The sequence below is a fragment of the Haemorhous mexicanus genome, chromosome 3 (genome assembly GCF_027477595.1).
Source record: "Haemorhous mexicanus isolate bHaeMex1 chromosome 3, bHaeMex1.pri, whole genome shotgun sequence".
Lineage (NCBI taxonomy): Eukaryota > Metazoa > Chordata > Aves > Passeriformes > Fringillidae > Haemorhous > Haemorhous mexicanus.
In genome coordinates, this window is record NC_082343.1 from 84560648 (window position 1) to 84632736 (window position 72089).

At 40.8% G+C, this 72089-nt stretch overlaps 1 protein-coding gene across 1 annotated transcript; it reads right to left on the reverse strand.

The window, feature by feature from the left end:
* Window positions 1-46748: 46748 nt before the first annotated feature.
* On the reverse strand, window positions 46749-51781 carry TPBG (trophoblast glycoprotein). Its single transcript, XM_059843304.1, has 3 exons — window positions 51528-51781; window positions 51256-51390; window positions 46749-50847 (listed from the first exon to the last, which is right to left on the reverse strand). Exons 1-3 carry the CDS (start codon window positions 51779-51781, stop codon window positions 49572-49574), a joined length of 1665 nt encoding a protein of 554 aa, XP_059699287.1. The 3' UTR covers window positions 46749-49571.
* Between the last annotated feature and the right edge of the window lie 20308 nt (window positions 51782-72089).

Here is a 72089-nt window from a genome sequence, read left to right on the forward strand (position 1 = left end):
GTACACCCCTTCAGATGAAGCTCACAATAAAATCTTCTTCCAAATTCAGCCTGTTAATTTTCTGCTTTTATTTTGCTTTCTCTGTGCTCCTAAACTTTGCTGTTTCTACTTTAGAGTGAAACCCAAAGCACTTCACAATAAAAATTTTAGTCAGCAGATTCAGGGAACCTTGAGAAGAGAGGGATAAAAACACGGTGCCGTTTCTACCACCCACCTGGTTCTGGCTGAGCTCAATATTAAAAAGCTGCTCAAAACAGAAGGAATAAATCAGCACAGGAAACTCATGGAGGCTTCACATTAGTGAGGATGTCCCAGGCTAGCTTCTGCTTTGGCTGGAAGCTAATCTTATGGGGGAAGGTCTCTGTGTTTACAGTCCTGCTTGAAAAAGTTTATCTCAGAGGTTTTTGTGGGGACAGAGCAGGAAAGTGTTCCAAAATATGGAGCTGCCAAATCCTAGCATGTTTCCACTGTTAAGCACAAAATTGTAACAAATTCAAACTAAACAGGAAAACATTTATGACCTTAGAGAAGGCAGAAGCATGAGCAAGCACTTTGGTGCTTCTCATTCTGCTCCATTTTGGGATCTGCTGTTAGGGGGCTAATTTTGAGGACATTGCTCTGTCTCTAGCCTTTTTCTCTTCAGTGTGCATGAATCATCCAACCTCAGAACATCCTGTATCTGGCTGCCTGTCTCATAGCACTGGGCAGCAAAGTGCTGTCACTCTCTTGCCTAATCCATCTCCAAAAGAGAATGAAAAGTAAAGAGCGATAAAAGGTTTTGCAGGCAGACACTGAGCATGGAAGCACCAGTGATCTTCAGCTCTCACCAAAATGAAATCTTCCTGTCCTGTAAAAGGACAGCAAACCTAATAACTTGGGCCTGTAGTCAAATCAACAGTGAATGGTGTTATACAGTGCTTCAGGCCACACTTATTTAGGGATTTCATGTGAATCTAGGTACCTAACCTCAGGCATCAAGGCAAAGCTCAGCTCACAAGCAAGCATCAATTCATTTTTTTTATTAAAGTAGCAGCCTTATGATAAAGGCTCTGCTTGGTTCTGCATTTATAAAGGAAACCTCAATAAAACAGTAACTCTTACGCTACTGAACAGTTCAATACAGAAGACTAAAAATATTCCCAAATCAATCTAGGGTAGGAAGGTTTATGAAGATGCTGAACTTCCCACTTTTTTTTCCAAATGTTTACATGATGTTCTCATTCAGAAACCCAGTGTGTATCAGAAAGCAAGATGTTTATTAAAATAACCAGATATGGGGGGAAGCAAAAATTAGGAAAAGATAGTTTATGTAGGATGGGTTGTACTGCAGCTGTATAGCATAAATTTTTTAAACAAAAAAATGCAATATTGTATTTTGGATCTGAAAATATATCATATATGATGAAGTTTTGAGTATTATATGATGAAGTTCTGAGTATTTTCTGGTTTCATCAATGAATTAAATAGGAAAAGAAAATCATGTGGCAAGGAAAACTACTGCTAATGAAAAAGTTAGCAGTGCCAGCACTGCAAACGAGGATTTGAATATCAAATAAAGAACTTGGCTGAGCCTTTAAATTGGAATTGCAGAAAAGGGAGAAAATTTAATAGGAACTTAGAGCAATAACTACCATTATAAACCTGAGAATTGCCATTAGAGAGGAAAGAAGAAACCTACATGTGATGGTGAATCATATTCAATGAGATGCTCTAAAGAAGAAAGGAAAAACAAGGCTAAAACCTACTGGCTTCAATATTTCTGCTGCAGATTAGCAAGTATGAAGCCTGTTACAACCTCTCTGGAAAACTGAGTGCAACCTTGGACACCCAGTTAAAAACAAAACAAGCCCACAAATGAAAGCCCAAACAAACCAACAAAAAGGTGGATTTCAGCTGCCTCTATACATATAGAGGAAGGCCACTTAGAGGGGCAGAGGCTTTCTGTCATGCTGGGAGAGATTGGAAAGAGTTTGACTTGCTCCCTCTGGCAAAGCAAATTTGTATGAGGCTGGAGAGGCTGTTTTGATGTTGTCTGAAGTGGTGGCGTAGTGATGTAAAGAGTGAGGAGCTAAGAAAATGGTTCCCTGCCATGAAACCAAAGGGTTAAGCTCTCTGTGAATTAATGTTAAATGCAAGTTTGAAGAAAGTTTCCATTCTTCAGCTATAGCTTAAAAAGTCTTAGAAATTGGGCAACCATCCACAAAATTCTTAATATGGAACAAGATAGATTTATGAAGTGGTTTATGTGGCGTGATTGCTGGAGATGGCAGGGGTCTGGGTCTGATGACTCAAAGGTGCAGTGTAATAAATGTTCCACCTACATGCTGGGCTCAAGGGGGTCAATTTATATTTGCTACAAAAACACAGATTTCAAGCTATGCAGCAGACTGCCCAATAAGAATAGGGAAAAAATTATACACTCACCATTTTTTTTTGTAAGTGACCTAAACCAAATAGGATTACAAAGGAATAGACTGAGGCTTTACAGTGGGTGAGATCCTTCAAAGTCACCTTCGACCTCAGAAGCAGGTTTGAGTACCTAGATTTATTTTAAAGCTACATCACTTCAAGTATCTCAAATTCTCTCCTCTATTTTTAAACTGTATTTTGGGTTCAGAAAGCACATTTTACTGATCTGCCTTTATTAGTCTCCTGCTACTGATAGATTTCAAGAATTTGGGACTATTCATCATCTCTTTTTACCTCCACTAAAGCCAGTGGTTTCTGCTGTACATTTTTTGCATCAATAAAAATTGATGGCTGAAAGTGCCTAAACTGAGTCTCTCTATGAATATGGAAAGGAGCAGGGGCAAGAAATTCACAGCAGGGAAAATGCTCTTTGCATAAGATTTTCCCATTTTTATGGGCTGGCAAATGCCACTTAGCATTTTGTTCCTTTTCTCGCAGCAAGATGAAGATTTTTTTGCTCATTATTAGTGGACAAATTATCTTCAACATTATCTTCCACTTTCTAGGCCACCCAGTGACTACATATTCTCATTCTTTTAACTGTATCCCAAAAAAATAGGATGCCAAGATGTAGTGGGAGAAATTAAGTAGGACTTTGGTGTGTGAGGGGCAAGTGACAGTGAGGAGAATATCCTGATAAAACCTTGGCTTCATGCTGAAATATTTCCCAGTGTATGTATAAAAGGTTTTTCTTGATGCTGAGCCTTCAGAAACAGAGCCCCTTGGAATTAAGGGGATTGTCTCCAGTGGCTCAGCTGGCCAATGGAGGTGCCTCTTTTGCCTGCCATTTCTGCACTGGGGCTGCAGCAAAGACCTATCTGAGCCAGGATTAGGTTAAATGTCCCCAAACCAGCAGGAATCCATCTAGGGCAACAATATGCTTGTGCAGGTGGAGCCCACACAGAGCTCCTTGCTATGGCAGCTAAGCTGCCATCAATCACAGCACAGCTGGAGCAGTGGCTGTGTTATAGACATTGTCTTTGTTTGTAGAGCGTGATGAAGCTGGGCCCACAGCTGGTGCTGAGAGGCTGGTTTTTGAGAGCTGTGATGCAATGTGGAGCCTCTACCCCCTCTGAATTCCAGAATGATGAAAGGGCAATATCCTTGCATGGTTTGGTATGACTTGTTCCTGTGTGTGATGCCATGTAACAATAAATCTAGTTCTGCATCTTCTGGTTGATAAAAGTTGTTTATTTCCAGCTGAGCTGCTGGACTTAATTTATATTAGACTGATTTTTCTTTTATATGAAGGTCAGCCTCATAATGTCTTTATAAGGATACTGGAAAATGGATCTAATTGGGACTGTACTGTAGCCCAAAGTTTTCTGTATTTTGCAACAAAGGTCCATAGTAAGTAAACAGAACTGCACTCATATAGGACCAGATAGGATATTACAATATATCCTAAACCCTCCTGTGCAGAGGTGGGTTTGCCATCCTATAGACTTCTACTGGTTGACTGCAGTATTAAAACATTAAAGGTACTTGACACAGTTCTCTGACCCTGAGACCAAAAAGCCCAGGGAAATATACTTTGGAGTTCTCCTACCTTGCTGACAAGAGTGCTCCCATTAAGCCTGTCTGTTGGGAATAGTCCATGGCCCGTGGGAACACCAGGCCTGGACAGGAAGTGCTTATGGACCCAGAACAGCAGATGGTTTCTCAGGGAGGATGACTGAGAGCCCAGGTCTGTGTTGTTCTATTGCTAATTGCTGATATTGACATAACGGGTGCATCCTGCACTGCTGCAGGTTCATAGTCTTCTGTGGTCACCATGCTACCCTCTCTCTACCTTACTAAGAAGTCCAACCTAGTATCTGCCCTCAATAGAGTAGAGCTAGCAAGAAGAACTTGTAAAAGTCTTTATAATGATGCAAGATTTCCATTTCCTTCTCTGTCCTCACTCTCCAAACTGAACTACCACAGCTTCTTTTTTTCCCCTGCATATTTTCTCTTTCAGACCTCTTGCTGCTCTTATTGCTCTTATTTCCTTGCATTTTTCTCTGTCTTATCTTCAAGAATCCAGGCCAGGATGCAGTGCTTGAGGAAACAGGCACTCTGTGTGACAGAAGAAAGGTCTTTTTCTTGTTGCACACCCCATTTCTGTAATGCTTTCCAAAATGAGTATTGTCTTTCTTCTGCAGAGCTGGATTGCTGCATCCATACCAGTTTTGTGACTCCTATACACCCGGCTCTTTCACCAGCTCACAGCTGTCTAGCTGATTGTTATCCCCATTGATTTGTTCTGTAATAGCTTGCCAGGAATAAACCCTTCACAATCCATTTGAAGCAAAGACAGGCTAAATTAATCTTGTTGATTCTGGACAGCTACATCACTAGTTCATTTCAAAATTTGTCCTGATCTTCCACAACTTTTGTCACCTCTATAACTTCTCATTAACCACTTAGCCCTATATAAATGAAAATATTGAGTAGAATGAGCAGAGGAGACAACTATAAGGCAACTCACTTGAAATACCTTCCCATTCTGTTTCTCTTGGGGCATTTTAATGACCATTTGTGGACTGCTTTTTTGATACTTTTACCTGGGCCTGATGTCCTTTGATAACCATGGGAATGGTGTGTGAGACAGTGCTGAGATCCTCCACTGGGCTCAGATATATTTTCAAGGCAAAGTTAGTCCTTCCTTTCTCACTAGGCATGTATCCAGTCTTGGTAGGGAAATACTTTTCCTACATAAGAGTCAGAGAGAGTTGGCCTGGGCATAGAGTACTGGTTCAAAAATTTATCCTGGGGGGAAACCCTGGAAAATGTGTTCTTGGGAGTTTCAGTTAATGCACGTTGAGCTGATCTGCCATAGTGTACCAATTCTTATTGCAGAAAATAGCTGGGTTGTGTGTAGTAATGTTGTGGTGGGAGCTGTGATCCTCTGGAGATCAATCATTTCTGAATTACAGATCTTGCTTGCCCAATATAGGCAGCATTTTTAAACAGGGGTCATATCTTATATGAAATCGGCTGATATAACTCCTATTTTATATAAATGATTATCATAACAGTAAAATGAAAGGAAGAAAATGAATTGTTTTGTTGCTATTATGGTAATGAATGCATTAGAAATGCATACAAAGCATCTCAGTGACTTAAGCCATTGCTCATATAAACTGTTGGCTCTCAGGTTTTTGTGATGGCTTTTTTGTTTCCTCCACTGTTCTCGAACAGCTGTAGCCTCTATTTATTGGAGGGAAAGAACCTCGGGCCTGTGAACAGCACTGCATTCAGCCCTCAGAACAGAAAGGACAGGGTGCTTGTGACTATTGGGCACTCATTCCAGGCAGAAACCTGTTACCTGAGCAATGACTCACAGTGGAGGATACTTCCAGTTCTGCCATTTGTCCTTCAGCTGTCTGCCTGCATTTGGGAAGCCCACAAAGCAAAAATCAAGAAAGAGGCTGATTTGTAGCTTGGTGCTAGCTGGGTGCATGTCAGTTAAGGCATGTAGGATGGTAAGGTTTTTTGATGGTCTGGATACATAACTCAGAATGAAAATCAGAGCCAGCCAAGGATCTGAGATAGTGGACACGGCATTAGTCCATCATGTAGCAAAAGTTTGTGCTGCATTATCTTAACTAAACAATTTCCATTTGCTTGTTGTTTATGGGATCTGCCTAGAACACTAATTTTTAAATGCATGAGTACTCCTGGGATCTGTTTACTGCACAATTTAGACCAAGAGGGAATATTTTTATTCAGCTGCTCCTCAGCATGTAAATCTCCTTGACTGAAATATCTGTCAATGTGGCAGAAGTGTAAGGGCTTGATTCTGAAAAGCACCGGTGGCTGATCTGACCTTCTTCAAACAAGGTTTTAATCCATTTTTCTTTGACAAGACTAAATGACAGTAAACGTTTCTTTGCCTATTTTTATTCTTTTGCCAGTATGCAGAGCTCACTGTGCAGCATATGCTATTTTTATTCATGAAATTGGTACAAACTTAATATTACTGCTTATAACTAGAGTTTGTAAAATGAATTTTCATGCCATCACATAGAAGGTGATATATTATGCCTCATTTTAATTAAACCAGAAATATAGATTTAAGAGCTGCTACAAAGCAGGCTTAAAAAAACCCCAAAAAACAAAAAGAAGGCAAATAAGAAGTAAAACTTGCATTTAAACTCATTTAAGTCCCACACCTATAAGATCTGAGATGCAATTATGAGATGTTGTGATGTAAGTTAGTGACCTTTTATTGTTCAGCCACTATGCCATAACAAAAATTACACTTTACAGTGTCCTTATAATTATTTTTTTCTTTTTCAAGGGGAAGATCTGTCTCTCTTGTTGGAGATTTTGGCTTGTTTAGAGTTCTTTGTACGAAAATATAAACACTTTTCAGTTTGTAACAGTGTGCAAGTAGGAATCTTCTGACAGGGGCAATCTCCCATTCCTATCCAGGCAAGGTCTCTTCATCCTGATGAGAACTCTGTGTGGGTTGTCTCTTTTACAGATACATATCAAAAATTTGCATGCGCTGATGCTCACACCAGTGGCCTCAAACTTATGCTTGTCTTGCAACCCAAACATGAGAAATTCATATATTTGGAAGAATACTGTTTGCAATCACTGAATATTTAGCCAGAAGAGGATGTTTATTGAGGTCTTTGCTCATCAAATATAATTTCTATTACCTTGTTCCTCATTCTTGTTCCTCAATGGTGTGGCCAGCAGGACCAGGGCAGTGATTGTCCCCCTGTACTGGGCACTGGTGAGGTGACACCTGGAGTGCTGTGTCCAGCTCTGGGCCCCTCACTACAAGAAGGACATTGTGGGGCTGGAGTGACTCCAGAGAAGGGCAGTGAAGCTGGTGAGGGCTCCAGAGCACAGGTCCTGTGTGGCGTGGTTGTGGTAGCTGTGGGTTGTTTAGCCTGGAGAAAAGGAGACTCAGGGAATGCCTGAACACTCAAGAAATGCTTGAAAGGAGGGTGAGGCCAGGTGAGGACTGGTGTCTTATGCCAGGTAACAAGTGATAGGACAAGAGGAAATTACTTAAATTGTGCCAGGGTTTAGATTAGATATTAAGAAAAAATTCTCCTCTGAAGGATAGTCAGGCATTGCAAGAGACTGGCCAGGGAAGTGGTGCCACCATCTCTGTGACAATTCAACAGATGTGTAGATGTGACCCTTAAGGATATGGTTTAGTGGTGGACTTGTCAGTTTTGGGGTAACAGTTGGACCTGATGGTCTTGAAGGTCTTTTCTAGTCTAAATGATTCTCTGATTTCTCTGGTAAAAAAAACTAATGGCTGTAAGCTCAAGCTTTTTAAATACAAATGAAAAATGAAGAACATTCATTATTTGTAATCAATGAGAAACAAATTACCAGCGTTGGTAGCAGATTCCTAATTTTTAGATAACTTCAAATTATGCCTGGATGGAAGATATACTTTAATGGAACACAAGCTATTTGGCTTCATATACTCAATCACTCCTTATTTGCTGCTTTTAATAGGAGTATTAAATCTTTTCATTCACTGAGGTTCCAGAATGATATACTATCTACAGACCTTATTCCCATTTGTTTTTCTATATAATACAAAATGTAATTTTATTATTTGGATGTGGTTTTTTTTGTTTCTTTTGGTTTTGTTTTGTTGGTCGTTTTTTTTAACAGTAACTGTGGGAGAAAATACTGAGAAACTACAATATAATAAATAAATAAATAGAACATATTAAATACATTTTCAAACATGGCTCCACTTCCCCTCAAGAGGCTTGAATCTAATATTGACTCCAATTTCAGCATTTAAGTCCTTCAGCAAAATTCATGCTAATAGATCCAATATTGAGTTTTGCATTCTGCCTCTATTGCAGTGAAATGCCCAAGAATGTCACATTAAAACAGCAAATATAAAAGTAATTTCCATTATTATTCCAGGCAAACAAATTGCAAACAATTTCATTGGAACCAATGAAACTAACACAAAAGCCATCACAGAGATTTGTTTTCTTCATTGCCTCACTTCCTCCCAATAGTAACCCAGCACCTTCCATACCCTTTGCCACAATAAACCACCAGCTGTCCCCTTGTATCATTGTCCAACTTCCCCTGCATCATCTCCATTTTGCCTCTTCCTTTGGGCTTGAATGGCCCATCATCCCATGGCCATGATATCCCTAAGTCTTGGTTGTGTTCCTCTTCCTCCCTGGCTGAGCCAGGGGCTGTGTGTGGGTCACAGTAGCCCATGTGCTGACCCATGAGCCAGCCAGTGCATGTGAGGAATTTGTTCTGACCAGGCTGGGCTCCCTTTGTGACCTTCCTGTGCTCTGTCTCAGCACAGGACATTATTTAGATCTCTCTCACCTGCCTGGCCACAGGCTTTCCTGGAATTTGCAAGAAATGATTTGTCATTGATTGTCTTGCCTTTCTGTCAGATGGGCTTGTAGTCATCATGTGATAGATGAATGGACAGAGAGCAAGATCATGTAAGCTGCATTCCCCTGGGAAACCAGACTGAAAACTCTTAAGTATCTTACAGAACACACTGGATTCTTTTCTGGCCCACAAATGCGTTTAAATCATAATATTTTATAATATCAGAGACATGCAAGTTAGTAAGAAGCAGAACAAAGTGAACTGCAGATGAGGGTGACACACCAAGTGTTTGAATTTCCAGGAAAAAAATATATTTCTTTCCAGAGACAAGTATTTTCTTGATATTTTCTTTGAGTAATTGATTATCATTAGAATTTTCTAGAAATATTCAAATGGATTTTAGAACTTCATTTTTCTACCATTTATAAACTGGAAATTATTATCAAGTTCTCTTTCAAAAATCTGAAAAGTCTAAGCTAAGTGTAGCATTACATGAAATCTGTTTTTTTCTTTGCATGCATATTTCCTGCATATCAATGTCTGTGTTATTGTCATCAGCAGGTCCTAAGGTAACACCATGGAACAATTTATAAAACCAAATGTTAAATATGCAGTGCTGCTAGCTTCTACTTTTAAAAAATCGAGATAAGAGGAATCTCTGATTCCCTTTATAAACTCATTTAAATCAACTCTAAATTACTTTCTACGATTGCACAGAGTTAATAAGTGCTTCTATATTATTCAGTGTTTCAAAAATGCAAACAATGACAAAAAAGTCAAAGATAGAAATGTCTGAGGTTACATGAAGAACAATTTTCATGGTGGACATCTTTCTGGTAGGCCAGTGTTTGCAGATTTCCATGTAAAATGACTGCAGAAGGTATTAAAGTAAACATAATGAGCGTCAGTCTGAAGTCCAGCTCAAAAGCACTCTTAATTAAGCTCCCTATTCCCTGAGGCTTTTGGAGGAAGGTATTATAAAGTAGATCCTAAAAAAATCCATATTTAAACATAATTTGGATTTGAACAGATAAGAAATAATTATCACTGTGTATAAATATACCAGCTTTCCAGTTTCCTACACAGGATAATGGGCATACAAAACTACATGGAGCCAACTAATTTATTTTTGGTACTCCATATTCACTTCCACATTTTTACATGGTTGTATTTTTAAAAAACTATTGACATGGAAATTAAAATTTATTTCCCCTTTTTATTTGACTTTTTTTCACAGGCAATATTTTAAACTAGAATTGGTTTCTCTCTGCTCATTAACCACTTCTTTTCTCTGCCAGACTCAATGTCAGGTAGGAGGACAAAAGTATTGCATACTAGTGATGATAGGTAGTATGTCTGAAGAAGCTGGCATGTTGGATGATGTTTTCCTGAGAAAATTACCTCTTCTGAGGACCAAATCAGATATTTTTTTTAACTGGGGAGATGTCTTCTGTCCTGCACACACTGAGGAGTTTTGGCTGTTTCAGTGCTTATCTGATCCTCTTTATTTAAAGCATTTAAGGAAAAAAGTTAATTTGATTGCAGCTGCTTCTGGTGGCTGAGTTTGGGGCTAAAATAAGGCATAAAGAGCATATATAACTGAAATTTGAGATGTTCTGTTCCCAAGTGAATAGAAACTCATTAGTCCTCTCTCATTTCCACACAGATGCAAAACACAGGTGTTGGAAGAATCACCTGGCAAGAATATTCTACAAAGTTAGACTGAATTTAAAGGGTGTAAATGGACATGCTTATGGCTCTTCTGAGAAGAATAACTAGAGTTTAAAGGACCTTGAAACAACTGTAGAAGAATTAGTGAAAACAGAGTGATGGATTTGTTCATCTGGGATACAGCAGACCTGTGACAATAGCCTGCATGAACACAAACAGCTCCAACAGGAGCTTAAAGCTATTCCTTATGAGTGAAGCAGAGGAAGCTCTTGGGCCTAGAAGTTCTTGGCTCACATCTCAGCAGCCTCTTCAGGTAACTGAGATGGTTTTCCCTCTTTGTCAACCGGTTTGGGAAGAAGCATTTCCAGCAGTGAGGCACATCTGGAGAGCTGGGTCTGGTTCTGGGCCCCCCAGCACGATGCATGGAGAGACTGGAGATAAGCCAAAGAAGGGCCATGAAGACAGGGAAGGGCATGGAGCGTCTGACATATGAAGAAAAGATAAGAGAGCTCAGTGTGGAGAAGAAAAGGCTCAAGGTGATCTTAACACTGTGCATAAATACCTCATGGGAGGCATTAAGAATGATGGTTTTCTTCAGTGATGCCCAGGAACAGGTCAGACAACGAACACAAACTGAAATATGGGAAATTCTATTTAAGTGTAAGAAAAAAGGGTTTTTTTACTGTGAGGATGGTAAGGCTCTGAAATGGTTTGTCTAGATGAATTGTGGAGTCTCTGTCTTTGGAGGTATCCAAAACCTGACTGCACATGACCCTGTGCAAACCTGTTCTAGGTGACCCTGCTTGAGCAGGGGGTGGGATAACCCTCTGATTCCTCCTCTGGAGGCTTTTGTTTGGACTGGCGACAATGAACGTTGTTTTGCCTCCTGGCACATTTTTAATATTCCATAATAAATAATGTGAAATATAGTTTTAGAAATATCCTGTTTGTTTATAACATAATTTCCCTCTAAATTTTTACCGCAGATTTTTATGTGGAACTTTCAAGTCAACACCAATTACTCGTGTTTCAGGAAGGGAAGATGCATTAGGCCTAATGCAACACTTTTAATGTAAAAAGTGCCAATGAGTAGGAGCTGACAGCTCACCCTTGGGAAAATATGGAAATTGGGCTTAGAGCTGCAGTTTAAACTTGGAGTTTGCTAGTTAAATTCCCAGCAGGTCACTTATTCAGTGTATGAATTCAGCTAACCAGAGATAAGGTATCCTAAAACTGACACCTTATTACAGAATGGGAAACATGGGATGAGCTATTAGCTTTCCTTCCTCTTCCTCTTCTTAGCTTATCTACCCCATTTTTAACTCCTGTATCTATCAAGGAAAGAAAAAAAAGAAACAACCATTAGACATATGCTTTCCATTATCATGGCTGTGACGTGACAAGCACATGCACAGACTGGATCATCTCATTAATTTCTGATGACAGGCTGTGCTCAGAGGCCTCCTGCTTCTTCACAATGCACAAACGACCTTTTCCAGCCACTCACCAGAAATGAATACAAACTGAAACCAATACCAAATAATTTTAAAAGGATTGGCAAGCCTGCACAGTTCAGTGTGTCCTGCTCTTTGGGAGAGGCAAATAAAAATTCCTTTCATGGAAGAAGGCTACTTTTTAGTGGCAACCCTGGGAGCACTCTCCATCATTCCCTTCCACTGCAAACTTGATATTTGTTCACAGAGAAACTCATGTCTTTCTCCTTCTGAGTTCTACCTTCCAGATACTAAAAATTAAAATTGTGGGAATTTTTTTCTTTACTTCCATATTATGTCAGTTATATCACCACCCTCTATCTACTGCCTAAACACTTGTTTTTAAAGAACTGTGCTTATGAAAAAGAAAATGAAAGCAAGAGTTTAATGAATAATGAAATGAACTAAATTGAAAATATTTCATTTCAACTTTTGGGGAAAATTCTTCTATAAGATATGAAAGTAATGAAAAATGAATAATGTATGGAAAAAATATCGTTAAATGCATTGAATGAGGTATTTGAGGAATATTATTCAATAATCCTTTGGGAAACTAAATGTCCTACATGTCTCACTTCTAACTTGACATACACTGATTTTCCACATACCAATCAAATTTTTAGATAGCATTGGAGATTGTTATTGCAGAATATCTCAAAGAACAAAAAGATAAGTTGGAAACAGGGGGTGATTTTAGAAGAGAAAAAAGGCCCATTCTCCTTGAAGGAGATTATTTCTTTTCTTTGCATTTTAGAGATTGACAGAGCATTATACTGAGTGGCCACTCCTACCTCTGTTCCCAGGATACTTGTGAAATGACCTTGGTCTGAAAACCTGGAAAATACTGATTCTTTTTATTTCAGTACCTGGGCTCTTGGAAGACTGAGGAGATATTTTCTGGAATGAGAAAGAGCAGGAATACTTCTTTAAGTGCACTTGCAGGTTCTGTATATTGAAGTACTATCTCTTTATATCTCAGCTTTTTACCTGTAAAACGTGCTCAACAGCCCTTCCTTTCTGCAGTCCTGTTCTCCTGTCTATACAAACTGCAACATTTCAAGGTCAAGGATCATCTCTTTTTGATATATTTGTGTGTATCACCTAGTGCAATGAGCACTAGCAATCAGGAGTTCCACAAGCAGAGTGGGCAAGCAGGGAATGACATGCCAGCTTGGGCAGCATTTCTTGTGGAAGAGCATGCAGGAAGGGTGCTGGAGCCCTGCTGGTTTGACCAGGGAGTGATGGCACCCACCCAGCAGAAGCCATGGCTTGATCCACACTCACCATGACAGGCACAGCTGCCCAGACAGAGCTCTGGGGTGAACTTGCTGCCTCTCAAGTGTCATCTTCTGGGTGTGCCCTGCCCTTAGGCACTCTTATGGCACTCAGGGACATGGTTTGGCACTTAGGGACATGCTTTAGTGCTGGACCTGGCAGTGCTGGGTTAACAGTTGGACTTGATGATCCTAAGGCCTTTTCCAAACTAAAAGTTTCAATGATGCTATGAAACCACTTGATCCTCCAATATTCTCTTTCCTTTCTCATGCTTCTTTTCAAATTCAGCAACCTGACTTAGAGTCTGAAAGCACCTTTCTGACATCAGAGTGCTCTCCAGGGCATCAGCACATAGGATCTACAATTAAAGCAAAAGAAACCAAAGGAGTGAGCAGTAAGAATTTAATTTGTGCCTTAGGATAGTGTATATATATATATATATACACACACATACACACACACACACACACACACATATATATATATATATATATACACACACACACACACACATATATATATATACACTTTACTATTTTTGATGTCTGTCCTCTTCTTGCTTTAAACAGGACAGATATTTTCTTTATGTACCCTTGGAGACCCTGAAGGAGGTGAAAAAGGTTGAGGTCACTGCTGTCAGCTACAATCCAATCTTCATTTCAAACCTACTTTTGAAGAAAGAGTCCCATTTTTTGGAGAAAACCCAGAAACTTCAAGGGTAATATTGTAAACCATCAAGTAATAAAAATAGTGCCAAACTTCTTAATTTGAGTTTTTTTTTAAATTGATGCTGAAAGCTATTATGACACTGTCTTGCTGTCGCAGTGTGGTGTGATATGTACTGCTCCACAGGCAGGTCACTGTAGCTAATTTTCTGTAATGTTTTTCTTTGGCACTGACAGCATCCTTCATTACTTTCTTTATTGGTACATTTAAATACCCTTGTAGCACCATTAAGTTTGAAATGGCTTTATTCTTTGTTCAGCAATATTTGTGTTTAATATATTTTCTCAGCCCCCCCCACAAGATTCCTTACAACAGATGTTAAGGTGCAGTTGAAGGAACGTGAACCAAATTGTAGGTAATGGTCCAAGCTTATTTGTTTTGTGCAGGCTGTGGTTTCTATAGCTACTGTACATCTGCTTCGTGCCATTTGCTGATCACTTTCTGTAGTTGTCTCAGTCTAGATATTTAAAGCACACTGTACTGATTCTGCTCAGCACAGCAATCTGACAATGGCTCGATGAGTGAAGCAAGCTACGAATTTGGAAACTTCTTAAAACAGCTGTGAAGTCTACATATTCATTCTCTGCCTACTACTGGCACAATGGCCACCTAACCAAAAATTGAAGCAGACAGTGGTCCAGTCTCAGCAAAAGACTTGAAAGCACAACGGACATTGAGCACTATTAGGGCATAGCTTTAAACTGATTGATAAATTGGGCTCCAGAATGAAAATCCAGGTGCAGAGACAGCAAATCCCTCTGTATTCTGCATTTTCACCTAAAATAGAAAACAGTCCTTGGTGATAGATGCCACTTTTAAGGCTGATGAAATTACCTGAGGGCTGCACCAAAGATAAGTGTAACCTACTGTTTTTCTACTGAAGTCTTTCCTTCTGACACAGAAGCAGAGTAGTAGCATCTAGGCCTTTTCAAACTTTGCCTTCATTGAAGTATTTCCTTTTCTGTCCTGAAAACTCTGCTTCTGTTATTGAAAATAATGCCATTTGGTTAAAACCCTGTGGCTAAAGAGTGACAGCAAGGGAAATTTTTTTGCAAATTTTACATAATTTGTGTATATTTTTGTTTCCTGACACCCTCTATCAGCTATATCAGATATATCAGCTGTTTTCAGTGGATTTATTTGCTAGTGTGAGTTTGCTTTTCTCAGTGTACAAGAGATGCAAAGAACTGCATTGGTCCATTCTGCCTCCATAGCCTACTTTCCAATAGGAGTTGGGCTTAAGTAATCTGTTTTTCAGCTCTTTATTTTTTTTTTTTTCATTTGTCAGCTTATTTCAGCTATATTTAACCAAAAGGGTAGCGATCTCAAAGGTGTAACAGGCCTGTAAACCAATTCTCCCTGGCTCCATTTCCCCCTGTGAAACACATAGATTTGTTCCTTCAGTGATGAAAAGGCTCCAATGCTCAGCTGCACTGTTGGACAGCAGAGAGTCCACCTGGGAGACAGCCTCTGGAAACAGCACCTCTGAAGTGCTGCCACACATGGATATGCCACTTTATAGAACTAGATAGAACTAACTGCTGCTTCAGCTTTCCTGATAAAAACTTAGGATTTGTATCAATTTTCAGCAGTTTTTTCACTGAATTTTAAGGTAATTTTTGTCTTGATGGCAAAACAATGACACTCAGATCAGTTACAGTGCTTAAAAATTTATTGATATTTAATTAATAAGCTCACTGATTTAAAATATAGGATGATATTCAGCACATTAATTGCCTTCAGCAACACTCATGTAATAATGGCCTGGGTTTTATTAGTTCATAATACAGGACATTCTGTCATAATCTGACATTATGGACATTCTACAAAAAATTGATGAGAACAAATGTTCCATTTCTCTCTTTTCAATTTTTCTCGAATATCAGATGCTACCTATGCTTTCTTTCAGATTCTGTATTTTAGAAAAGGATGAAATGAATGCTTACTGTATATGAGAAGTTGTGGCTCTAAGATAAGTGTAAATTATATCTATTGGAAAAAGAAAAATCAGCTTCTTTACTCTGGGAAGAGTGTGAAAATTGTCAAGAAGAAAAACATACTAAAATCTTACTTCCAAGGCAGAAAGGATTTTCTGGGTCAAAGTAGGAACATTTTAATAATTAAATGGATGAGTTTAAGCTAAGTATGACCTAAGCAAGAAAAGCTGAGCCTTTTTGAGACTGGGCTAGAAGCATTCAGGCTTGTTTTACTCGCACAGTGCATCACTGTGGGTTACAGTTAGCTCCATACACACTGCTGCAGCAAGGTACATACCTAGTTTTCCCTAGTTGGCTCAAAAAGAACAAAAAAAAAAAAAAAAGTTTAGCTTTCCATTTAGAAGAAGTTTCCATGGCTCTGTTCCAGCAGTTCATGACATTGACGTGGCAATAAAACTGTTTCTGTGCTTTTGGCAGGAACTTCTTGCCCTCCAGGAAGCAGGGAGGCGGTGGCTGCAAAGGGCAGATAAAGCCATGCCGTGGCAGAGGTGGCTGGGAGATTGCTCTGCAGGGCACAGCGGGGCAGCACCAGCTGGGAAGGAGATGAGTGACAGTGTCCTCCTCCTCCTTCTGGCTGGGCACGGAGAGCTTGGGCGCTGGGTCAGGAATGGTGCTGCTGCTGCCAAGCAGTTTGCTCCCCTCAGGAGCGTGGGCAGCTTGAAGGAGTCATTGGCCAAGCATGGGCAGTAATGGGGCTCCTCTCCAAACACAGCCCAACCCAATCATTGTCCTGTTCACTGTTCCAGGAGAAGGAGTGCTAAATGAGACTAATGGACACTTGTCAACCAGTGCATGGTTCGATATGGCAGATCAGAGAAAGGGGTGGTACTGCCAATAAAGAACATTTGCTACATGAGGCAGCAGCATTGACCGGGACATGTGGATCAGATTTTATATTCAGTCTTTCATTTTTCTCCTCCTTTAGCATCATTGCTTCTAATCATAATATATTACCAGTTAGCCCAATATGACAAGGTGTTAAGTTAGGGAAAAACAATATTAGTGAGTTGAGTGTTTTTATTTCCTTGGATGCACAGAAAATCAGGGACCTCATAGCTATTACAAGAATAAAATGCATCCAGATGCTATAGCAGCACGATCTGATTTTATGGCCCTCTCTAAACCAGAAAACAAGTGGAGTGTTTTTATATAAGCAAATATGATTCAAGAATCTGAAGACAAACCTTTTTCTTTCTTGCACATAACTAAAGGATTTAAAGTAATTGCTGAGAGGTTTCTGCTTACTGAATTCCTAACCTGACTGAATGAACGATTCAACCAGTCTGACATTTTTTTACCTCTAGTTTTTACAATATTTTACAGAGTATATAATTAGTTTTATACAGACTGTATCTATGATGTATCAAAAAAAAAAAGGTATATTACATTTATATACAATTCTTCTTCCAGTGTTGAGCTAACCCTTATACTTTCCCTGCAGGCAGAGAGGCAATGATCCAAAGCATGAACAGACTTAAATGCATTTACTTCAAGCAAAGGGTTATGACCTGGTTTAACTATGTCCTGGAGACTAGTTTGACTGGCAAGCATGTCAGAGTTTGCAGGGTTGGTGCCTTAATCCTCCAAGCCTTTCAGTGATATCTGACACTGTATTCACTCTGTCAGGGCTAATAAATGGCCCAGTGGGTGATTATCTTTAAATACTAGAGCCATTGAAAGTAAATTATTGATGGACATTACCTCATGTCTTTGAAAGTAGCTTTTACTTCTATCACATTAAAGAATAAACAAAATAACAGATGGATACCATCTTTTTTGGTCAAATAAAAAAAGGTAATTGAATATTGCATATATTTAAATGTGAATGCTAGTCTGCATTAGAACACTATCTTTTGTCAGTTTTTGTTCTTGTATTTGATTTTGCAATTAAATTTTTTTTCTAAAAAACAAGGGAAAGAAAGACCATACACTTTTTGCTTTTGTGAATCATTTGATGAATTAAACCTAAGAAGATGTTGCATAGCTTAATGTTAAATATTGTCTTTCTGCTGCAAAGTGGGAAATTTCTTTAAGAGGGTGATTTTTCTTCCTCTTGTGTGTTGGAAGAGTGTAACCTGGGACTTAAATGGCCACATACACAGAGGAACATTGGAGTAGAGAAAAAAACCTCTTTCTTACTAGCTATGAGAAAGAAGAAAATGGTTTGAAGCAGTCAAAATTTCTACCTTTATCTAATTTAGGAATACAGATAAGGATCCAAAACCCCTTGTCCTAGAAGGAGAACTAAATAATTGCCTCCTTGCTTGACTGCAGGAGGAAAGTGAAAATCTTCACAGTTATTTTTGAAAACAGCTTACCTACTGAGCACCAAACCTGCCTGATAAGAGAACAGGGAAGGAGAGCCCCTCCAGATTTGGAGCTCACATGCCTGACTCAGAAAAACACCTGTGGAGAAAAATGGAGCTTCACAGCACACACCTTCCTTCCCAGCACATGGCTGCAGGCACAGTGCTCAGCCCCAGCCTGGGTTAACTCCCACCTCTCTGCAGCAGGCAGAGGCTGGAACATGGGTGAGGTGCTGAGCTCTGTATGGAAATGCTGAACACAGAGCAGGATGGGGTTTGCACACAATTACTGGGAAAGCCTAGGGAGAGTACCCAGCCCTCTATCAGCCATGGCACCAGGCCAGCTCATGTCTGTGCTTCCATGGCCCAAGGGACTTTGTATCCCTTCCCAAGCCTCTCTGAACCTCTTGAGCAGCTCATGCTCTCTCCTGTACACTGGAAGCAGAGACAGTATGTCCCAGTCTGTTGCTCTGGGACAGTGCACTTCATGATTTTGTACCAGAAGTACTGCTCCTTAGCATGGTGTAGAGAATTGAGAATTATGCTTCTGTATTTTGAATTCCTACTCAGGAGGAATTGTCCTACAAGGAACAGCAAGAGCACCATTAGATAGAGAAATTTTCTCTTCCTCCCCTGCCAGAAGCAGAGCAAACCTGTGTTGCTTTTATCTATTGAAGAACTCAAAGTTTGCCTTTCTGGCTTCCATGCCTCCCTGAGACTATGGATCATTTTTGGAGTATGTTACACGTGCATCATTTGTGAAGCACTGAAACAAACTCTGGCATTCAGATTGGGAAGCTGCTGTAACTGGGGTTTCTGCTCCCAAAACCTGCCCTCCTCAGTTACTCTGAGGGACCTCTGCCTCAAAGTGGGCTGAAGATGGAGAGGCATGTGAGGAACGCTGAGCTGAAAATCACTTAGCTCCTCAGTTCATTCCTGAATGCCTGCAGAACATTACATATACATTAGGATTTGGGGGTTTGCATTTTTCTTTTTATTTTGAGCTAATTTCTGAATCAAAGTTAGTTCTCTTGAAAAGAAAACTCATGAACAGACAATTAATTTCACAGTCTAATTCAGGCCAGAGCATTTGTGTGCAAATCACACCAGGCTTGGGTCCATAGTCTTGTTACTTCATCCCAGCAAGCTCTGGGAATCTGCTGATATGTGTGGACCAAAGGACAACCAGACAGGAGAGAAGCATGGAAAATTTAATTCTAGAGATTTTTCTATTTCTATACATAAATTGATACAAATAGATAGAATAGATAGAATAGATACAATATCTAGATAAAATATAATAGATACAGTATCTAGATAGAAATTTAACTGTATCTATAGACAAAGAGATACAGAGAATTCGAGAATTCTCTGTGTACATATATTTATAGCCACAGGCATAAGCAGTTTGTTTTTATGAGGGGGCTGTACATCAAGCACTATTTTCCATTTACATGATGAAGAGATGCATGTTTGCAGTAAGGCTGTATTAAAAAAGCTGCATGATGAAGAGATGCATGTTTGCAGTAAGGCTGTATTAAAGAAGTCTGGGTACTGCCGTGCTGTTCCAAAACAGAGGGCTGAGAGATGGGCAGCAGCTGCTTCCTTCTCAGTTCTTCACCTGCTACTGCATTATATACAGAGAGCAATTGCTGGTCACTCCATCTGTCTGCTTCCCTGATTAATAAACAGATGGTCAGGACTTGAACCTACTGCTTCTGCTTGGACCGGTGATCTCAGGACCTGGTGCTGCCATATTTCAGGTGTTTTCCATTGAAAAGCAGCTGTTGGGACTCAGTGCTAGTGGGGCACCCAGGGAAGACTTGGTGAAATGGTTGGGCAGAGCTGCATGGTCACTCTGTTCTAGCAGCAGCCAGACCCAAACATGCAGGCCACCACCCACCCCGTACCCTGGCCTGGCCTGTGAACAAGCACTGCTCTCTTGGACAAAAATCTTTAGCAGTGGACATGTAGCCACAGAGAGAAATAGTTCAGATGCTCAGATCTGTCCTCTGAAGGTGTCCAATCCTGTTGATACAAGTATAGAATAGCCAGATGATAACAAAGACAGCACAAGTGATTGAAAAATATCAGGTCTCACCTCCCTTCTCTGTCTGCATAGAGAGGCAGGCAAAATAATTTCAAAAAGATTGATAGAAACAGAGTAGAAATTGCCTTTTCATTTTTTGACTGAAAATGGGAAATGTCTAGGTAGTTGTGCTGAATCTACCTAAGGTTATTTATTATTAAAATAATTAATCAGGCAACTAACTAAACAGCTCTTTACCATTGCTTCCTGTGATACATTTCTTCTAGTATTACAGTCAATTATTTTCTAAAGAGCATAATTGAGGTTTGCTGCCTTTGGTCACCTCTTTCCCTCCACTTACTTGCTGTAAGAGATTAGTAATGCACATCTCCAACAATGTGTGCAGTTCCTCGTAAGGGTACTGTAATTTTGCATGTCTGTTCTGATCTCTCTGCTCTATTTCTTTAGATGTCAGAAGCAACACCTTATCCCTCTGCACAATCACAAGTCAAGTAAAAATCACTACCTTCCTACCTTCTGGAGACTGATCTGGTTTCTATTATCCCACATTTTTTCAAAGTTTTTTCCATATCAATACAAGCCCCAGTTCTCCTATTCCTATCTTTGAAACACAAGTAAAATGCTGTTATCAGAACCACAGTAATGATTTTAGGCATTTCTCAATACCTGCAGAAAGAGGCACTAGATTTAGTCTTTCCTTAACACGGCAGCCAGGCCCCCGTCTCCCAAGGTAGCAATTTCTTGGTAGAGATTTCTCAGTTACAGCTGGAGAGTGCTCAAAGGACAGAAAAAGTAAGTGAATAACCAAAATCAAAGTTAGAAGTGGTTGCTTCCCTTTGGATGACCCTACCCATCAGCAGATCTGGGCAAAGCAGCAGTTCCTGGCCCTTGCTGCCCTCCTGCAGGTGCTCTGGCAAGGCTCCCCAGGAGCTTGCCTTGCTGGGCTGATGGCTCACACCCCGGCCATCTGCAGCAGCCCTGCAGGAACCTGCTGGGAAGCACTGCCCTGCCTGGCATGGCCTGTCAGCTGTGCCTTGCATCAGTGCAATGCCTCTCAGCACTGTGGAGCAGGCTGCTGGTTCCAAACGTCACTCTGGCTAAAAAACTAGACAGGGTGGTATTTGCTACCCTTTGTCCATCTCTGAGCATGGGTATATGTGGCCACAGCTCTCTTCACAGAGAGCAGCAGGCACAACTCACTCCCAGGATTTTTCCTGGGAAAGGCAGTGAGAAGCTCAGAGAAGAAGAGAAAACAATTCTTCTCTCTACTTGCTGCTCCTGTTGTTTGGCACATGTGGCATGTGTTATGGAGATTGTTTACCAAGAGTGATTTGTTAATTGGATTCTGCTGATAGTTGTTTGGATTGATTGGCCAATTGGATCAAAGCTGTGTCCTGACTGTCTCAGACAGCCACGGGTTTTTCTTTAGTATTCTTTAGTATAGCATCTCTTTAATGTGAAATTTAGTACAGTATTAGTGTAATAAAACCTAGATTAATAAAGCAATTGTTCAGCCTTCTGAATCATGGAGTCAGAGCACATTATTCCCTGTCTGGGGATTGCCTGTTTCTACTATAGGTATAGAGGATTCAGCCTATCTGAGTGCAGGAAAGTGCTTGGAGTTGAGTAGATTGTTCTCAGGCTACTGAATCAGAGTAGCTATGTCTGTCTCAGTTCAAGCAATGAAATTCTGAGCATCATTCTCCTGGTGTCCTAGGACATAGTCTTCCGGTCACTTCCTCAGCTGTTAATTTATAATTTATGAGAGTGTATGCTCATTTGATTAATAATTCAGGAATTACATTTATTACAGAGCATTAGGCTCCCAGAGGAGTTCAGAAGCTCTCTCTCAAATTCCCAGAGCAACCCAAAGAACTGTATCAGGTCTACTCTCCTTTAACATCTCCACCCTAAAACTTAATACATCAATGATTTAAAGATTATAGAAAATTATTGCATATGCAATAATTTCTTCAAATTTAGAAGGATCAAGTTTTTTAATCTACATTACTGAATTCCCAGCAATGGCATTTTTCTTTTACTATGGCTTTTTCAGACTTGTATTAGTTATATTGTAACTTTTGCCCAAAGGCTGCTTTACCTTTGCTTTGATATTTTATTTAGTTAGTCTTTGAATCAATACACTGTTCATAAAACCAAAGGAACAGGGTAACTAGATTGTCCTCAGACTGAGAAGGGAGTGAACAATTACCAGGTAGCAATAAATTTCTCATTATGAATCTGAGTTTGTGATTCTTCTCACACCTGTATCAAACAAAACTAGCTTTGCTACACTTACAGGTTCTTTTGAGGAATATAGTACTTTATCTTATGTAAAATGGATTAATATCAAAATACATTCAAAATAACCAGTGGAAGGGAACCCATCACCTAACAGAAAAATAGTGCAGTAAGCAAGGCCCAGGGCTGCCCTAAGGTGCTCTCAAATTCCTCTACTGCCATGACACATTTTATTGAAAATGACTGAGTTCAGAGACTCTGGAGAAGTGATGTAAGGTCTCCAAAGTCCATTTCTTCAGTTAGAAGCATGGGCAGGATAGAAACATGTTTGTATGCATCTCTGCTAGATTTATTTAGTCTGAGATGGAGCAGAAGCACTACGTAAAATAAGGCTTTCCGGTACCATGTCCTGCTCAGTCACCACAGCAAATCTTTCCTCAAAAATTTCTGTCACTGGGTGGAAATGAGCAATGTCATCAGGAAGGGAGGTTTATCATTTACTTTGAACACTACTGCATTGGCATAATTGTAAATAGTGATAGTAAAACTTACGTGACTTTTCAGGAAAGATTAAATCCTTTTTTGCTTTCTCATTTTTTCTGAGAAAACACAATGTGTGTGTTTCATGCTGCAGCAGCAGACTCACTCCTGTGATGAGTATAGAAGAGTTAGAGGACAGAAACGGAAAAACACATGCTAAAGGGTTAATTGGGTCTGACTGGTGCCAAAAGAGTGAGACTAACACTGTACAGGAAATCTCCTGCCGTTGCACCAGCAACAGTCCGTCTTCACTGCGTCACTGGCAGCAGGGCTCCCCTGGACTGGGATCAAGGATTCCCACTGTTGTGCTCTCCGGATCAACCCTGTGCTGGGTTCTACAAACTTGTGGAGGAAATTAAAGGTGGGGTTTTGGGTATAAAAGGGCATAGAAGTACAAGGTAGATGGGGAAATGTGGGCCTCCAGCCAAGATTAAAGGGAGAGCAGAGTTAAATCTTCCTAAATCTCTGTTGAGTTTTCTCAACAAAACTAACTTAAATTTTTCCAACTTAAATTCTTTTCTAACTTCAATTCCCTGCAGTACCTAGTACCATAGTTAATATTCATGCATATAAGAAGTACCCTCTATGCAATTTTTTAAGCTGAAGCAGTTCACTGTGCAGTGTACCAGCCAATGCTGCTGCCTTGTTAGAAATGTGTAGGGGCAGAGTGACAGGTCACTCTAAATAAAGCTCTGTGGACTTCTGTGCTTGGGAGGACTATATGCTCTTTCTGTCCATCACCATATGCATCAGGAAACACAGAAACTCACTATTTTTGTCCCCATTCAAACTGGTCATAAATTTTTATAGCCTAGTTTACTGAACTTTCCCATACAAATGCTGCAAGCAGAATAATGAAGCACACCAGCTCATGTTTCAAATGCAACTCTCTTCAGCTAGCAATTTATCATGGGTTCTTTTGCAGACCTCTTTTTGCAGGTCTCTTTTTGGTCTGCTCACAAGGCACACACCCTTGCTAAAGACTCCCATGTGTTCTGGCTCAGAGGGATGCGATTTGGTGGGCATTGCCCTGAAACGAGTGAATGTGCTCATTAAAAATGATTTCTGGTAAGAAATGGAGACAAGTGGCACTTAGAACATCTCCTTGTTGTGACCCTTCTCCTCCCTGAGGAGGTAGGATGTGCAAACACGGCTCAGAGTAATGATAACTTTTTAGAAAGAGTGAGCACAGGCTAGAGGCAGGAAAAGGATTTTTTAGATTTTGCTCTATTCAATGTATGCTTCTACATACTTCACTTGCCTAAGTGAAATTGCCCGATGAGACTCAAAAATTTGCATTTCTGAGTATACAAGAGGAATGGCCTTCAGCTAATCAAATCAATAAAAGGCAGCATCTCTGTGGGTGGATTAAAATGCAATTTAAATGGGATTTCTCTTTCCAAACTGTTCCTTTTAAATACATGTCTTCAGATGGTAAAATTCAGTATAGAGTTGGACAGGTTATAAAATTCTTTCCTCAGGAGGCTGGATTACGACATGGAACTAAATGTAAATAATTTGTTTTTCTATTAGGCTATTTTTTTACTTATACAACATGTTACTAGATTTTATTAACTTTTCCTAACAAAATTAAATAAAGTGAAGATCCTGTGATATGTCACAGATCATACCATACCACGAGAGGAAAATCATGCACTGTATATGTTATTTAACTGTTTAAGTATAGAGTTTACTGGCAAATGAATGAAGTTCATGTTTTCCTCACCACTAAGGTATATCAGATATTCTAAATGCTTGTTAGAATATGTCAAGTAGGCTCTACACTTGAAACATGAGGTTTTGTCTGTCTGGTAGTTGCAGAACTCAGTTTGAAACTCAGAGATGGCTGTATATGATGAAATTGAAAAACATTTTTAACATAGCATCTATTCCTGTTTTAAATGGGAATTACTGTTTCTATGTATGTTATTGCTTTGAAATATTTTAGTTTGCAGAAATGACCAAGGAAGTTGCTAACAAAAAGCCCTAAAGCATGATAATTACTGCTAACTTTCTCTGCTTGCCCCTTTCTTCACAGTGTATTTCTTCTAGCAAAACACTGCAACAAAATGGAAAAGTTGAACCTTCCCCTCTGGAAGCCTTTTAAAAGGGAGGCTATAAATGTTTTATATTGCATCTCAGGGTATTATGCTGCTTCCCCAGGAGGCCAAGTGTTCAATAGGCAACCATCAAAGTGCTCTAGGTTAGTTACCTGCTTCCTCATTTACCTGCATGATCATGACATCCCTTACACTAACCACCAGTAATGAGTGGCAAGGAGAGCAATGTCTTTGGCTGTATGAACACCTCTCTTGGAGACAATTATACTTGCAAATGAAGCAATCTTTCTGTCACTGGTATTTTTCTACATCTCTTTGCTGCTGATCAGCATGAAGAGCCTTTACAGAGAGCTCCCATTTCTATCTTAAGGTATTGGAATAAAGATCCCAATATTGCCGGGTGGAGCGTTCCTGGGCTCGTCCAGCCCTAGCGCTCAAAGGTAACAGCTGTGGATGTTTCACCTCAGAGACACCTTTGGCTGGCTGGCAGTTAGGCACTCAGAATGAGTCCAAGCAAAGTAGAAACTCAGTTTACCTCTAGTGGAAAAAGTTCAGGCGATGGTGAAGAGAAAGAGAGCGGATTCTGACGGAGGGTTAAATCCAGAGTTTATTCCAGGGTGGCAGAGTTCTGAATCTCGGTAACAACTCCAACAGAATAATGACCACATGGTTCCAGTGCCTTTTAAACCCACAGCGGGGGGGAGGGAGAGGATAGGTGAGCCACCAACCAGGTGGGAGGGGGAGGGTCTCAGGGGACAATGACACCTGGACAGGCCAATGACCCCAGGTCTGAGAAGCATCTTTTGAACTTCTGCCAATCACACAACACCCTTACTGGAATGTGGAACTTGACAGACAGCAATTAGGAAGAGGGCAGGGGGAAGGGGGAAGGGAAGGAAGAATTTGGCACAGCTGAGGGACAGGATATAGCTTCACACCACAACTTTAAGGGCCCTTTTTCCATCCTTCTTTTCTTTTTCAAAGAAAAAATGTCATAAACATGTGAGCCTCCTCTTCTCCTTGAAGGTCCATCATTGGCCCTCTCTCTTTACAGCCACAAAAATCCTAGTGGTTTTTTATTAAAATGGCTGAGGACATCAGGCATTGTTCAGGCATTAAAAGAAAATTATTTTTTAAACAAATTCTTATTTTTTTGGTTAATTTTAATGTTTTACCTCTGGCTATACTGAGAGTGACACCATAGCTTTTCCTTGAGCAAAAAGAGAATTCTGAGTGAGCCTACAGAGTTTATGTACTTACCTGCCTACCATGTCACTGGAAGAATGTGTAGCAGAGAAGTCAACTCATATGTCTGCTAAAAATTCCATCTGGAAAACCCAGGACTGCCATGTCTCCATGTGATGCCAACAAGCAGCTTTCCACCTCATGTGAGACCTAATTGTGCAGCATAACCTCCAGACCCTGTTCCCTCTCACTTCTGCCACATTAGGCTCTATGCTGATATTTTTATTGTCAAAAAACCTACAAACAATTACACTGTAGAGGGCTAGCACAGATTTTGGCCATGATATTTGCAACCCATGACAGTCCATAGGGAAGAGAATGGCCTTAAATGCATCATGGATACAGCAGTGATCATGGTAAGGAGAACCTTCACTGCTTGGAAAGTGACAGGTAAAAGGTAATTTGATACTACTGTTCAAATTTTAATAGTATTTGTTAAACTTCAGAATTAACATCTACAGCTATTAATGAGGACAGTTTCCATCTCTTAGAATTACCACCAGAAACTCCTCTGTCTGAATCTGAAGGTGACCTTTGTAACTGTAGAGGTGAGGTATTAATGAAAGCTAATTCATTAACTAATTAATGGAAGCTAATTATGCCAGAGCTTAAAAGGAGTTGTGGAACTACATATTGTGTTTGTATTACTGCATTAAACATTGAGCTGTGACTAGTGTAAACAAGCTTAGGTCACCAGACTATAGGCAGCTCTTGTGGATGAAAAGCAAAATGTGATAAATTTCTCCATCCCAGAAACTTTGTATAAAATAAAACATATAGATGATTAACAACAGTTTCATATTATATGAATAAAATTATAGCTTTTACAGTTTCCTTTAAAAATTATTTTGCAAATTGTCTTGGTTTGGATAAGACAGGTGCCTGCTAAAGAAGGCAGGAGCTTCCCCTGAAATGGAGAATGCAAACCCTCCCCACCCCTCCAAATTGCTATGAATTTTAAATTAAGGGGCTCTCAGGCAAAAAAAAAATACGGGAGCAGGAAATAACAGTTCTTTAATAGGGAAGGGGGGAAAAACCATAAAATGATAAAATAAAAACAATGCAGTACACTAAAATGACAGAGTCAGAACTCAACCTGACACCCTGTTGGTCAGGGTGCTGGCAGCAGTCCAGTTGGAAAAGTGGCTGCAGTCCTCCTGAGGTGTCAGGTGTGGTTCTGTTGGAGCAGGGGGTCCTGTAGAAAAAGGGTGATTCTTCCTCCGCAGATCCGTGGAAGAAGAAGCAGCTGCTGTTCCTCTGGTGAATCCAGTGGAGAAGCTGTGCTGGTGTGTCAGAATCTCCTGATTATATCTGGATAGCAATGCTCGGCTCCTCCCTCTGGGCGGAGCATCTCACAATGGGATGTTACAGTTCTTATCAGCCATGCAGTGACATTCAATAGCCTCTTATCACGGGATGCCCCCTGCTGAGGGAGGAGTGATTGTGATCTCGCAGGGAGAGAGATAAGGGGAAATTGCCCACTTAACACCTAGACAACTGCCATACAGATGGTAATAGAATACATCCTGCCTTGCAATCCAGAACATAATCCACCCCTTATTCTATTTCCATCTGCATCACAATGAATCCTTACACACAGTTCTCACTTAAGACTAGGTTTCCCTGTGGTACACAACGGCTTTCTCCATCTTTCTGCATTACCCACCAAGTGTAACCAGGTCCTTGAGCAAAAACAATTCCACGGATGGGTTTGTCTTTGCCTGAGGTGGGAGTAATCCAAACAGTCTTTCCTAAAATACCTTTCATGTGTACAACAGGGACTTTATCTCCATCTACAGTGTGCAGGGGTTCAGACTGGGCAGGACCAGCTCGATTGATAGACCCTCTGGTGTTGACCATCCAGGTGGCCTTTGCTAAGTTCATCTCCCAATTTCTAAAAGTCCCCCCACCAAGTGCCTTCAGGGTAGTCTTGAGTAGTCCATTGCACCGTTCAACTTTCCCGGCAGCTGGTGCATGGTAGGGGATATGGTATATCCATTCAATACCATGTTCCCTGGCCCAGGTGTTGATAAGGCCGTTCTTGAAATGGGTCCCATTGTCCGACTCAATTCTCTCAGGGGTTCCATGTCTCCACAGCACTTGCTTTTCCAGGCCCAGGATGGTGTTCCGGGCAGTGGCGTGAGGCACAGGGTGGGTCTCCAACCATCCCGTGGTGGCTTCCACCATGGTCAGCACGTAGCGCTTGCCTTGGCGTGTCTGGGGCAGTGTGATGTAGTCGATCTGCCAGGCCTCCCCATACTTGTACTTGGACCACCGCCCACCATACCACAGGGGCTTCACTCTCTTGGCGTGCTTGATGGCAGCACACGTTTCACAGTCATGGATAACCTGAGAAATACTGTCTTTGGTTAAATCTACTCCTCGGTCTCGTGCCCACCTATAGGTGGCATCTCTACCTTGATGACCTGAGGCATCGTGGGCCCATCGAGCTAGGAACAACTCCCCCTTATGTTGCCAATCTAAGTCTATCTTCGACACCTCTATTTTTGCTGCCTGATCTACCTGTTCGTTGTTTCGATGTTCCTCATTAGCCCGGCTCTTGGGGATGTGGGCATCTACGTGGCGGACTTTCACAGGTAGGTTCTCCAACCGAGCGGCAATTTCTTTCCATTCCTCAGCAGCCCAGATTGGTTTTCCCTTACGCTGCCAGTTGGCCTTTTTCCACCTTTCCAGCCAGCCCCACAGAGCATTGGCTACCATCCACGAATCAGTATAAAGATAGAGCCTTGGCCATTTCTCTCTCTCAGCAATGTCCAGGGCTAGCTGAACAGCTTTGAGTTCAGCAAGTTGACTTGATCCACCTTCTCCTTCGATAGCCTGAGCAACCTGTCGTGTGGGACTCCATACGGCTGCTTTCCACTTCCGGTTCAACCCTACGATGCGACAGGAACCGTCAGTGAAAAGAGCGTAGCGTGTTTCCTCTGCTGGGAGTTGGTTGTATGGTGGAGCTTCTTCGGCACGTGTTACTTGCTCTTGTTCCTCTTCATCAGAAAGACCAAAATCTTCACCTTCCGGCCAGTTTGTAATTATCTCTAAAATCCCAGGGCGATTCAGGTTTCCAATACGGGTGCGCTGTGTGATGAGGGCAATCCATTTACTCCATGTAGCATCAGTGGCATGGTGGGTGGTGGGAGCCTTTCCTTTGAACATCCACCCCAGCACCGGTAGTCGGGGTGCCAGGAGGAGTTGTGCTTCCGTGCCAATCACCTCTGAGGCAGCTTGAACTCCTTCGTAGGCAGCCAAGATTTCCTTTTCTGTGGGAGTGTAATTGGCTTCGGACCCTCTGAAGCTTCGACTCCAGAATCCCAGTGGTCGGCCTCGAGTCTCCCCAGGCACCTTCTGCCAAAGGCTCCAGGACAAACCATGGTTCCCGGCTGCAGAGTAGAGTACGTTCTTTACCTCTGGTCCCATCCTGACTGGGCCAAGGGCAACAGCATGAGCAATTTCTTGCTTAATCTGGGCAAAAGCTTGTTGCTGCTCAGGGCCCCAGTGGAACTCGTTCTTCTTGCGGGTGACCAGGTAAAGAGGGCTCACGATCTGACTGTACTCGGGAATGTGCATCCTCCAAAAGCCTATGGCACCCAGGAAAGCTTGTGTTTCCTTCTTGCTAGTTGGTGGAGACATTGCTGTGATCTTGTTGATGACCTCAATGGGAATCTGACGCCGTCCATCTTGCCACTTTACTCCCAGGAACTGGATCTCTCGAGCAGGTCCCTTGACTTTGTTCTTCTTGATGGCGCAACCGGCTTCTAGCAGAATCTGGATGATTTTCTTTCCTTTCTCAAATACTTCCACTGCCGTGTTCCCCCACACAATGATGTCATCGATGTATTGCAGATGTTCTGGGGCCTCACCCTTTTCCAGTGCAGTCTGGATCAGTCCATGGCAGATGGTGGGGCTGTGCTTCCACCCCTGGGGCAGTCGGTTCCAGGTGTACTGCACGCCCCTCCAGGTGAAAGCAAACTGAGGCCTGCACTCTGCTGCCAGAGGAATGGAGAAAAACGCGTTAGCAATGTCAATGGTGGCATACCACTTTGCTGCCTTGGACTCCAGCTCGTACTGGAGTTCCAGCATGTCTGGCACAGCAGCGCTCAGTGGTGGAGTCACTTCATTCAAGCCACGATAGTCCACAGTCAATCTCCATTCTTTGTCAGACTTGCGCACAGGCCAGATGGGACTGTTAAAGGGTGAGTGAGTCTTGCTGACCACCCCTTGGCTCTCCAGCTCACGGATCATTTTGTGGATGGGGATCACGGCGTCTCGATTCGTCCGATACTGCCGGCGGTGCACCGTCGAGGTGGCGATTGGCACTCGTTGCTCTTCCACATTCAAGAGTCCTACTGCGGATGGGTTTTCTGACAGTCCAGGCAAGGTGTTCAACTGCTTAATGTTCTCTGCCTCTACAGCAGCTATGCCAAAAGCCCATCTGAGTCCTTTTGGGTCTTTGTAATAGCCATTCCGGAGGAAGTCTATGCCTAGAATACATGGGGCCTCTGGGCCAGTCACAATAGGATGTTTCTTCCAGTCTTTCCCAGTCAGGCTCATCTCAGCTTCCAAAAGGGTCAATTGCTGTGATCCCCCCGTCACCCCGGCAATGGAAACAGGTTCGGCCCCCACATGTCCCGATGGTATCAGGGTACACTGTGCACCAGTATCCACTAAAGCATCGTACCTTTGTGGTTCTGATGTGCCAGGCCATCGGATCCACACCGTCCAGAAAATCCGATTTTCCCGTGCCTCTCCCTGGCTAGAGGCAGGGCCCCCCTAACCCTGGTTATTATTTCTTCCCTGGGCATACATGGTAGAGGTACCCTCAAGGGGATCTGACGGATCATACTCAGCAGCTCGGTCATGGGAGGTTGAGGCTACCTTCACTTTACTGGAGTTCTCTCGGTTAGTGTTTCCCTCCTTGAGTTGACGCACCCTTGCTGCCAGGACTGAAGTGGGTTTTCCATCCCACTTTCCCATGTCTTCCCCATGGTCCCTCAGAAAGAACCACAAGTCAGCCCGTGGGGTGTACCCTCTCTCTCTAGGTGGAAAATGTTGGGCTCTAACTCTGGGGCCTGTGACTCGCACTGGTGCAATATGGGAATTGTTCCTTCTCACCGCCTCCCTCATCTCCCTCATCTCCTCTCTGAGTTCTTGGACCACGGCAGAGACATGAGCTTGCATGGGGCCATTGATCATACTTTCATAATTTCTAAGTTTGTTTGCCACAGAACCCACTGTCTCTCGGTTGGTATCAGCATTGATCGTTGCAATGAAAGTGGTGTATTGAGATGGCCCCAGATTTGCCAGACTCCACAGCATCTGCCCTGTGCACCTGACCTGGTCGGGGTCATTATCATGCTGTCCATCTCTCCCAAAGAGTACCTCCAATACTGCCACTTCCCTCAGCTGTTGGATCCCTTCCTCAAGAGTCTTCCAGCGCATTCTGTGGTGCTGCTCCTGCATTCTTTCCCTGTGGACAAATCTCTCTCTGACACTTGTTAAAAGCCGCTCCCAGAGGGAAAGGGACCCTGGCTCCCTTACAAAAATCTGATTGATACCGGAGTCCTGAGTTAAGGGTCCCAGATTCCTTGCCTCACCACCATCCAGTTGCACACCTGTACCCATAAGGTCCCAGACCCGAAGTAGCCAGGTTGTATAAGCCTCACGTCCCCGTCGTACAATGTCTTTGTGTAGATTACGGAGACTTTCGTAAGTCAGGGACTCGGTGATGATTGCAACCTCTGGCTCCCCTGTGGGTTGTGAGGGCCCTCCCCTATCTGGGTGCTCTGCTTTTGTTTTAGATCTCCTTGTTTCTACAGGGGCAACTGCTGCTGGCTGTGACTGCCTCTGCAGTTCAGCTGGAACCTGGACAGTTGTAACATCTGTGGGTTCTGCTGCTGCACTATTAGATTCTCTCTCTTCAAAGCAGGGGGAGGGCTCTGCACCAGCTGGGGAAGTGTACTCCTTCAGGATCTGGCCTATCTCACGCATCTCCTTCACCAGACCCCCCACCCAATCTGGGTAGTTCACATCTGGCACGGGCTGTGGGGTAGGAGTAGGCTCTGGGGCAACAGCATCCCTGGACTCTGGTGGCGTGTTAGGTTCTGATGCAGGTGTCAGGGTAGTTATCCAGGTTAGTCTCTCTCTCTCTCTAAATGCTAAATAGAACAGGCCTATCAGCAACACCAGCCACTGTATGATATCATTAATGTTTAGATTGGATCTGAACCCTTCAAAAACTGGTGGGGTGGACCCAAAGAGGTGATTAAAGGGTTGGGAGAAAATTTCCCCTGGTGTAATTTCCTTACAGCAGGTGCCATTATTAAAGTAACCCCAAAAACACATAGTTAAGGTGTGATAGCTGTGAATCCATGTGCCTGCCTTCCAGAGGAAGTTAAAAATCCATGAATTCCTCACCTTATTCACCCATAAAACAAACCGGATAATAGCCACAGTAGCCTTGGTTATAGGACCCATGTTAAGATAAGGGCCTACAAATGGGAGAAATACAGCCATGATCACGTGCCACCCAAACCAGGGTAAACTGGACCACATGGTGTCACTTGATGAGGTTTGTATAGCCACACAAAAATTAGATTACTCAAGAACTGTTATTCCCTTTTTGTTTATTTGCCCTCGAGCCCCACGTTGGGCGCCAAAAATCTGTCTTGGTTTGGATAAGACAGGTGCCTGCTAAAGAAGGCAGGAGCTTCCCCTGAAATGGAGAATGCAAACCCTCCCCACCCCTCCAAATTGCTATGAATTTTAAATTAAGGGGCTCTCAGGCAAAAAAAAAAATACGGGAGCAGGAAATAACAGTTCTTTAATAGGGAAGGGGGGAAAAACCATAAAATGATAAAATAAAAACAATGCAGTACACTAAAATGACAGAGTCAGAACTCAACCTGACACCCTGTTGGTCAGGGTGCTGGCAGCAGTCCAGTTGGAAAAGTGGCTGCAGTCCTCCTGAGGTGTCAGGTGTGGTTCTGTTGGAGCAGGGGGTCCTGTAGAAAAAGGGTGATTCTTCCTCCGCAGATCCGTGGAAGAAGAAGCAGCTGCTGTTCCTCTGGTGAATCCAGTGGAGAAGCTGTGCTGGTGTGTCAGAATCTCCTGATTATATCTGGATAGCAATGCTCGGCTCCTCCCTCTGGGCGGAGCATCTCACAATGGGATGTTACAGTTCTTATCAGCCATGCAGTGACATTCAATAGCCTCTTATCACGGGATGCCCCCTGCTGAGGGAGGAGTGATTGTGATCTCGCAGGGAGAGAGATAGGGGGAAATTGCCCACTTAACACCTAGACAACTGCCATACAGATGGTAATAGAATACATCCTGCCTTGCAATCCAGAACACAAATACTACCAGTGAAAAACTCAATGAGAATGCATTTTAATGAACTGTATTTTACAGCATAAGTACTGTTTCACTGCTTCATAAAAGCATCTTTTTCTCGGATAATAAACAATGTAGAACTGGTGTGATCATTTTAATGAAGAAGGCCAACTTTAGCTCTACTAAATAACTATACCAAAAATTGTGCTGATTGCCAAAGCTCAAATGGAGTTGAAGCTGGCCAGAACTGTAAGGGAAAATAAAAGACATTTTTCAAATATATTAATGGCAACAGGCAGTGTAAAAATATCAGCTCATTAAAGGGTGAGGATGGTCAACCCACAAGCCCAGACACAGATAAGGCACAGGTGTTTAATTCATTCTTTGCCTCTGTCCTCAACATGGATGATGGATCAAGAGATTCCCAGTGCCCTGAGCTGGAGGTTCATGACTTCAAGAATGATCAACTAAGAGCTGACCTTGAAACTGTGTGGGATCTGCTGCCCCAGCTAGATCCCTGCAAATCTATAGGGTTCATCCAAGAATCCTCAAAGAGCTGGCTGATGTAGTCCTAGAGGTTCTCTCAATGATTTCTGAGCAGTCTTGGAAATCTGGAGAGGTCCCAGTTGACTCCCAGGAAGCTATGGAGTGTATGATCTAGCAGCTCACTGGAGCTATTGGACTGAACCAAATGCTTCCCTCTCTGCATGAGGAAGAAGAAAAATTCTTTCTTGAAGGTACTTTCCAGAAGGGACAATTCTTGTCTTTCCAAGCTATGGAGGGCACATAGAGCCACTCTGTGACTACATACCATCGCAATGCAATCACTATCTCACTTCATGGCAGATATGCACATGTACCAGGCAAAGTCATTTGGCTTCAGACATTCAGGAAGCTGATGTCTCCATGACCTTAAAAGCCTGTGAGCATTCTCCAACCTTTCCTCTTTTCACTCCTGCTCTACAAGATCCTGCACCACAGACTTTCTACATAAGTGTTCAGCCACTTCCTTCAAAAGATGTGTCTATTGGAGCAAATCTGGGGTAAAATTCTAGCCACAGGAAGGAATTGTCCAAGGGAACAGCTTGGCAAGCATGGGCTTGTAGTTGCTTGAATTAGTTTGCCTATTTGCTGAGCCAACAGGTAAAATAACTGCAAACTGCATCACATGTTCTCTAAGTCACAATGTCCTAGAACTATTTCAGTCTTTCCTTAAGGGATGTATGTATAATTACATATATCTGGCATATAAATGTGAAATATATTTGGAAAGCAAATTTGTTTCATAACTTGATGAGCAAATCATATTAACTTTGGTGATAGAATTTTTCAGGATATTTACCTGCAGTACAAGATAAGTCTTGGGATTTACTAGGGCCTTTGGGTGATATAAAAGTCTAAAAATCTGACATACATCACACCATAAGAGAAGTGTACTAGTCTCATTTTACTAATAAAGTCATAACTATTTGGTTTAGCAGCTCATTGTATTAAACACCTTTTCTAGTGACGAGTTTAAAAAATTATGAGACAAATCACAATCTGCTCTCAGAACAGCTGTAAATCAATCATCTGTCTCTCCAAGCTTTTCTCTCATCTCATGAATTAAAAAGCATCATTGATGCAACATGATCAGAAGCAGAATGTAGCTGAGCTATTTCAAGGAACCAGAGGCACAGTGTCCAAAGAAAGCACATCTACTTGTTTTCCTTTGGAGTGGAGTCAAAATTTACAAGACACAAAATGCTTGGGAAAACTATCCTCTACCTCCCACTGCAGTGTGTTAAGGCTATTTTCCTTGTAAAAACAATGCATTACTTTGTGAAAGAGTTGCTCAGAAGTTCAGGACATGCTTATTTTGCTGGCCAGGAATATAAATAGTTTGCTCAGAGAAATCACCTGCTTGAAGTACTGGATACACATTTCTGAGCTCTCAGCTGCTTTCAGATACTACACATGCAGCTCCCACTGAAGCTGATTAATTACAACTCCATACACAGACTCAGACCTTGAGAAGTTCAGCTCCTTTGAGAAGGGTAATGTAAGGTGGCCAGCTGGAAAAAACCAGAGGAATGGAGCAGGTGAGCACCTGCCTTCCACAAATGCCTGCTTACAAGGGCTGCTATGTACTCAAAAGAGCTCAGTTCCAGCAGAGGATAAATATTTGTTACAGCTAACAGACATCTTTGCATAAAATTAGCACATTTGGAAGCATGTGAAAGAAAATAAATGAAAGAGAAGCAATGCAGTGTTTACGTTACTTTGATACAAACACTTCAAAGCAAACTAGCCACAGTCCTTATGACTGACTGGGCCACAGCATCCCTCAGAGGTTTCTGCAAACTCTCTTGCACAGACCTTTTTATCAATTTATTTATTAAAAGAAAGCTCATGATAGGGTTCTTGGCTGTCCTCCTCCACAGGGAATTTGCTATGAGCACAGGTGCTGTGCTGAGGGACTGGGCACACCTGGCTGTCCCCAGAAAAGATGGCACAGACTGGCTGGGCTTTGACAAGGAGCCCTGGGCAGGCACTGATGATATTCACAGCAGCATGGATTCCAGCAGAAAACTTGCTCCTGGTAAAATCTAAATCATCTGAGATTATTTCATCCTCTTCCACTGCAGTGTTTTCACAACCTAATTCTTGTTCACTAAATAGGATGTCCCTTTTCATTTATTTTTGTATAAGGGATCTGTCCTGTGTTAATTTTTCGATATTCTGTTTAAGAATTGTTGTGGCAAAAAAGAAGGTATCTTTCTGCTGTTGTTGCTATAGCCTTGAAAGAGGCAGTCTCACTGGCAGAGGGAATTCTCTTGCAAAGGGTTCTATATTGCCACAGCTAGAATTCTCATACACATAGCAATGTACTTAAAGCCAACTCAGGAATCTCATGCAGTGTTTAGCTGTTTTAAGAATTCTTAGGCCTGTCTCAAATTTCCTCATACAAAAATCTCTTTCCTGGCAAAGCCCTCTTATAATATTAAGCACTTTTTACCCAAAGATAGTATTTAGTCCATGGTAAGTATTGAAGGAGGAGGCTCAGGGATTTGGGGGATTTGTTACACTATTCCAAAAGAAGTGGTGGTGTTAAAGCAGAGAGTGTTATTGGAGAACTAAGAAAGGAAGTTAAGTGTATTAGTCTGCACAGCATTACCATTATTTATTTCTAGTAGCATTTGGATGCTCCTGACAGAGAATAGTGAAAAAGTGTACCAGGCAGTATGGAAATACAGAGCAGAGTGTGCCCTACAGGTGTGCCCTACTCAAAAAAATCATCAAAAAAATGTCCCTAGGTGGCCAAGAAGGCAAATGGCATTCTGGCCTGTATCAGCAATAGTGTGGCCAGCAGGACCAGGGGAGTGATTATGCCCCTGTACTCTGCAATGGTGATGCCACACCTCAGGTGCTGTGTCCAGCGCTGGTCCCCTTTACTACAAGAAGGACATTGAGGGGCTGGTGTCCAGAGAAGGGCAACAGAGTTGGAGAAGGGTCTGGAGTGCATATCCTATGAGAAGTGGCTGAGGAAACTGGGTGTGTTTGGCCTGGAGAACAGAAGGTTCATGGGTGACCTTATAATTCTGTTTAACCCTCTGAAAGGAGCGTGCAGTCAGGCAGAGGTCAGCCTTTTCTCCCAGGGAACCAGCAACAGGACAAGAGGAAATGGCCTCAAGCCATGCTAGGGCAGATTCAGGTTGGACATGAAGAAGAATTTCTTGACTGCAAGTGTCATCAAGCATTGGAATGGATTGCCCAGGGCAGCTGTAGTCACCATCCCTGAAAATATTTAGGATAAAACTGGACATGGCACACAGTGCTATGGTTTAGTTGGCATGGTGGTGTTTGGTCAAAAGCTGGACTTGATGACCTTGGAGGTCTTTTCCAACCTTAATGATTCTATGATTCTCTGATGGCATGTTTCTTAAAATACTGTTCCTAGTGTAGGCAGAACACTTACCTATTCCTCCTTCAAAATACTTTATTGTTGAGTCATAACTTTGACCTCCACAAATTCCTCATTTTTGCACTATCACAAGTTCTGCTTTGCATTATCCACCAGTAAAAATAAAGTTTCAAATGAAATCAGGGTAAGTACCCTGTTTTTCCCCTCCCTTTTTCAAAGGCAGCCCTCTCTGTTACTACTTTGTGCTAATGGGAAACTGGCAACTGATGGGCTAAAGAGAGCTGCTTGAGTACCTAGCACATATTACACCTTAGGACATTTTCCTGTCACTGCTAGAACTCTGCCTCCCCAAGCAAATCTAAATTATCTCTGCCAAGAACAATTTATCTCCAGACCTTAAGGAAATACCTCTCAAGCTCCTTTTTTCCTTGTTGGAGTGCCCCAGGTCACACTGCGGATCACACATTTTTGTGATTTTGGAATAAGGATGGAGGTCTAGTCCTCCCCTGTAATCAGCTTGGTTTATGTCTCTTTGCCAGTACAAAACAGCCACCCAGCCAGGATAAGTGGCCACAAAAGGATTACTGGCAGAGTAGAGAGACCAAATGCAGGAAGACCAAAGAGCCCTCACATGATGCCCCACATGACCTCCTTCACTACAATGGGTCTGCAGACCTGTGAGGTGTTGCCATAATGGGAAGCCTCTTTCCTTTAGAACCCAGAAAATGAACAATCCAGGACAAAAGCAACATTGGATCTTACACCACCTTTCACAAAAGTGCCCTTTCTCCCCCATCCCATTTGAAGATGGAGACCCTTTCATGTTAGAGAAGCAGGATGTGACACCTGCACAATGTGCCTGCCATAGTGACACTCTCTCACAATGCACAAACACCCCCTCTCCCGTTGACAAATTGTATCATCTCTTGGTAATTATCCTGTCGGTGTTTTGACAAGAAAATTCAAGAATATCCCAGTCCCTTGCTCTTTTTCTCTGAAGGCATACCGTCAGAGAGATGCAGATTTTAAGGAGAAAAAAAGTGTCAAAATATTGGCAGCATCCTCATGCTGAAGGAGCAATAAAAACAAAGTGAAGGCAAGGGAGTATTTTGTGCTAAACTATTCACCCAGGATAAGCTTCTGTCTGACTGTTTTACAAGTTACAGAATTCCAAGCTACTCAGAAGACTTAATAGATGCTAAAAATTGCCATGCTAGCCTGAACTATCATTCCTGTTATCAAAAGTGTTTATTGCAAAACTTACTGCAATAATTATTCTAAACTAGTAGACTCTATTTCTTTTATCTAAAAAAGTGAACGAAATATAAATAGCTTTCAATTAGCATTATTTGCAAAAGCCTGCACAAGTTAAAACTGAAATATTGTGTTCCAGCAAGAATAGCATGGCCTGTATATAAGAAACATGTGTTTTTGTAAATATCAAATATGCAAGAATTCTAAAATGTACTATATAAATGTGCATGTGTGTATATATACATATATATATATATATATGCATGTACATAAAAATACTGAAAATGCAAAAAATGTATTTTATTATTTGTGTCATTATGAGGTGAAGATATGAAGAGCAAAATGGTATGGACATGTTTCCCCTTATCCTTTAAAGATAGTTAGACCAATTCACAAGCTGACCAAGTGGCATGTGCATCTCCAATTTACCTTGTATTCTTCACTCACTTAACTGCAAAGCTCAGATCAGTACATGCTAAATTTTGGCTGATGTAGAAAAGACATTAAAACCAACTGTGAGCTGCAAATATTGTTTATCAGGAATGTAAGAGGATGACATTCATGTCCTTTTATCTGGATGTGTGGACACTCCTCAGTCAGAACAACGCAGGCTACAGGAGGAGAGGAGAGGAGAGGAGAGGAGAGGAGAGGAGAGGAGAGGAGAGGAGAGGAGAGGAGAGGAGAGGAGAGGAGAGGAGAGGAGAGGAGAGGAGAGGAGAGGAGAGGAGAGGAGAGGAGAGGAGAGGAGAGGAGAGGAGAGGAGAGGAGAGGAGAGGAGAGGAGAGGAGAGGAGAGGAGAGGAGAGGAGAGGAGAGGAGAGGAGAGGAGAGGAGAGGAGAGGAGAGGAGAGGAGAGGAGAGGAGAGGAGAGGAGAGGAGAGGAGAGGAGAGGAGAGGAGAGGAGAGGAGAGGAGAGGAGAGGAGAGGAGAGGAAAAAAAAAGGAAGAGGGGAGACAAGAAAGTTCACAGGTTACTATGATGCCCACATTTAGGAGCTTCGCAGGATCCTTAGGGAGGGAGTTTATTTATTATGACATACTTTAAAAACTTATTTAATTGGTAGGATCTTTACTCATTTATTCACTGTTTCTAAGCAATCATTTTCCTGTTGTTTCCATCATGGTACTGAGTTTATGCACAGCTGACCTTCTATTACCTGATGCAAAACATAATTTTAAGAGTATTTATCATATTCCTTTGGAAAGATGAACTTCTAGGACTAAATTAAAGAGGAGAAGAATGTACCTAACATTTTTTTCTAAAGTAGACAAAAGGCTTATTGCATGGGAGACAAAACTTTCTCCAAGCAGCAGGCTTTGCAAAGGAACTTACTCATCCGGGAATTAGGTAATATCATAAAGCAAAGCCACCTTTAAGTGCAAGATGCTTTCCTTTGCTTATGCCTTCTCTCAGAAACATAAGGCAAGACAGTGCATACAGCATCCCTCAGCCAGTGTACACACTTCCCTTGGGAGGGAAGGAGAGAACAGCAAGCGCTTCATGCATTACTGGAAGGCACAGAGTGCTGTGTAAAAACTACGGGAAGAAAATGTATAGCACATTCTGGCACTGGTACTTTCTGATGACCTAGATTAAATGTTAATGCACGAATTAGCTCTGGCTCTAACAACACAAAACCCTGAATAAACCTAAATAACCTTAAACTTAGGAAAGAAACCCTACTATCTTCTACTACTGCACCACTATTGCTGCCACATCCTTCTCCAGTAAGTATAAAAAGGACAGTCATTACAGGAGATTTTTGGCTCTACCACCTTCCTTTCTTAAACAGTTTGTTCTGTTGAAGGTTTTCCCTTTTCTACTTCTTCCTTTCACATGGCAGAATAATGGAAAATAATACTGGGAAGGTCCTCAGCAGCATCCCTAAGCTAGCCAACAGATGTACGATAGTACATTGATCTCCTTGTACTGAACAAAACCTCTGCAAATTTATGTGTTTTCACTGTTGAATATGTAACGATAAATAAATATGTGAGGCAAATATATTTCTGGGACCAACCTTTCTTGAATTCTCATCAACAATAAGATCAGTAACTATTATTATTTTGAGAGATGAGATTTTTGTCTATTAATTTGATTTACATCAACCAGTTCTTGTTTACTTCAATTTTCCTTCTAAACCACAGGGCAGACTTACAGATTGTGAATTAGTATAGAACTTGTACACAAAAAACCCCAGAACTGGACATGATGCTTCACACCTATATAAGAAACCTTTTGGATATACTATATTCCGTATCAACTGCTAAATGCTAAGCACAGTTTGTATAGCTCTCTACAGTGACTAATACTCAAGTTTTGAGTCCTTTCCTGCCAGGGAAAATGATTTTAGCTGGTGAAAGCACTAGCACCATCTACTCTAAGCTGGTGCACCACTGCATCATGTGCGTGTGTTTGAAATAGGTCACTTCAATTCACGTTACTCAGTGTCATTTATCAAATCCTATCTGCTATCTCTGTGATTTTGATCAGAAAAATTGCTAAAACTACAAAATCTAGAGAGCTTTATTAAGAACAACAGTAACCCCTGCTGGATTGTGATTGTCTCCCTGGAAACCTAGGAGAAAAAAAAACACCTTGCACTGCTTCATGAAAAAGGCATAGTCCGCATAACTGTGATGAAGAACAAGTTATTTCTCTGCTTGCAATAAATTTCCGTGTCATCATTTCCTGGATTAAATTGGAAATACTGCAGAATTTACACTCGAGCTTGCTGAAAGACTTCTGTTCCTCTCAAACTCAAATTCAGAGCATATTTTTTTTGTATTTACAGATAAGTTATGAAACCAGGCGTATGTCAGCTAGTTTTTTCTATGTTAAAAATTACAAGTACTAGAATATATTTCTTTATGTGCTTGAAATAAAGGGACTTCACATATGATTAATGATATAAACAAATTACCACAATCTGCTGAATGCATGTCCTAAACTCATCCGAGTCCTGTTGGAGCACATCAGAGTGTGTGTGGAGCTGTAGGGAGGAGAAATCAGAGCAGAGGTAGCACAAGCTACTGTAACAGAAACCTCACTGGCTCATTAAGCAGCATCTACATCAGCATCACAAATTCAGCATTCCAGCCCTTTCTGCACATGTAGCATTTCTGACAAATGAAGAATATGTTAGCTGAGCTATTTTCGGTGATATTTTACTATCCTGTCAGAAAAGTCCAAGCACTGTTTCCACAAGTTTTTTTCAAGACTATCGTCTCAAAATAAGATCTCCTTGTTCGTCACTGGAAATTGGAATCAGAGAGTTCCTCTGGGCTACCACAGAACTTTTTAGTATGTTGAAAAGCTAAACATAAAGGGACTAACAGCAAAAGGGAAAACTTGAATGAAAGACTGTCAACAAATATAACATTAATAGTAATCTACTTGGTGATAAATATTGAGTATTTGATTTTATGCATTACTTATTTCCTAGGAGTTCTACCTTTGCTTACCAATGTGAAGTAATCAAATTTGGTCACAAAGGTGATGGATAAAATTAATCTGGTTAAGGGATGATTAAATAAGCTAGAGAAGAGGAAAGATATTCTGGATAGATGGTGCTACGGAGATCTCAATTTGAGAAATTACAGAGAGAGCAAAGACTTGGGAATTTCAGGAGTTCTTACAACTAAGTATTTATATTTTCTCTCAAGTGTATACCAGACATACAGCTTTTCATATTGAAAATTGTTTTTTCTGCATTTTGTTCAATTTACCTTAAAAAGAAAACAAGTGTAATTTTCCAAAAGGCATTCAAGAACTTTTGGAAATGAAGCCCCTTTAAGCTACTTTGAAAGCAGAACCCCAGACTGCAGCCACTTGGAAAATCTTGACCACTCAGTATCAGTTTTTGTTAACTTGCTGCTAATGGTCACAGTAGGTGTGCAGCAGCATGAATTATGACTTTTGTGCTTCTCATAGGCATAACCCACTCCCTTTAGGAACTTAGGTCCCCTTTCCAATCTGTGGGAAAAAAAAAAGGCCCCTAAGCTAGCCAACAGAATGTTGGACAGGAGATGGTGTGCCTTGGAGTTTACTTCTCTTCTGTCTCTTCTAATTTTACATTATGTAAATATATTTATGCATGTATGCGTGTGTATGCAAAATGCTTCTGTGTACATGTAAAAGAAAAATTCTTGCTTTCTAATGTTTAAGAGTTCTTAGTCCCCTCCAGGCTGACTAAAGCACTCACCTCTGCAAAGATGGAACTAGAAAATCAGTAGGGTAAATCCCCTGACTGAAATGTATTTAAATGTGTAACTATCTGCAGGATTCAGTTATTGCTTGTTCATGAGCTATTAATAAGAATTAATGAAGACACCTACCTGAAGAAGAAAACTGTTAATGAAATAGCTTCTTCTTTTCTTTTTCCATCTTCAGAAGCAGCTTAAATTACTTAAATGTGGTGTTAGTTCATGACTGCTTACAGCATTCTGGTAATAAATGTTGTTTTTTCTTATTTTGCTATTTCACTACCATTACTTGATGAAATACACAGTGAATTATGTTGAAACGTCTATTTGATTTTTGATAATGACCATTTGGCAAAGGAATTCTTTATTGTATACATGCCCATGACATCACACAAACCTACCCTGGGCTATGGCACAGAAGGGAATTTCTACCGGAACAAATGGAATACCTGAAGCAGACTGTGGCCAGATACTACGACAGTTCAGTTCTGTGATAAAACTTAGGTCAGATCAATCTACCATGTGCAAAGCCAAACATCCTTCTGTGTTAGCTGTTCTAAGAATGAGCAAAAAATAATAGCAAACAATTTAGACACAAAACTAAGTTATCAGCTCTTGCTCCTGGGACAAGCCCAAAAAATTGTTCCTACCTAATAAAAAGTTGGACATCTGTATTAGCTAAATATGAGAAGATAAATGGCCATTCTTTCCTTGGATTTCCATGAGGTTACAATATAAACAATTTCATTAAAAGAAGTTGCAGGTATAAAAGTTTGTCAACTGAATGCTTTTTTGTACCCCTCTGGTTTTCACCTGTTCTCTCTGTTCCAGCAGCATTTTTCCTTTATAGTTCCATCAGTAATAGCAGTGCCTTTATATTTCACTATGTAAATATGTATTTGAAGACTTTAAAACACAGTCTGATCTGGTAACGAAGAAGACAAAAATACATTCCTGTTAAATTTAGAATTGGCACCTAACCTGGAAAATTAATACCACATATATTCTAACCAAAAAAGTATCAAATTATGTCTGTAATAGCACAATCTCTTATATTCACTGGCCAAATTTCTTTCTAAGTAAATCAATGAGGCCAACACTATGATCCTTGCTTTTTCATTATTCTATCATGCAAATTCATAGCCCAACCATCAATTTGGGCTAAAAGGAATATAACTACTTTTAGTAAATAACTCAATATCTGTAAGGATTTATAGTAATAAAATAAACAGGGTGAACATATAACATGTATAAGCAATCTGGTAAATATTTTATTGGGGTTTTCCTCAAGAATATTTTTCAATTAGGAAACCAAACTTCAATCAGAAAGTTACAGATGTTTCTTGCACATCTAACATTTTTATAACAGTGAAACATTCTAGAACACGAGATTTCTAGCATTTTCATCACCGTATGTACTGAAATATTGCTAATTTATTCAGATGCTTTCATGCATAATTACTAGAAACACAAATCTGTTTTTCTGCTAGCCTACCATCAGATAGGAAAAGCTATCTAATGAATACTTTGAAAATTGCAAATATTAAATTATTAACTATACCATAGATATGCTGTCTAAAGTACTGGTTTAATTTCCTTAATAGTTTGCTTTTTCTATTTAGGCTAACATTGGGAATGCAAAGACTGATTTCAAGCTTTGCCTACGCAACAGATGACTTCTGGCATAGCAAGGTTTTCCAAGGATGTGACAACACATAAATTGTAACACAGTTGAGAAAGTGAAAGTCCTTTTTAAGGACATAAACTGCAAACCTGTATTCTTCCTTCTAAAGGCTTGGTAGGGTTTTTTCCAATGTGGGAGAGAAGTGCTGTTAGGTTTATTGTGTTGGTATAAAGCATCACTTTTCTGCTACTGCTGTATTGACTTAGGAAGCTAACAGAGTACACTTACTTCTGTATCACCAAAGGACCCTCAGCTCCCACGTGGTTTGCCTCTTTTCTGAGTGAAGTATTTGATAAATGCTGCACTCTCCAAATGTTCTGCTTTCTATCTCCCCTGGTTTTTTTTTTTTTGGGCTTTTATTGTTTGATTTCAAGCCAAGGTCTTTTCCCCTTGTAAGCAGCATATTTGCAAAAAAAAAAAAAAAAAAAAAATTATTAAGTTATGAGCCTGATCTGGTCATTATAAAAACAGCAGGCACCGAATTAACTTCAATCTTCTGTTATATTCCACAAGAAACTCACAGTGGAAACACCTGCACAGCAAATATTGTAAGATGGGATGCCACTTGTTAACAAAATGTTTCTATTTATAGCAACAGGAAGAAATTTGAGCTGAACCTATAAAAATGACCAGAACATAATGGATAGATTCAATCAGGAATTGTTCCTATCCATAGCATTGTGACTTCCAGTGCTGACCCATTACGAAGAGATACCTCTGTTTCCTTTACAAGCTTCTCCCTTCCACTTTCTCTCACAGAATATAAATGTCATTTGGAAGCTTGAAACCAAAACATTTTTCTTACCAAATGCTATTTTCCTTCATCATATGCTGAGAATGAATGATTCTTCTTGAACATTCAGCTGCTAAAGAGAAAGAAAAAGTGCGTATCAAATTTTCATTCTGTCCACTTTGACAAAGGCTCTTTTCCACATTAAGGCTTAAAGAGAAATAAAGATGATAAACCTCAAAATATTGGTGCAGTCAGACTGATTTCTCTACCTGTGCAGATTCATGGTACTCTTTTTAATGGATTTCTTGAGAAAATGAGGCAAAAAAGAAATTATGCAGATGCAGAAAGACTGGAGTATACCACAGGGAAAATGCTAGAAGAATAATGAGAGTTGAGATCCTAGCACAGTCATATTTTGAATAATTTGCCATGCCTGTTTTCAGTGACATCTCAGTCAACAAGCGAATGCGGGTCTGAACAGACTGCTCTGTTTGCTGCCATGTCACTGGGGACTGTCACCAGTGCTTAAAAAGTAAATTACCCTGAGTGAAAAGATTTAAAGCAGTTGTTGCAAAACTTCAAACCACTTTCTGGATGTCAGAATTACTGGCAATATTATGGCTTAGCAAAATAAAAATTATCTAGTTTAAAGCTACCTAGGTTGAAGGAGGACTTGGGGAATTTTTTTACCTAGCAACATCACTTATCCAAAGCGTTTTAATAAAATATATTAAAACTATGTCAATTCCTTGTGCTATTTTTCTAAAAAAAATATAGCATTGTTACAACTAAAACTAGCTTTAACAAAGCAGCTAAACCTTGGAAAAATGATCCTTTCTGCTTCTTAGCTGAGCAGCCTTTCATGAAGATCAACCCACTACTTTAGAGTCTGGATGTTTTTCAGCGACAACTATGTCACACAGAACTGAGGGGATTTATGTATACAAAACACATTTTAGAGGTATTTACAACTACATGTGTTTTATCAAAGAATGAATGAATAAGCTGCTCTGGAAATAGTCAACTGGAAGTAGTCAATTGGAATCTCAGGTGTCAAAGCAGAGTAGGATTATAAAATGAGCTTCAGAAGAACGTTGAAACAAATTATTTTTTAAGTGTTTCATTTTTAGCCATGTTCTGGAGTGGTGTGGGAAGTTTTATGTGTCATCTGAGTACCACTGTTAATTATTTTGTAAAAGAAAAGCAAAACAAATTTCAAGCACTGTTTATGGAAGGGAATTTAAGATCAAATAATGCATTGTACAAAACACCAAAGCATTCACTGTTGGTCAAACACTGTAGGGGAACATCATCCAACACAACACCGACACATGCTAAATGTTACATCCTAATAAATACACATGTAAGCAAATGACAAAAATTATTTTGAAATAGCTGTCACCAGATCTCTAATAAATTTCTAATACATTGACTAAGATACAAAAATAATAGTAATAATAATCTTTAGAATAATATGTGTAGTAACAGCAACAACAGTTACACTTGCCCACTATACAAATACTCGCTCCACTGGTGAGAGACTGCAATTAAAGTCGTTGCCTGTCCTTACACAGCTCTACAAATGCACGGCCATTACATTAACACATCACAGATAATTGCTTTTACTGTAGTTACTTTAAAGAATCTGTTAACAAAACTCAGGAAATTGCCCAAGAAATGGCTTGGTTTGCACATATTTTATCTATTATATTACAGGAGCATCTTAAGCAAGGATGATGCTCCGCTCCTCTTGGCACTGTACAGGTAAGTGTAAGTTGATAATCTCCAGGAGAACGGATAGAGCAAAGCACACTGCGTAGCTACTGTAAATTCTAGCTTCTTACATAACCTATCTGATGTGTACCAAGTATGAAGGGTTTGCATAGTGGCAACAGTAATAGTTCTTCACACGGGGGTTTTCACACTATCCTTAAAATATGGGCAGCTAATATTCAGACGGGCAGCCTGCTTTGTAAGAATTGACAAGTTTAATTAATATGCTGTTAACCAGATATTGCTCATACATTTAAATTACAGCAGGAAAATATGCTATCACTTATTCCACATTAATTGCAAAATATACTGATTTACAAAACAATAGTTGTACTTAATATCCATTCTTTGTTTACTTTTAAGGGTAAATGCACATAAGTACATAAAAAATCACTGCTGATAAACAAATCAAATTTAAAGCAGAAGAAAATTAATCAAAAGCAAATTGTGCTACTTGCTTTGTCTGAAGTCGCAAGATGAGAAAAACTTTTGAATAATACTGATGCCCAAAATAGATTATATTTCTTCTGATACTTTAAAGACTATTTTATATTTGAGCTCTTACCAAATGTATACATCTATTCTTTCAAAAGCAAAAGGAATTAGCCAGCAATTAGTAAAATTTGAGAGATGCTCAAGAGCTTCAAGTAACAGTGACCATGGAAAAAGCTCCACAGATAAACTGATATATATCAAGTCACATCACACTTTTACAGGTGGTGTATTTTTTTTTCATTAAAAAACCATAAATATATTAGAAAAAGTGCACTAATGATTGGCAGCCACTGCAAGGTTCTTGCTAACATTTCTATATGTGGTCAGAGTTACATCTTAAATCAGGTATTCTGAAGGGTTCTTTTGCATGCTTTATCTATTTACAAGAAAATGCATTCCCAAGCAAGTAGCAAGCAACATACCATACTGAAGTGCACCTGTTAAATGCATTAAGATAAATGTAAAGTTCCATCAAGTTACTGGATGTGGATCGCTACAGAACCTCACCAGTACCAAGACCTTAAAAAGGAAACAGCAATATAATAAATGCTGTAGTGATGCAAAAGCCTAGAGCTTCCTGACCACACGATTGAGCTGCATTTAATTTAGTTCAGGACCCATAAGTATGGTTTCTTGTAATAGGCCATTCCATTCAGGTAAAATGTTCTTTAGCTTACGTACTCCAAAATTTAATTTGGTTATTTTTGTTTTTTCATTTTTTTTAATTCGGTAGAGAAGACCTTATGAAAATTCTATTAGCTTGTACCTTCCAATGAAGGCAGACCCTAGCATCTGTCTTGACATTATGCAGGTGCTTTCAGAGAGCAGTCTGAGGGGTTTGTGCCAAGTGAAACTGCTCCTGTCGTTTAATTCTCAGTGTAATTAAGCTCAGTGTAATTCTCCTAGCATACATCACAAAGTTGTCAAACATTTATGGCTCTAAGCTACACATTTGTATAAACCTTTATTCATATTACTACTTCAGGGCTATTAATTCAGAGACTATAGCGCTATTCACATTCTTAGATGTCCATACTTCTCGCATTGAACAGGAAACACGACAGTTCTTGTAAGACTGTTTATTGAATTTAACAGTTCAGACTGAGTTTAGATGGAGTTTAGATGCAGCAGGTATAAAAAATTCTGTCAAGTCACGTAAACTGCAATCAAAAATAACTACAAAATAGTAAGAGACTTACTGAGATCATAAATTTCCTAACATGTAAAACTATACAGTATTTGTGCATGCTTGCTATTTGATTTCCTTCTGAAGAGCTGTTAAAAGGAGTTTGTTTGGTTTTTAAAATCTCAAGATAGTCTATGAAACGTAATCATCGCATCTCAATTCAGATATACAAGATCAAAACTGGCACAGAGGAACATAACATTTTTTTTCCCAAAAAAGTTGAGGCAGCTTTTGTTGAATGGCATCTGCATCAGTAAACGTTTTATAAACTCTGGTGGCTTTGGATCATCAGAAAGAATCCTTTTTTTCTTTTGACATCTTGAGAAAAAATTTACCACAAGTGCAGACAGGTAAGGAGGAAAATAAGTAGCAGCTTGTTTCCTACACACAGCTGAACGCCATGCTCAGCAGTCCAGTGTCTCAAAACAAAAATTAACTTGACATCACAGGGAGGCATATCCCCCTCAAGTTACAAGCGTGTCTGAGACTTTTCAGGGGAGATGGAAGCAAGCACAGGGGTAAAGCATAAGTCTACTCTTCATGCATAGGTACTTTGCACTGCCCTGCATCCGGGGCATTTTGTCAGACATCCGAGTTGGAGCTGAGGTTTGTTAACCTGGGGTCTGCATTGATCTCGTATCTGTAGTGGTAGCCCTCCATGTGATCCCTACAGGCATCTCTGATGTTGTGCATCCACTTTTTGATTCCTTTTCGGTTCAAGTACAAAACTAGGAGGAATATGGCCCCAATGAGAGCCAAGACTATCCCCAGGAAGACGTATGAAGTCTGTAGCTGGGAAGGCAGGTCTATGGGCACGGAGCAGTTCAGGTCCGAGCCATTGATCTTCAGCAGGGCTTTGCCCAGCATCTTGTCAGGGGAGGCACAGGTCAGGGCTTCTTTGCCCTCCACCTGGTCACTCTCTTTAAGCCAGGCCACCAGGTCCTCGATGGTACAGTCACAGACCCAGGTGTTGTGGTGCAGGACGATGTGCCGGAGCGCGGGCAGGCTGCGGAACTGGGCCAGGGTGCTGTTCCACAGCACACCCAGGGAGTTATCGCTGAGGTTGAGGCTCTGCAGCTGGCCCAGTCCCTGGAAAGAGACATTTCGCAGGCTCACCAGGGAGTTGTTGCTGAGGTCCAGCTGCCGCAGGGCCGGCAGGGCAGCGAACATGCCGGCGGGCAGCAGCAGCAGCCCGTTGTCGGCCAGCTCCAGGCGGCTGAGGTTGCGCAGGGCCCCCGACTGCAGCAGGGCGGCCAGGCTGAGCAGGACGCCGTGGTCGCGCAGGGCCCCGCGGAGGGCCAGCTCCTCCAGCGGGCTGCCGCCCTCCCCGAAGGCCTGCGGGCTGAAGGAGACCAGCGCGTTCCCGCTGAGGTCCAGCTGCCGCAGAGCGGGCAGGGCGAGGGAGCCGGCCTCCACGGTCCGCAGGTGGTTGCCACTGAGGTTGAGGGAAGCGAGGTCGGGCAGGCGCTGGGCGGGGAAGGCGCCGGCCGGCAGGTCGGTCAGGGGGTTGCCGGTGATGAAGAGGCTGCGCACGTAGGGCGGCAGGTCGGGGGGCACCGCCGTCAGGTTCTTGTTCACGCACTTCACCGTCCTGGCCGGCTCCGAACACTCGCAGAGGGCCGGGCAGCCTCCGGGCTGCGCCGAGCCGCTGCCCAGCAGGACGGGCAGCAGCAGCCCCAGGCAGAGCGCGCCGCGCCCCGGCATCACGCCCGGCCCGACCCCGCACGCAACTTTTCCCTCCGGGAGCCTCCGGCTCCGGGCGGCGCGGCGAGGCGGGGGCCGGCTCCGGGCAGCCCTTTCGTCGGGGGCAGGCTTTTCCCCTCGGGGGCTGGCTCCGCTCCGCTTCCCGCAGCGAGACCTGCGGCAGGGGAGGAAAGGGAGACGGCAGCGGCGGGGCGGCGCGGCTCCTCTTGCCCGCGCCCACCCCCCTCCCTCGGCCCGCGTCTCGTCCCCCGCCCCCGATACGCGGCTCTCCCGGATTGCCCCGGCCCCGCGGAAGAGCGGGAGAACACGCGGAGGAACAAGTTTTCGCCCACTTCCAGCTCACGCCGCCACCTTCCCACCCGGCCGTCGACTCCACCGGCGTAGTACGGAGGGGAAGAGGAGGGTCTGACCCGCCACCGCCCACCGTGTCCCGCGACTCCCCACCCGCCGTCCCTGCCCCGGGGCTCTTTCCCTCCGCTCCGCGGCCGCTACGAACTCCCTCCCCCAAAACCCACCGCGGAGCGCAGCGGAGCCGAGCGCGGTTCCGGACCCCGTCCCTCACCTCCCGCCCCGCGTACACAACAAACTCCGCCGCAGCTCGCCGCCGACTGCCCCCAGCCCTGTCGCCAACTCCGCGCCCACCCTCGCCGCGCCTGGCCCTGCCTCCGCTGGCAGGAAAAACCAAGCGCCGCCCGGTCAGGGGGAGCCACCGCCCGCGCCCCGCCCGGTTCCCGCCCGCCGCCCCCGCGCTCCAGCTCGGCCGCCGCTGCCGGACGTCCGCTCGGCGTCCCGTGCCCGCGTCCCCCGGCCCAGGTGGTGCTGCCGGAGACTCACCTTGCCGCCGAGCGCGGCCGCGCCATGTGCAGCCGCGCCATGCGGAGCTTCTGCTCGGCTCGCTGGCCGCGGAGCGGGTCCCGCCCGCCTCTGGAAGGGAGAGCCCCGCGCTCCGCTCCCCGCCTCGCAGCGCCGTACTTGTGCCTGCCCCGCCGCGGCTGCTGGGCGCCGTTCCCCGCGATTTCCACGATGGGCGCGTTAAGGCCGGCGGCAGGATGGGGAATCCCGGCGGGTTTCGAGCGCCGGGGTGCCATGCCGGCTGCTGGCGGCCACTGCCCCCGCCCGCCTACCCAGGCATCGTGTTTCGGGAGAGGAGGGAGCAACAGCAGCCGCAAAATACACCGAGTGAGCTCCAAAGCTAAAGCAAAATAAAAAAAAAAAACCAAACCAAAAAACAAAAAACCCCACCCCCAAACAAACAAGCTTCACAAACCAAAATAACAACAAAACTACACTTAAACCCACCAGAGGTCCTAAAATATATAATAGTAGTGATTTTTAAGAAAAGAAATGAACCTGCAAATCTACAGTTCAAGATTGAGATTTAAACTTTATTATGACGAGGAAAAGCCTGTAGGTACCTGTCTGCGTGTAAAATGTTTCAGTCGCCGGCTGTCCCGGAACCGTCCTGGCAGGGCTGAACTACCGGGTGTAACAAAGTCTGGTTTGCAACCAAGTAACTCCCTTACCTTACCATACAGAGGGGGTATTTGAGGAAGTCGAGAATGGTGTGAGCTGCCATGTGGGCTGTATTTGGCCACTGGTCCCTAGAAAGTGATTCAGATAATGAAATAACACCTAATTAACACAAAAGATCCACCAGTGTATGCAAATAACCAGTTTCAGCAATGTGAAACAGAAAGTTTTCAGGCGATGACTCCTTTGGGCTTTCCTTATCCTTCTGTTGACTGCCTGCACAAGATTTTCTTCTCCCCGTATGTCAGAGTTACACTCCTGTTTTCCTGATTAACTATGTTCCTTTTTTTTTTTGGTAGAGTCAGCAAGAATCTCAGAGCTTCCAAAAGCTGTAGGGGAAATGAAGAGATGAATCCAGTATGAAGTCTTGATAAAATCAGCCCCACAATCTGGAGAATAATGAATTAAAACACCGGTTTCTGTAGGATTGTTCTCTCTCTAGCCTGACAGTGGTGTTACGGTGCAGCAAAGTCTGGGGCTGGGCTGACAGGCAAGGACTGTCCAGCTGATAGAGCAGCACACTTGACATGAAGATTATGGCAAAAAGAAAATATGCAGTAGCTGAAGTAATAATGATACAAATGAGATCTTGGACCCATTAGCAGTTTCAGAACTTTGGGAAGTTTCTGCTTTGATGTTGAGTTAGAAAAGCAGTGGCACTACACTGCAGGAGATTTTAGTTGGTTGAGAGGTTGTTGACATGCCTCTTAGTGTAGTGCTCAGAAAAATAGATAGGTAAAGATATCCTGCATTTTGTAAGAGTTCTCTTAATCTATGAAATCTTGTTCTCTTAATCTATGAAAATGCTTTGAAAAAGTCAAAGAAACACCCCCATCCCCGAATTGTCCAACTGGACAACAGTAAAATTCAGTGATCAATAAATAGTTTCCAAAAGGAGATGGCTTTAAAAAATGCATAACTGAATATATTATCAAAAATAAATAATAGAAAAAATATTTAATCAGCATAAACATAACCACCTTTAATAAAATATTATTAATTAAACAATACAATTAAGAGCAATTACACTCATCTGCTCATTGTCCTGACCATAATTTTCCTAGCAGTTCAGGCTCTTCCTGACTGTCTAGATGGGACTGTGCCTCTGGTCCTTCACAGCAGGTTAGATCTTTGGGGGGAGACATGATTTCTTTCCATCTCTGTGGAGTGCTCACTGACAGGTGCTTGAATGTGCTGCAGTAATGCAAATAATAGAGAACAAGTATTTTCCTATTCTTTCCTATTATTCCAGTAGTAAATTGTACCTGCTAAACCTGCTTAAGCTTGCAAGAGGAAGAAAACCACTTGTAATCTGATTTCTTTTCTTCTTGTTTAAATAAAACAACTTTTCTTAGAGGCATACCCTAAAGAAAAAAAGGTACTTTCTGGTGAATTCATCTATACTAAGTGGATTTCCTGGATGCGTTTGTAATATATACTCGGAAAATGAAAAAAAAAAACACCTTGATGTGTATTCAGGTCAGTTTTGGCTGTTATGATTGATTCATTTGTGAATTTGCATTGCACAGCCTGTGGAATCTCATCTCACAGTTTTTTGCATAAAGGTTATGCAAAACTTCTGCCTGAGTTAAAGTATAGGATTTAAAAATATATTATCTTGGCTAAAGGACTCAATCTGGAAGTTAATTTGCCATTAGGAAACTGTTCCTGTGGCTGATATTTCCAGGGGTTGACTGAGAAGCTCATGTTAAACAATGTGGGGGTTGAGACAATGCTTCAGACTGCTGCTCCAGTCAGAGGCTGGATGGTGTGCTGGTCATCTGGAATCATGAAGGAAACCTCTGATCATCCTTCTCCAGAAGGTTAAACCTTGCCTCATGTGACAGTGATGAGATCTGCTTGCTTTTGAAAATCAGTACTCCAGTAATTCACCTTCCACATAGTGAAAACCCACATAAGGGGCAGCAGAGAGTCATGGGGACAACCTCTGATAATTGCATTACTTGACCATCTTGGTGTTGCTATTCCCCTTTTAAGGCTCTCAGCTTAGAAAGGAATAAAGTATAATTTGTAGATGCTCATGTCACTCACTGTCCTTAGGAAAATCTGAAAGATTATTTTAGATACTGAAATTTAAGGCTGTTAATTAAGCTCATTGAGATGGATCCCATCCTAAATAATCTTCTCAATGCCCCTTTGGACAGATACTAAACAGTGCTAGATAACTTTTTTGAGTAGCCTGACTGCAGCTGATGTCCAAGGAGTTGGAATAACATGGGGTAGGACTCCATGCAGTAGTGGTCATCTTTTTTTTAATTTTTTATTTTCTTTATCAATAGGGACATTTTTGTTTCATCTGTGAAATGCTTCTACATTGCCTCAACATTCCATGAAGATACTCAGCACTTCATAGGAAATGACATTGGAAGGGTACTTATAATGTGACAATAAACCACGTGAGCAATTGTAAAGAGACCAGAATTCTTTTCTTCTACCAAAAATATCTTCCCACAAAAGTGGAAGAACAACCTGCAAGTTCCGTCTGCTTCCTCACATAGAGAGATCCATCAGGTCCTCCAAGGGACCCCTGTTTTCCTTGAGGCTTGGCTTCCTTTGAACAAACACCATCAGAATCCTTAAGATTGTGTCATAAAACTACTTAGGCAACCAAATGTTGCCTTGAATTCTTGATTGAATTTTATTCAGCATTCACAGCCATAAACATTCAGGTTCCAGTTTTCTTTTTAGTTGTACTTAAATTCATGTGATAGTTTTTGATTGAAGCTGTACAGAAAACAATCTTCAAGGAATTTATATTTGCATTTTCTTGTATGCTTTCCATTTTTAAATATTGAAAAAACGAAAGTTAATTTAATACAGAGAATGTTAATTTTTAATACTGTAAAAACATAAAGTTTTCTAGAACTAACATAAAAAATTATTTTAGCTGAAAGTAACCTTTTTGGGGGTCTTTAAATATGTTAATTGGGTGTCAGTGCACTGTTTTAATTTCTGGAGACTCCTGCATGCTTAGCTGGGAATAGAAGGAACCATAGGAGACAAAGTGACCCCATCTGAATGTAAGCAATGCTGAAAACTGCTGAAACTGAAAATGGACTCTTTAGCTGGTCCCTAGGTTTCCCAGTAGAGTTTTATTGTTAAAACCTTTTACTCAGATGAGAAAGAAGCAATAGTGACTTCCTTCACCAAAACTAGCCACCAGACCTGGAATGTACAGGAAAAAATATTGGGGAGGAGGACTTGCTGTATTCCAGATGCTGTATTCCAGATAAGCACTGTGTGCTTATCCCTCTGCCTGTACTCCAGCTCAGCATGCTCTGACATGTAGAGTATCTGCAACACGATCCAAGCTGAATAACTGCTTACAAGTTCATCATAATATAACTGGGAATTTAACATGCTTAAACAGGTCAGGCTAAATTTTCAATCATGCTTTTATTTTTCTTTGCTCAAGAACAATGCATGTCTAACTTTTAAGCTATCTTTGATGGACTCCTATATGGATTTTAAAATGGCAATTTCTTTTTCATTTTTCTAATTTTAAGTATGCAAGTTTAGTTCTTAGACCTAGGCTATTTTCCAAATAAATTCTACTTAGGGTAAATCACTACAGTGAGTAAAACTCTTCCTTCTACAAAATAAGCCTTCTGATTTTAGTCCTTCTTGAATGGCATGCTTTCTGATTACTCTTTATTACTCTGATTCACAATGCAGGGTAGATAATATGGGTAGGCTTCAGCTAGAAATCTTGTGTTTTTGTGTCATCTTGGGATGTCAATCCAGATGTCTGAAGGCAAACCTGGGAAATTGGCTGAGCAGATTATTTCTTGGATAAGTATTGCTCTGGGCCATGGTAACCTGCCTTGCCACACCCAGTCACTGCCAGCTGATGATGACTCAAAATGCTGTTTTTTTAGCCAACTGGCAATGTTGTCTTTGTTACAGTGTGTAAGGAGGCACCATGTTGTATTGAGGTGCTGGGTTCCAGTTTTTCTAGAGGACTCTTAAAGGATGGTATAGGTTGGGGCCATGCTTGAGGTGTAGTGGAGAAAGGAATGGAGAGCTGAAATATACTGCTTTCTTCTTTGTCTCCGAAAAGCAGAAACCCAGATCTGCAGGGAATTTGGGCCAATGTGTTCCTCACACTTCTCTCGACAGTCCCACTCGTTCCTCACTCCACAGGCAGTGCTCTGCCAAGGTTTTGCAGCCACTCGTGGTGCCAGGGGTGTTTCCCATTTGCCCTTGCTTCCCTGGCAAGTAAGGGTGGCTGACTCCAACACTCAGGGTTGTGGGAGCTCTAACCACAGAGGACTGCAAGCTGGGAATATTTCCATGGAAAGCCTTTTTAATGAAAACATTTTCATCTGTTTAAACTGGAAGTCTTTGTAGGGAAGAGTTGAATTTTACGAATTCCCCATTAAACAAGCAAACAAAAAAAAACCCCAGCAAAACCAAAAAAGGCATATAAAAGGCTCAGCAGATTTGAGAACATATGGGCTTTGATTCTCCCCTGTCTTACACATTGTGTCGTTGTTTACAATCTGACAAAGCAGACTTAAAATGCAACCTCTCTGCCTGTGTAGGATTCTCCTTCACAAGTATGATTGAGTACACAATATTAAAAAACATGGTAAATCAGTCCCCTGCTTCCTTTCCTTTATGATTGTTGATCATTTGTTACCTGCATTTGACCTCTGTGGCACATGTAGGTTTATAGAATCCTCTTCTACTGAACTCTTTGTTTTTCTTTGTCTTCCCATCCTTCTCCATCTTTAGCTCAAGACTTTGCATCTTTCTGGGTTACTACATCTGAAATGTTTTTAAAGGGATGCATTCTTAGGGATTGGAAGAGGGTGGGAGGAACAAGAGATACAGTAATTTTTTTGTGGAGATGTCATATTCTGTCAACAAAGGAGGAAGATGATATCTTCCTTCCCCTTTAGTATTGATGACTACACCTGAAATACTGCATTCCATTCTGGCATCCTATGACTGGAAAAAATGGCAAGACAAGACAAGAGAAAAAGAAAAGGAAAAGAAAGGAAAAGAAAGAAAGAAAGAAAGAAAGAAAGAAAGAAAGAAAGAAAGAAAGAAAGAAAGAAAGAAAGAAAGAAAGAAAAGAAAGAAAGGAAAAGAAATAAAGAAAGGAAAAGAAAGAAAGAAAGAAAGAAAGAAAGAAAGAAAGAAAGAAAGAAAGAAAGAAAGAAAGAAAGAAAGAAAGAAAGAAAGAAAGAAAGAAAGAAAGAAAGAAAGAAAGAGGAAGGAAGGAGGAGTAAAAGTGATTTGGAGGCTATGATGCTGACTTATATAGAAAGACTGAAATAAATTTTAAAAGCTTAGGCAAAGACTTGCCTAAGGAAAAAGGCCACAGAAGACCTCTGTTTCAAAACAGGCTAAAATTGAGTGAAGAGGGGAGCTAGTTGTAGTACTTCAAGGTGGGTAGGGGTGATTGGATGACTTCTGGAAACAAAAATACATGCTTAGTATAAAAAATAAACTTGCCTGCACTATAGAATTCTGCCCTTAGTACACTGAATTAGTGGTAGTTTACTGTGCCTTTTTATAGAAAGCATGTCAGAATCCATAGTATGTTCCCTATGCTGCAATCAGCTAAATTAATTGGTGAAGACATGACTCTAACACATACTTATATTTCTGTCATGCCTGAAAAGAGTCCCAGATATCACAATGGCTGGTGGGTGTATGTGAAATCTGTCTGTATGAAAGGCAACTCTTGTTTTTTCCTGACTGCTTCTTGAACTTTGGGAATCTCATTCCCTTGGTTCATGGCTGTGAACACTTACTGGCTATTACTTCAGTTCAAGAAGCTCTTACTAGAGTCCAATATTTATATATCTTGGAAGTTCTATATCTATGTCAGTCCACTATGGTGACAGATAATATGTAAAAGGGAACTAATGTGGTAATTGAGTGATTTTAAGGAATACATTCTTAATTTTTTCTTTCTCTGTTTTTGTGATGTCGTAGCCAAGAATCACAAGATCCTCTGCAATTATATGTAGAGCATGTAATTGTAGTCTGTTCTGGCACTCCTTTTCCAATAAAATTAAAGTCCAGATTAAAAGACCTCAGCTTTCTTTGGCTAAATTTGCATGCTTAAAAATATGCTAGCTTTAATGAATTAGTGCAATAGTGAAGCATGATGCATGTCTTCACCAGCTAGCCATGGAAAGTTAATGTCACCGGGCTGAACTATTTTAGTATCTTTTATGGGTAATACAATGTATTTTACATTGCAAAATCTATTATGATTATCAGCTCAATGTTGTAAAAGGTTTGAGGTCTACTCCATTAGGTTTCTTATTTCTGAATGTAAACTGGAAAGAATTTCTGTTCCAAAGAAAGAGCCAAACTCTTGCTATGGCATTAGAGGAAAAGCCTGCCTAGTCCAGAATATTGTTTCTTATTGTGGCCAACACATATTGCTGAAGATAGACATGAAATTCTGTTCAAACATGAGCTCTTCAATATTTTTTCCCACCTGTGGCTGAGAGACTTATGAATCATAACTTAAAAATCTTCAGTACTATGAACATGAGTACTGTTTGCCTATTCTTTTCACTTGGAAGATTTTACAATGAAAAGGTTCTCTGTTGAAATATTCTTTTATTTCAACCTAAAGTTTGAAAACAAAATCATGCATCCTTAGTATTTTGAAGGGAAAATAGTAAAATAGTTACAAGTTTACACCATCCCTTTTAATTTTCTAGCTCTGAATGATTTCAATCATAGGATGTCAAAAGAATGGGAAAAATAAAAGTGAAGCTGTGGTCTTAATCAGCCTGTTTACATTTTGTGGAAAAACAGAGAGAGACAGAAATGAGAATAAAGGGGACAAAATTATAAAATGTCTAAATTTGTAGGTATTGAACATAAGGAGAAACAGAAAGCATTTGATTTTTTTAGATCTATTTCTGATCCATCTTTCCATACAATTTTATTAACAAGGAGCAACAAAAAGTATTTGAACATTTTTCTGGGAGAAATTCTATTTTTAACCAATTGTAGCAATGACTTTCTCTTGCCATCTGAATATGTCTATTAAAATGTTTATTAAGAAATTCAAGATTTCCTTCCTTTAAAATTCAGTAGATAATATAATGCTAAACACATTAATTTTAAATTTCCATATATTTGCAAGAGAATTCAGAACTAATGTGTATGCTTGATGTTATTAAATAAACTGTTGGAAATGCACTTGCACAATATACATCCTGCAAAGTCCTTCTGAAAAGTTTGTTGGATTGTTTCTTTGTTTTTTTAGGGCCTCCCTGTGTCATATTCAGAACAAAATGCCCTATAGGGTGATAAATGCCTTTCTGAAGCTCTTTCCCTTCTCTGGGTGCAGATGGCCTCTAAAGAAAATGGGGCATGGACATAGAACATTTTGAAAGGAATACTAGTTTGAGAGTGAACCATATATACCTGCAATTTATGGCGTGGATATTGAGGGCAGCAGAAACTAACTGAGACTGCTCTGACTCACATTTGGGACAGAACAGTCACAGCCTACAGCACAGACTTAGACTCTCAGTCCCCATATTCTTTTTTCTACAATTCATACCCACAAAAGGGCAAGGTAAAAGAAGTAATTGGAAAAAACAGTTTCCAGTTGTGTATAACCTCAAGGCATTATGGACACACAGATATAGAGGTTCCCCTAAGTGGAAGAAATGTATCGCTGGAAAGGCGGAAGAGTGGGGAAAAGATGGCAGCATCACAGCCTTCAATGGAGGTGATACAAGATAACATATCAAAGGTGTTCTTGCTGAGGATTTCCTGCTTGAAGAGATTTATGACATGAAATTAGATCCAGGATGGCAAGAGTTGTTTCTTTTATGGTGAGGTTGAAATATTCTGAAGTTCGGGATGCTAATACCAAGTATATAAACATGACACTTGAAAATTAATGTGCTCCTGGAGAAAATGGCTGGGAAGCAGTTGTTAAGATGGTTTAGGTCACACTAAAAAAAAAAAATGCACTGAAGTTTTCAGTGCTGTATATGCTTTATTGTTTCTCATATAGATGTTGCTGATGGTAGTTGTTTACCATAACTGACAATTGATCACACTGGGCATGGAGGTCATGGCTGCATTTAAGCTGGACTAAATTATACTAAGCTATGAGTGCTTTCTTGAATGGAAATCAGTTTCAGTATTTAATAGTAATTTTAATGTGAAAAAGGAAGCTTTTAGTATTTGCAAAACTACAGGGGCATTACTTGTTACATTTACATATTCCTATTCAAATGAATGGGAGATGCAGAACACTTTGGCATTTTTGAGGCTGCAAGTAAAACTTTTTTTTCTTTTGTTTTAATTTACCATTCTACAGTGACAGGAAAGTAGTTTTCTCCCTTTTTAGTACTTTCAATATTTTATTTATTCCTTTCAGTCAACATCTTCTTTCTCACATACTTAGACAAACTGCTAACTCATGTACCTCTATAGAACTGCTGCAATCCAGGAAACAACCAGGCAAAGTTGTAGGGGAACCAAAAGAGGGCAGGATAAATTCATTTGTTCTTCACTGTGTTTTTGACCAAAACTCAAAAAGTATTAGGAGAATAATAATTTATTGCTTACATATAGTAGTAGAAGATTTTCTGCATGCCATGAATGCTAAATCTGTAGTCAGTTGGCATTTTGTCCATCATTTAGTATCAGTTTGAAAAATGCCTTCACTTTGCCAATTTCATGCTGCCAATTCACAGTTCAGAGCTGCATGAGAACAAAGGCAAAGTCAACTGCTGGAAAAATACAAGAGAAAAGACTGGCCTCAGATAAGATTTCATTTAATGCTGCTAGGACATCTCCTGCTGGCTAGATCTGTTGCAAAATCCTGTATTCTTAATCTTCCTTCAGGAAACAGTATTTTAGCATACCTAGAATTCAGTGGAGTCACCCAGTGGAAAACTAACTCTATAATGATGGAACATTGCTTATTTATATATTTGCCCTGGATGGTGTGTGGTTATTTTTAAAAAGTGTTGGCCCATGTAGAAAATGAGCGTGTGTAAGGAGAGAGGGAAAACATATTTGAAAAGCTGTCACAAAAGACTAGGACCAGCATTTTAACTAAGATGTACATGAGACAGATGATGTAGTTTTGAAAGCCACAGGTAATGTGACACTCTGCAGATGTTTTTAATGGGAGTGGAAGCTCTGTAGAAATGTTTTTATCTGATTACAAAGTTACTTATGTTGCAGCTCAGAATTAAATTGTTTCACCATTCAGATAGGAAAAAGTAATTCTCAAGTTCTATTTTTGTCATTTACACTGGCAATACTAAGTGCGAAGCTAGAACAATCATTTTATTATCTCAAATATTTTTGAGGTTTTTCAAAAGAATTGTAACTCATTTCTTTCTCAGTTTAAGTCCTTTGTTTGTTTTCTTCAGGTCAATTGATAATAGACTGATGAATAATCCACCAGCATATGAATTCAGATTCTGTCTGATGATGAATTGTTTCATTCAAAAAAAAAAAAAAAAAAAAAACAACCAACCAAACATGGTAAAAGAAGTAATTGGGAAAAGCTCTGGCAAATGCTTACCTTGAGGTTCCAAGAACTTCATTCATTGTAAGTAACTAAATTCTCAAGTCAGGGCACTTTGTAGGGCTTCTAACTATTTCCTTGCTACAGAGATATTCTTGTCCTCTGTCAAGCTCAAACCATAACATCCTTAATACTCACAGCTGGTGTCTCTACAAGGCAAATATATACTGTTTGCAGATTCCTGATAAGTAGAACTGCGCTACGCAAAAAATAAAGATTCTAGATATAATATCAAAATATCTTCCTTGGGAATAGGGAAAAAATACAATTAGCAATATTTGTTATTGACTAAATTTTTCTACACAATCTATAAGGAAAAAATATATTTATGCTTATTAAATCTCAAGTCTTACCTTGCCAAATGTATTCTTAAAGAAGGTTTATCAACTGTTCAGGCAATGCCTTTAATAGTGAAACATGAATGAGGAGAATGTATCCCATAATTACTTTTTGATGGTAGCTTCTTCTTGAAAGAAAACTAAAAGTGCTGTAATTATTTAATCTAAAAATAAAGTTAATTTGTAAAAAGCAATACTAAGTGTGTAAAAAGATCAAATGTTAAGCTTCAAAATAAAAGAGAGCTAAATTTGTCAAGGCATGTGCTAATTGTATGTAAGAGAGGTCTTTAGTAGGATGGGGAAGAGATCTAGTTTTTCGTTCAATTAATTAAAAAAATAACCTTACATCAAAACTTGGACTAGATTGAACAAATCATATTTTTTTTCATTTAAATTATATTTGCTAAAGGCTTGGACTTTTTTGAGATGAGATGTCAAGTGAATTTTGATAGGAGTATTTTTAGTTTGTTAAGGCTACAACTGACTTTTTGTATCTCAGTGGTTTACATGCAATAATAAAACATTTCTGGTTCTGGAAATCTAACCTCTCTTATATTTATACACTCAGGCTCGTTTATATTTTTGGATTAGTACAAAACCACTTTCTCCTGGATCTATGCTGCCTTTCTGTAAATGAGCATGGTCCCATGTATATAACTCCAGCCTGTGGGGAAGAGGGGAGATTTGTAGGAGAAAGCCTTTGCATGTGGCTTTCTTAGGCTGTAACCTCAGCCATTGCACATTTTTTTTACTAACCATTTTTTTACTAACCATTTCCTCTCTGGCAGTGACATTCGCCCACCTGATCATGATGTGCAACATGGAAATGTTTTTCGTGTCAATATGTTATGTTGGACTGGTGCAGACGCTGTCAGATAGCATTGGCAATCAATGAGGCATTCAGACTCTGTAAATTTTAAGTTAATCAGAACTTTTCATTTTATTCAAAATTCAAAATTCATCACTTATGTTGTCTTCTTTTGTTTCCTATACCGGTTGCTCCTTATCAACCTGCTGTAGCTATTTTCATTTCTTTTGCATATGAGATTGCTTTGACTGTGTTAATATGATGAGACCTGCTATTTTTATAGGAACAGAGTATATTTTTTCTTTTTTCTTTTTCCTTAAGAATGTTATATAAAACACCTGGCAGCTTAAGAATCCCAGAGATGCATTACATGGAGCTGAAGTAAAAGTCTGCCTTTGTTGCAATGGGCAGAAATTATTTTGGGTGCAATGCTAAGTGCATTATAAAATATATTATTTTGCTTAAAAGATAGTCTTTGAAAAATCACAATAATGTGAAAACAGGTAAAAACATTACTTTCAACAGCTTAGGTGACTTATTTACTATTTTTTTTTGAAAAGTTAACATCTTTGAGCATTTTCCATTTTTGATGAGACAGTTTTTATCATGTTCATTTTTGCTAAAGTAACATTTCTTCAGCCTCAGACACGGTTCTTATTACAGTGACGATAAACTTAATTATAGAACGGGAATAACTCTGCTGGGTCAGAACAAATTTAAAATTACAAAAGCTGCTTGACTAAATTTCAATGCTGATTCTACAAACAGCTCCATATGTTACATTGCTGCTCCTAGTCGAGTCCCAGGAAGGGAGCTGCACTCTAAAGTGGGCACTGTCTATACAGAGACAGAAAGAAAATCAGACCTGCACTAGCATTTGTGTCAACTGAAATATTTCTACTTGCCAGTTCTTCAGTGTAAGAGTAATAAAAATACATATCCTTGGAATAAAGCAATGCTTATTTCTCAACAGCTTGAGAAAACTTTAATTTATGAAAACTGGTAATGAATAAAAAAAAAGATAACAGGTACTGTTTTTTTAAAGAAACCATCCTGCATTTTTTCTCTGGAGAGCACTGATTCTATTCAAGCAGAGTTAGTGCTGAGTTCTTTTAACCCATTCATCTTCCTCACTAGTTTCTCACTTCCATTTCTGGACTTTTCTGGGATCCTGGTTAAAGTTATTCACTAGATTGCACCTCTTAGATCACACACCATTTTAATAATGATGATTTTCTTTTTTGGTACTTTGATATCCAAAATGTGTCTACAACTTCCATGGCTTTCTGATACTCCCCTTCCAGACAAAGTAGCCCTACAGCTGTTAAAAAGCTTCTCTGATAATGTGTAGAGCATCTCAAAGATGTCCAATGCTTTTCTTTAACTCACTAGCAGCCTCTAGACAGTGTAACAGATCTATTTAGTGTTAATGTTTCACAGTAATAGTCAGATTTATGAACTCAGCTGAATCAGGGTTTTTTTTAGTGTCATCATTTCTCACAGGACAGCTTCAAAACTTGCATTTTGAACAAGCTGACTGTAACAAACTTGTGCGGGCTTTTTTCCCCCCCTTTTCCCATTTTTAACTAAGCCCTTTATAAGGAGAATTGGGATTTATGTGTTTTCTTGTTTTAGAGAATTAAAATGTTGATATCATCTGGCAAGGGGGATAGATCTAATGGGAGACAAAAAAGTATTCTGAGGTAAAATGGCTTGTGAAAGGGGTCATATCTGTAGGGCTTTGAGTCAGCCCCATTTGCTTGGCAGCATGTAGAAAATCTGACTAGCACTGGTATATAAGATTATTTTATAAGCTGCATATCTGTAAGTCTGAACTATGCACAAACACTATAAATATCTACTGCTGCATGTACAGCACTACAGATATGGTAAGAAAGGACCAATTAGATACATTAGAGAGTCACAAAACTGAACTTTTTCCAGCAGCTGTAGTTTTATGGGGAGGCTGTCATGTGCCCCAGGAGACAAAGGAATGCTTTCCTCTCTCCTTGTGCAAGGGGTACAACAGGCAGCTGTTGATAGCCTGGTTTCCTCATTGAGAGGCATTAACATTTTCAGTACTCCTCTCACAGCATGAGAGATGCACTGGTAGCATTCTCTCTTGCACTAAGAGAAGAATTACCTCCCCACCAGCTTTTTGGGTGCACGAGGCAAATGCCTGGCACTTCAGCTATATTGTTGTAGGTGCTGCTGTACCTGCTGTGCCAGGTAAGGGTGCAATAGAATGAATTACTGCTGTTTGCTAGAGTGACTGAGCACTCTGTTGAAGGTAACAGGATGACATTTGTACATATGCTTTCAGGAAAAACTCCTTAAAACATTCTAATGGACTTTCTTTCATTACGTGGCTAGCTACATTTTAGGATCTGAGAAAAGCAATCTGAGATGAAGTGCATGAGGTCACATCAGAATTTTTTTTCTGCTTTCTTGACTGATGGGAGAATAATGGTTTTGTTTATCTTTTGTCCTAGCAGCTGGTAATTCCTATTGTCCTTTCATCTCTAGATTGTTTTTCCTTCTACAGGACAGATTGGAACCACAGACCTAATCTTCTGCTACTTTATATCCTATGCAGCCACTTACAGGTGTGTGTATAGTTCACCTTACCAAAAAGACAATGCTTTACAGAGACATAAATTAGAAGATACAAACAGTGAAAGCAATTTAAAGAGCAAGGCAGGAAATAATCAAGTCCCAAGGAGACAGAGAAACTATGTTTAAGTCTTATGCCATCTGGACACAATTCTTTGTGAGTGCTTATGAGTTTAAAATATCTGTAGGTGCTGAGGCATCTGAAGGTTCAGCGACATATGCCTTTTTATGCGATGAGCAGCTGAGTCCCAGATCAGAGATTTACTCGCTGTTAAAGGGAGATACTCCTTTAAAGACTGCAGCAGACAAATTAAGCTTCTCAGTTTTCAGAAGCTGCTTTTATAGAAAAAGTTTTCTGTATTTTCTTCCCCTTCAGCTTGTCCTTTCCATAAAGCTGTGCTGGCTTTGGTGTTTGGCTATGTGTGAGATATGGCAAATGCTGCTGTGCAAGGGTAGTGCCTGTACTGGTAATACAGAGCTCTTTGTTGGACAGAGTTGAGAAAAATCTGGCTGTAATCTTTCAGGCTGAAAAAGACTGAATACAAAGCTTTAAGTCATATAAAAGCAGGCTGCAGAAAGAAAAGGACCCTGAGGAGGGCTTGTGGCAGCAATGTCCTTACAGAGTTACCAGTCATCACATTTACTACATGAGTCATCACATTTACTACATGATATCATTAAATTCCTCCTATTTAGGCTTGTTTACTGCAGAAATTGTGTTTTGTGTCTCATCCCTTTCACAGCTGTGCAACACCAGTCACTTAAAAATTTCTTAATGTCTCTGTTACCTCAGAATACCACCTCTGAGTATCTTTCTCCAGACTTGTTTTTCTGTGCTTTGGTGGAAGGATAGCATAATGCCATGTAGTATAAAACACGCCTGCATTGGTAAGAAGATTATAAAGATTTTGTTGTGCTGCCATATAGCTGGGCCAAGACATAAGACAGAGACATTGCTGCAAACTCTTTACTAAGGCAACTAAAAGACAGACAAAAATAATTTTTCAGGTTGGTTTTTAAAGGTTGGTTCTTTAAGGATGCTATTGAATTATAGGGAAAAACAGGCTCTTTCATTGCTTTTTTGCCTTTTCTTTTTGCTTGGGAGCGGAACCAAGTCTGCTTAATGAGCTTTGGCATGAAAAATGATCTTTGTTTCTTTCTTTCTATTTTCTATAAAAATAGAGCTGAGAGAGCAAGGAAGAATACCTGAAGTACAAATGGGTATGTTCAGAGAGAAATGAGCAGTTTCCTCAAGATAAAACAAATGTCAGGACACAGTAGGGCTGGGGACTGGAGTGGCAGGGTCCCCCCCTAGAGCCCGCAAGGTCTCATAGCCACGGATCCCATCCCCACAGCCAGCCAGCAGGGCAGGCCCCTGGGGTCTCCTTAACCATGTAATTGGTGAGTAAACTGATGCCCAGCAGCTATAGCTGAGAGTTGCTTCCAGTCCTTCTTCCTTTTAAAATCCATTTTAATCTGTAATTTCTTTTTAACATAATCTTTTCATGTACTATTTAGCAGGACAAGGAGGCTGTACTCTTGTCAGTCCCCATTCCATTTACACTCTCATTATGTGAAGGGCTGAAACAGAACTAGTACAGTGAGCTAACCTGGAGCTTCCTGGCTCTCACAGTGATTTTGAAGCATTTTCCCACATACCTTGGAAATGTTACATACCTCTGCTCAAATATCTATTTGCAGTCTGGGCAGTATTATGCTATTATTCCAGCGTTATGGCTGGTAAGAAAGATGTTAGAATTGTGAGGTGAACTGTGTAACAGACTGTGATGTATTCCACGTTTTCTTTCTTTTTGCATAGCTGGCCTACAAAATTCCTGCCTCTCCATCCTGTCCTCTGTCCTACACATTTATTGCCATGTATCTGCTGCAGTTGCTCTGCTGGGCTCAAGCAGGTTTGTGAGGCTCTGCTGAAAACAAGATCTGGTCTGATTTGGATTAAAAAGAGGAGTACTTTTGAAATCCACATCACTTCAGTGTAGATCTAGTGATGTGGGACTACATTATCTTCACAGATCTGAGATGATACTTACTGGCTTAGTAAAAACTTAATCCAATCCTCTACATAATCTCCCCTGAAAAGTTTATTCTGCTTAAGAAAAAAAAAAAAAAAAGCAGCAAGCAGCAAGCTGATAAGGCTGTTTTTCAAGAAGTAGCAGCCACACGTTCTGCAAGCAGTTTACTGCTGACCAAACTCTTAAGCAGGAACAGCTAGGGAAGATGTATGCATGGTAAAAAATACTTCTAAAAATGAAGAATGAATGAATGAATGTTTTTGCATTTTTAACATAATTTTGAATTTCAAATACTTCAGGTTTTAATTCAGTTTTCAAAGTACTGAACATTCACTGAATTGCCACTTATAGATTCTGAGCACAAGTCTTTTTATTTCATTTCCAAATGATGTCAAATTAAAACAGTTCCATGTTTGATCAAACCAGCATGAGAATTACTGCAGTGTCACTCTTTCTCAGTTGATGCTTCAGGTCAGTTTGCCTGTTCTGCTAGCCTATCCAAGCCTGGAAATGGTCCTGCTGCCTGCAAGTACCTTGGGCAGGAGCTGAATAATACTTAGCACAAGAATAACTTTTCAGGTAACTACAAAACCAAAAATATGTGGGATCACGTGAACACATTCTGGGTCAGGAGAACTGCACATGATAAAGGGATAACTTCTGTTTCCAAGAGCTAGAAATAGCATTGCAAGTTTGCTTTAGTCCCAATCAAATAGCTGGATCGAGTCCTCCTACTCCATATTATACCTTCAGAGTAATGGGAAACCTCTTATTTTCTTCATTATTGGAAAAAGAAGATGAAAGAATGGTCCAGCTTATTAGTGCCTTTCTTTTTCTCCTGGCTGTTGGTTATTAGCTGTCTTTCATATGAGAAAGAATTGAAGTTTTTCAGCTCAGTGAGGAAAGCATGTATATATATATATATATATATATATATATATATATATATTCCTAGATAAGAGGACTGGCAAAACTAGGGAAGAACTCACAATTTTTCTTGGGCAAATGAAATAGAAATTTCACATGCCAACTTCTCTCTCTAGTTTTGATTCTGTAATGTTTGAGTAGGCTTGCAAGTAGCTGACAGAATTTCATTCTCTCTCTAAATAGTACCATAGCTATTTAAACAGCTAAATACAATATGAACTCATTTACTTGCAGTAGTCTGAAAATATGTTTCCCTGGTTCTGCTTCAGGAAGATATACCATTTTCGCTAGAAATTTTAGTTTCTTAGACTGTATTTTCCCCTCACGTTTTAAGAATAAGGCTATCCAAAATACTGCTTAGAAATATATCTTGCCATTCGTTTTATTTTTTTTTGGATAAGCGGGATCGAAGACCAAACGCGTGTCCACAGTGGCATCTAGTGGCATAATACTTGCGACGCCCTTGGGAGAGCTGCAGCCTATTCTTCACACTGATTAATGTTTGGTCCACAGATTTGTACCTTGGGAGCTCTCCCTGCGGGCGACTTGAAGGCTTCTTCCATCCCGAATAGATGAGGAATACATGTAGCAGTTTGCACGGGAGATGATGTTGTTCTGGGGGTAGAGATCCATGCCTTTAGTTCAGTTGCCAGGAAAGATTTGCCCTTTGCACATCTGAAAAATTTCCAGTGTAATAAAACCATAAAGGGAGATTGGTATCTTCTGAGAAAGTATTTAAGCTAGTCTGACACAGCAAGTCAAACTACAAGAGTGTAAGGTCTGTGAATTTGTTCTGGGGAACAGCTGAAGAATGTCCCAGCAGGAACTATTTAACTACATTGGTACATAAAAAGAAAAGGAGGGACCCCCCCCCCCCGCCCCTTTTTCTCTTCCTGTTTCTGAATGGCTTCACTTTACTTATATTTGTGCTACTCACAGTGCATCCACTACATTGCAAAACTCCAGCCTACTGTCATGAAGATGTGGATCATCACCTTGAGTCACCATCTGGGACATGAGATTTACCTTCCCAGTCAGAAGGAGAGAGAGGCATATCCTAAAGACAGCCATGATTATCTACAGCGAGGTTATCTATACGTAATCCTCGACTGCCCAGCACTGAGGAGTTTAGAATGAACATAAGAATAGGAGCTTGCTTGATTCTTGAGAGCAAACATTTAGAAAAATGAGATACAGGTATCAGTGCAGTGAGATACACTACAATTGCTTACTTGGACTCCCATTTTTGGAGGTTTTAGTCACAGGGCAAGGAGCCAGGTAGTTGAATTTACTGTTCATTTGGGAAGGAAAGCAGGAGAGAACTGAGTGGTTTTTTGTAGTATTGTTGTTCAATCCATGCTGTCTCAGAGACATTACTGATCTTTTGGGCTACAGTACTACTAAAACACCCCTTTGTACCTGCAGTGGATGTTCACACTGCATAATCAATGCTAGAAGAGCAGACAGAACCTATTTCATACCTGGAAATAAACAAAATTAAAACTCAATGAGAAACAATTACATCAAACTTGGTATTACTTTATTAAAACTTAGAAATCAGCATGGTGTATGAAAGCCATCAAATCTTGTGCATCTTCTTTGTGAAACTAGAACAAACAATAGAATTTATCATTTCCATATATGCTCATTACAATGGCAGTTCACAGAAATGCTGCTGCTTAACTTCTGCTATTAGAATCCTTAGCAGAAACTCAAACAGTTATACCAAAGTTGCTAGACTTAATGTTGAAAGCTATTAATAAAAAAAAATCCTTAAAGGTGTTAATTGGAAAACAATTCTATACATTTTCTGATATATTCTGTCTGAAATACAATTTATTTACGTATGATCTATTTACAGTGGGTCTATGATATCTGGGTAGGTTGGAGCTATCTGTGAGAAAAAAAATGAACATTTCAGTTTTCCTGTTCTTTTTCCCCTGCAATTTGGCATATGTTGGACCTCTTGGAGTGAATCCAGAGGAGGGCCATGAAGACAATCAGAGGTCTGGGGCACCCCTCCTATGAACACAAGCTGAGAGAGTTTGGGCTGTTCAGCCTGGAGAAGAGAAAGCTCCAAGAAGACCTTACAGTAGCCTTGTAGCACCTAAAGAGGCCTGTGAGAAAGATGGAAAGTGATTATCAGGGACTGATAGGACAAAGTCAAATGGTTTCAAACTAAAAGAGAGTAGGTTTAGGTTAGGTATTAGGAAGGAATGTTTAATTGTGAGGGTGGTGAGGTACTGGAACAGGTCACACAGAAAAGCTGTGAATGCCCCATCCCTGGAAGTGTTTGGTCAAGGCCAGCCTGGATAAGGGTTGACCTGGTCTAGTAGAAGATGTCCCTGCATATGGCAGGGGGCTGCAATGAGATGATGTTTAAGGTCTCTTGCAACCCAAACTATTGTATATGTTTTAAAAATTGTGGGAAAAGGAAGCTCTAATCACCCCCTTTATAGTTTTACTTGGATCTTCATTTGCACTTTCATCACACACTAAAACAAACCTGAATCTCAAATTTTAGGTATTGAAATATTTACTGTTTCTTATACAGTCTTTCATTCATAGGTCTCAACCCATTTTAGAGAGTCTTATTTGCATCCCACCTTCTATTTCCCTCCAGTACCTAGAGGGAGCCTACAAGAAAGGATAGAGACTATTTACAAGGGCATGTGGTGACAGGGCAAGGGGGAATGGCTTCAACCTGAGAGTAGATTAGACAACAGGAAGAATTTATGGGAGTGTAAAGAGGCCCTGGAACAGGTTTCCCAGAGAAGTTGTGGATGTCCCATCCCTGGAAGTGTTCAAGGCCAGGTTGAATGGGGCTCTGAGCAATCTGGTCTAGTGGAAGATGACCTTTATGGTTCCTTCCAACCCAGGCCACCCCAATTCTGTTTTGCTGAGGAGCCAGTGATCACAAACAGCTTCATACAAGGGACAATTTAAAACAGAAAAGTTAAGTTCCTGTTTTCAGCAGTCCCAATAAAGGTGCTTATTTAGATTGCTGAGACAGATCATGAGACCTCACCATGGAGTGAGGAAGGATGAATACTCTTCCCACTGCCTGATGCAATATTTAGCAAGCCACTTGCACAGCTGAAACTAGGTCAAGAGAAATGCCTCGAGTTCCGAGCCTGCCCTCCACAAGACAAACTTGCAAAGAAAACTGCGGTGCCACAGTTTTTGTTACAGAATTGCCAGCTAACTGAGCAACACTTTGGTGTCAGCTGAGTGTTGCAAGACTTTTCCGACTGTAGATGGCACTGCAAGGTAAGTGCAAAGGTGTGTCTCTAGTAGCTGCGGAGATTTTATTATCTTGAAATTGTTTTTTTATCTATAAGCACTCTGATATCAAGAGAGCATTTTATCACTAAAAACCTAAAAAAAGTAAGGTAAGGCCAGAGGAGACCTATCTGGAGGTGATAGAAGGAATGCCATGCTATCTTTGCCAACATACTATTTAATGCAGTGCTAATGGGAACCAACACCTTCCACAACAGCAGTGACTAGCTACAGGGATGGACACGAGTGGTGCAAGACAATTCCCAGTCTCCCTCTGCCACCCAAACTGAGCACAGCAAGATC

Bases quoted from the DNA above. Each gene is read 5' to 3' on its own strand.
- TPBG (XM_059843304.1), bottom strand. From the start codon at position 51,781: ATGGCACCCCGGCGCTCGAAACCCGCCGGGATTCCCCATCCTGCCGCC. The intron at 51,391-51,527 runs GTGAGTCTCCGG...TGGCTCCCCCTG, and splicing joins CGGCCGCGCTCGGCGGCAAG to ACCGGGCGGCGCTTGGTTTT. The intron at 50,848-51,255 runs GTGAGGGACGGG...CCCCTGCCGCAG, and splicing joins TTGTGTACGCGGGGCGGGAG to GTCTCGCTGCGGGAAGCGGA.